Raw genomic sequence first — 70,950 nt, forward strand, 5'->3', positions numbered from 1 at the left:
ATTTGAATTTATTTTAATCCCATTCTAAATTCAATTTAATAATTAATAATAATAAAAAAACACTTCATGGGTCAAGGTCAGGTGTCCGATCAAAGTGGGGTTGCATCAAAACGGGACTTCTTGGAATCCGGTCATCACTGCCAGCAGTTATAAAGTGGCAGTTCGAATTATGTCTCTTATTAACCTCCGCCATCGAAGATCGGAGGTTACTGTTTTCACCCCTTTCTGTTTGTTTGTTTGTTTGTTTGTGAACAGTATTACGGAAATACTCCTCGACGGATTTCGACGAAACTTGGTGGGGGGATTAGGTATGGTCCAAGGATCATGGCATTAGATTTTGGACTTGGTCGAAAGTCCAATATGGCCGCGATAGCGGCCATTTTGAAAAAATATTTGAATTTTTGTTTTTGCATTTCAACATGTTTTCAGTGATTTCCAACCCCCCAAAAAAAAAAATTGTAACTTTTTTTCAAAAAAATTTCCATTTTATTTGAAAAATATATGAATTTTTTTTGCATTTATTCATGTTTTAAGTGATTTCCAACGCCCCCCCCCCCCAACAAAAAATTGTTGGAGAAAAAAAAATTTTTTGCACCTTTTTTTTCAAAAAAATTTAGATTTTTTTTTGGCATTTCTGCATGCGTGTCAATCTTGTTTCGTTTATTCAATTGTGGCTCAGTAGAGTCTGATCCGTTTTGACCTACAATTAATAGGATATCAGGTTCACTTAAGTGACCCAGCAGTATTGGCGGCGGAGGTTTTGCACTCTACCGAGTGCTCCCCCTCCAGTTCATTATGTAACACACCAGTACACAAAATACACTACATAAAAGTACACTAACACCACACAAGACAAGTTCTGGCGAGGGTCTGTGATCTCTGATTGTTCTTTTTCTTGTTTATCAATGTGTTTTTTTATATAAATAAACACAGCCCCCTGTATTCACGAGGTTCCTTGAGCTTTCCCCTCGATGTGAGAGCATTTTCTCCTTCGCAACTGCAGTATGTTGCTGAAACTCAGCTCCAAGGATGCCCCTGTGTGCGAGTAGTGTAAGTTGGTAAAATAAATAATGGGAAAGTTATCAAAGATGAAGGCTGAAACGATTGGGAAAAACAAACAATTTAATGGTTCACACCACCTGTACACCTGATCATAAGGATGTGCAAAGAATAAACCCTGACAAGTGATGTGAAGAACTTCCGACAAGAGGAAGAACAAACAAATATGGGATTAAAGATATCCCAAAGTTTGAGAAACAAAATAGGATTCCAGTTCAAGTTTAAAATCAATACGTATAAAAGGCAATGTGTGTGTATGTTTATGTATGTGTAAAAAAGATGTAAAACGTGATTGTGTGTTGGTATGATTGTCAGTGTTTGAGTGTATTTGTGTGATTGTTTGAGTGTATTCATGTGGTTGTGTGTGTGTGTGCGTGTTTGTGAGTGTGTGTATCCACCTCCATTTTGGGAATGGGTCATGTTTGTTCGAGCAAGTTGTGAAGTTTTCTTGTTCTCAGAGTTTTGTTTCGATGGATATTTTCAGGATCGTCACTGAATCCCAGGCAGTCTCTAACTGCAGTTAGTTTGTAGTAATATTCATTCCCAGGGATATTTTGGAAGATCTAACAGAGGCTCTTCTTCATCACTCCAGTTGCTGTCGCAATCACTGACACAATGTCGACACTTCAACTTCCAGGTTATTTTGACTTCATTTTCCAGATCCCGGTATTTGGTTATTTCCCTGATAACACGGGATTCACACCGACGTCGCTGGGTCCTTGCACCTCTGTTGTATCTTCGTGTGTATTTTTTGATGACGAGATAAAGATGATGAAGTAGTAAACGCCTTGTTACAAACGGAACACTTGAAGGGTTTATCCCCGGAATGCATTCGTTCATGTTGACGTAAAGTTGATGAATACGGAAACGCCTTGTTACACACAGAACACTTGTACGGTTTATCCCCGGAATGTATTCGTTCATGTTTATGTAAATTTGATGATTGCGTAAACGCCTTGTTACAAATATAACACTTGTGGGGTTTATCCCCGGAATGTATTCGTTCATGTTGACGTAAAGTTGATGAATACGTAAACGCCTTGTTACACATAGAACACTTGTAGGGTTTAACCCCAGAATGTATTCGTTCATGTTCACGTAAAGTTGATGAATACGTAAACGCCTTGTTACACACAGAACACTTGTAGGGTTTATCCCCAGAATGTTTTCGTTTATGTTTACGTAAAGTTGATGAGTGATTAAACGCCTTGTTACACACAGAACACTTGTAGGGTTTTACCCCGGAATGTACTCGTTCATGCTTATGTAAATTTGATAAATACGTAAAAGTCTTGTTACACACACAACACTGGTAGGGTTTATCCCCAGAATGTACTCGTTCATGTTGACGTAAAGTTGATAAATACGTAAAAGTCTTGTTACACACAGAACACTTGTGGGGTTTAACCCCAGAATGTATTCGTTCATGTTCACGTAAAGTTGATGAATGCGGAAACGCCTTGTTACACACAGAACAATTGTATGGTTTATCCCCAGAATGTATACGTTCATGTTTACGTAAAGTTGATGATTGCGTAAACGCCTTGTTGCACACAGAACACTTGTATGGTTTATCCCCAGAATGTATTCGTTCATGTTTACGTAAAGTTGATGAATACGTAAACGCCTTGTTACACATAGAACACTTGTAGGGTTTAACCCCAGAATGTATTCGTTCATGTTCACGTAAAGTTGATGAATGCGGAAACGCCTTGTTACACACAGAACAATTGTATGGTTTATCCCCAGAATGTATTCGTTCATGTTTACGTAAAGTTGATGATTGCGTAAACGCCTTGTTGCACACAGAACACTTGTATGGTTTATCCCCAGAATGTATTCGTTCATGTTTACGTAAAGTTGATGAATACGTAAACGCCTTGTTACACATAGAACACTTGTAGGGTTTATCCCCAGAATGTATTCGTTCATGTTCACGTAAAGTTGATGATTGTGTAAACGCCTTGTTACGCACAGAACACTTGTATGGTTTATCCCCAGAATGTATTCGTTCATGTTTACGTAAAGTTGATGATTGCGTAAACGCCTTGTTACACACAGAACACTTGTATGGTTTATCCCCAGAATGTATTCGTTCATGTTTACGTAAAGTTGATGAATACGGAAACGCCTTGTTACACATAGAACACTTGTAGGGTTTATCCCCAGAATGTATTCGTTCATGTTCACGTAAAGTTGATGATTGCGTAAACGCCTTGTTACGCACAGAACACTTGTAGGGTTTAACCCCCATATGTACTCGTTCACGTTGATGTAAATTTGATGATTGAGTAAAAGCCTTGTGACAAAGAGAACACTGGGAGGGTTTCTTCCCGGTATGCAGTATTGTATGTTGAGATAAAGTTGATGAAGTAGTAAACGCCTCGTTACAAACGAAACACTTGTCGAGTTTCTCGTTTCCTTGGATCTGCTTGATCATCTGTAAACAACTTTTGTGGTTGTTGCAAGAGACGCTGCTCGATTTGTCATTGTCCTGACAAGAAGGATTTTCTTCTGTGTCGAACGGGGCAGAGTTGGTAGAGGAAATTATTTTCATTTCTTTGTCTGAAAAGACAATGAAACTCAAAATTAACTGGACAGTGTCTAAAAATGCATCATCAGAACCCCCCCCCCCGACCCTCCCCTCCATCGTAGACCCCCATAATTAGTGCAGATTTTGTGGTCGATAAACTTTGGTTCATCACAAGTGAGGAATGTTGTGGTCAAGTTTCATTGAAATTGTGTGTGTAGTTTCGAAGAAGAAAGCAAATAGGCTCTGTCGATATCGATTTTGTACTCTCGATGAACTCTTGGGGTCAGAGTGGTATGTATCGGTATATCGATATTATTATCAAAAATAATAATAATAATTAACTCATTTTTTAAAAGTAAGTTCTAAAAATACACAATGGTCCAATGGTTCATTATGTATTGTTACGTCTGAGGGGGGGGGGGTATGCATTCAAAGGGTAATTAGGATGTTTAATTAGGTATGCCATGCTGTTCGAGTGTACCAGGATCTCGATGTAATAAGTAGCAATTCAGTGGTGATAAGTTGTCTAGTAAATGTCCATTTCTTCAAGGGGAAATAATTGTCACGTAATTAGATAGGAGACGGGATAGGGTAAGTGTGTCTGCGTAAACCCTGTTAGTATTCCCTGGAGGCTTGCCGTGACGTCACAGGACAGTGCTGCGGATGGCTCCGCCCCGTGATCACGATTGGCGGAAGGCGACGGAGGAGGGCCAATAAAACGGCTCGATTGGAAGTGACGAGGACTCGAGGATAAAAAGGTTCTGTTCGGGAAAAAGGTGGGAGGAAGAAGATCGGGAAAGAAAAACCGTTTTGGTGGAGGCTGTTGTGCTGGGAGCGTGCTGTTTTGTTGCGCTGATTCGATCCTGGATTGATCGTGTCTCGTGGCCTTGCTGTGCCTCGTGCCTGACCTCGGTTGGCTCTGGGGTTCTGCTGGCTCGGAGTACAGGGTCGAACGGCGGGCGGACCTGCCTCCCTCTCCTGCTCGCAACTTGGCACCAAAACTGGCGGCTGTGAGTGGACTTGGGCCGACACCAGGAGGTCGACAGCACCACGGTGTCTCCTGCCCCTGACGAGCGCAACGCCAGCTCGTCCGACGCCAATCCAGGGACTGTTGCGTCTACACCATGGGCCAGCCTGACCACCAGGACCAGCTACGTTTTGTTTGTGTGTGTGTGTGTGTGTGTGTGTGTGTGTGTGTGTGTGTGTGTGTGTGTGTGTGTGTGTGTGTGTGTACCTGGCGCCTTAGAGGGTTTGAGATTGGTATATCCATTGGAATTGTTTGTGTTTTCCCCACGCCCGAACCCACACCACCATCCCGTCGAATCGCCCTGGATCCCTCCTCTTGCCGAGTCTTATTATTTCTGGTTAGAGAAATAAACGTTATTAACTCAGTGAAAAGCGACTCGTGCCACCTTCCTCCTCCCGTTTGCGGTAGAGCGATTAAAACCGCCATCTTTGGGTTATAAAAATAAACCGCCTCCATTGTTTCGGCTCATTCTACGTTGGCGGGACTGTTCAAGTCCCATGGACGTCACAGTATTCATACATGAAATACACATCATTGATGCACGGTCATCTTTCAAACTATTCTGACACGGGGATCCCACCCCCCATGATGAGAACGGTTATTTTACTTCCAACTTCAACTTGTATTAAAAATTATTTTGTTTGAATGGGATTAAGGGTAATAAAAAGACATAAAAAATGTTGCCAATTAAACTTGATTGATAATTAACTGGAAAAAAGTAAAAGTTTATATCATATAGCACAATGCATTGTTATATTGTTGTGGTTCCGGGTTCGGGGGTGGGGAACGACCGCGAGATGGAGCAGATGGACCGCCCCCCCCAAACACCCGGAATTGAAGATCATCACTCCGGATAACTCCGAAGTCGACGGGTCGCTTCATGGACCGTGGACGCCAATATTTCGACCGTGCGGTTAGGGTCATTTTCTCTGATTCCAATTTACCTAATTAGCCGCGCGGTCCAGCTACTGAGGAAGCCACACCCTCGGCCGGCTTTGTCCGAACCGAGTCGCTGTTACCGACTCGGATCCGGCGTAACCGAAAGGGAATTACCAAAACTGCGTCGGTCCAAATAACAATTTACAGCACAATCGGCCTCACTATAACTCAAACCCGAACCATGCTCGACCAATGAGAGAGACTAGATCTGACCTCTGTGCTCAGCTTCTTTTTCTTTCCCCACAATGGTCATTATATTGACCAACATTGCTCAGGCACACCGCAGCCCCCTTGGACAGGACATTACTTTTTCGCCCATGTCCTGCATCCTGCTTCTTGATGGTGTCATGCATAGCCACGAAGGGGTTTCTGGACGGAGTTAGTGTCCTCCCCAAGCCGCCCGTGACAGTTGGTACAACCCAGTGGATTTTGTACACCTCCTGTATATTCCCACAAGTCAACGGCACACGTGGCAGGGGAGACCCAACAGTGACGGGACAGGCGGCAGGATGGGCCAGGAGGACTGCAACTTTGTCACGACCCGTGAGTCAGTCAGGGACTCCGCCAACATCTTGAGGCTGTTAGCTAGGTCAGCTAGGCTGCAGGGCCACGTCATGCTCCAACTGCAGGTCTGATGGCGCGATAATTAACAATTATATGAGAACTACAGTCCCCGTGCACCCTTGGGCACCACTGTGTAGACCGTCCGACATCTCTGCTGGGATGTCCGTGTCACGCCGCTCGGGGCCGTGTCCATCGGTATGAACCACGTGCGTCCCAATCACCACATCCATCACCGCACGAGACAGTGGGAGACCGGTCACAGCTGCAGCCAAGTAGCGACCTCCTGGGACGTCACAAAGACGGCAGGCTCGGTCAACGAGGGCAGTCCACTCTCTGGGGAGGTAGGGATTGGAGTGCTCTTGGTGGCGACACCGAGATCGTCCATCTCGGGTGATGACCCTCATGCTGCAACATGGGCAGCTCATGAGACTTCACGAAACTGGTGACGTTCAGGGACACACACACACGGGATGTTGGAGACATGACTCGCAGCCATGGGTGATGGGAATGTGAGCGAATGGTCTTCATGCTCATCCTCCAGGCTGGAACGGTCGAGAGACGGTTGTGCAAATGGGGTTTAAACAGTCGTTCGTCTCCTCGTCCTTCCCTTCCGGCAATCGGTTCAACACTAAATGCTTGACCACACATGCCATCCTCAAGAAGACCTCAATATCGTCTCTGCCCTCATAGTTCACACAGCCTCGGCACACGGGCTCGGAGAAGGTCCAGAGCATAGACCAAGATGCACGTGGAAGCTCACATGAGGAGCATGACCGGGATTTGCAGCCTCCCCGAGGTGGTTTGCCACGTTAAAAACTCAGGTTTGCAGGCTGCAAATGTCCCTCTGAAGAACGATCAAATGGTCTGTGAAAAGGCACGTTGGGACCCTCAACAACCACAGTGGAAGTGTTGTTGTGGTGGAGTGGGGTGTGGGGCAGACTCGTCGAAATGAAAAGCAGAATGAGTGAACAAACCGTCTGACAAATTGGCTTTGATGAACTCAACGGTTCTTCGGACATAAACGGTTTATTTGCAGGATCGGCAGTGAGGTCACACTGCGTCACTTCCTGATTCTTCTGGTGGAACCATGTGGGGTGAAATTGTGCGAACAACACATTTGTGTGTCCACAGAGTGGATTGGGATTTGGTGATTAATGGTGAATAACAGACCTCCACCAGGATGAACAGTTTACGTTTTGGATCTCACGGATAGGCCGGATCTGCTGACCTGAAGCAAAATTTAATTGGCTTGTTCTTGTCATCTGACCACTCATCCACCAAATTTTGTGAAAGTCCATCCATAACTTTTTTCAGGGATTTAAAGGGTGTAACGGGGTCTGCAGGGTCCTAACTTCCAAAGTGTCTTTGTGTCGAAGGTCTGAAAGGCTCTAAAGTGTCTTCAAGGTTATTTGGGATATTGTGGTTCGAAAGGGCCAGAGGGATCTTCAGGGTCTTATTGGGTTTTCGGGTTCTTAGGTATCTTAAAGGGTGTTACGGTTTGAAAGTCTTCGTGATGTTCTGGTTTTTAAATGGACTTCGGGTTATAAAGGGTCTAAAGTGTCTTCGGGGTGTCAGAGGGTCTTAAGGTTTGAAAGGCTATAAAGGGTTTTGTGTCTCATGTGTTTCAGGGATATTTTGAGCTTTTGTGTTCTTTTGAGTCCTCTGGTCTTAAGGGGTCTTATAAAGGGTCTGAAGGGTGTTAGGGGTCTTCAAGGGTCTTGCGGTACTTCAGGATCCAATGTAAAAACAAGGACAAATGTGTTCAAGAGCCGCTTTCCTAAAGGCAACAACAACAACTTCCGATATTTCGTCACGTGCCTTGATGGAGCCAATAGCGAGACCAGTCATTACATGGAGGCTCCTGTTCATGACAAGAAAATCGTGTATTTACGAAATCACAACACATTAAATGGAATAATCTTCAAATAGTAACGAGAACTTTTCGAAACTTTAAAGCAAATGTCCGAATATATTTAAAAGTTCATGATAGACGCTCTCAAAAGGCACCCTCAATGTGAGGATGTGCACAGGTGTTTAGTATTCAAGGAGATCCGGATCCTGTATAGAAAAGAGCCGAGTCCTAGAGAAGAAAGGTTTTGTCTTCACCAGAAAAAGAAGAACAACAACAACAACAACACGGAGCTCTCTTAGAGCCAGCGTTCGCTCCGCGAGACGCGGCTAAAAAAGAAAAACAAACAAGAATAAGACATAGTGCAGAGCACGATACTTGGAAAATCCATTCCCTCTCCAAAGGTTGCCATGGATACATCCAATTGTCCATTTCATTCGGATTAAAATTGACAATCTCAATCAAAGCTCAGGTCAATCGGACGAAAATTGATGATTTTTCAGATTGAAATTGATGATTTAGAAGTTTGACCTTCAGTTGAACTTTGACCTGTTGACCTCAAAAATAGTTCCCAATTCAGTGACGCAATATGCAAATCAAGTCAATTGGATGAAAAATGATTTTAGAAACTTGACCTCAAGATGACCTTTGACCTCAAAATCAACTGGGTTCTCAGATGAGACGACCTCTACAACTTGGTAAAGTTCCATGATGATCGGTTTTGAATTGTGACCTGTCGGTGATGAACAATCAAACAGAAAGAATGAGCAATATATTTAAAATCACTCACACAGCGACACCTGGAAAAACTCAGTGGAGAATACACCTGTCCGCCAGGTGGAACAGGTTACGTTTTCTCTGCCACTGATTGGACGGATCTGTATCCGGAATTGAACCAGAATCGAATCGTCTTGTTATTGTCACCGAACAACTCATTCACCGATCTTTTTTGTTTTTTGGTCCTCGTCTCTCGATGGTGAAGAATTACTTACGGTATTAAAAACATTCCCGGATTCGGATTCGGATCAGATCTTCACCAAAATCGAATCAATTTGTCCTTGTCACACACCGAACCTGTTCACCAAACTCCGTCCGAATCCATCCACAACTTATTAACATATCCTGTTCACAGACAAACAAACATGGATGAAAACATAACGTCCGTCCAACCTGGGAGTGGAGGGAACAACGATGTGTGAAGAGGTGGGAGGAGCACGGATTTCCCCGACACGGTGATGACGTCATACCTCAGGTGATATCCCGTCCCCATCTCACCAACCCCCCCCCCCACCCGGATCCCTCCCCACTAACCGGGCCGACTTTGCTGATCCTGACAGTCGAGGAATTGTGCTGCGGTCAGTAACGTGTCCATGATGTACATCGCGGGTTATTCAAATGGAGGATCCCGATCTCAGGGGTTCCCCGTGTCCCCCTCCACTCCATCACAGCTCCATCAAAGGACCGATTTCCTTTGATCTGCGATGCACTCGCTTCTTGAGCCTCGACCTTCCCAAACGAACTGCGTGCTCCCTCATCCCTCCCCTCCTCGAGTGCGGACCGGGGCCTAAACCCCATTATTAGGTCTCAGGGAAACGAACCTCCCAACATTCCATTCTCTCGTCCCCATTCCCCGACTTTGAGGATTCGTCACGATCAGGGGCCACACAGAGGAAGGTGAAGCACAAAACTTCACCGGATTGTCCGCAAAATGGCGGATGAGGTGAATGTGATGAGGATCACGTGGTGTCAAAACAGCGGGCGAGTAACAAAATCCGGACTGGATGTTTGAATTCGGAGCGACGTTTATCCGAAATCTTTTCCCAGGCGAACATTAAAACAATTAATGAATTCAACTAAACGGGAAAACTCGTCTGGGCTGAGTTTTTCCACCACAACGGGAAAAGTGGGCAAAAGTACCCGTTCCACAGAACTCCCATTCACCCCACTTTCCCCTCCCCAGACCCACTATCACCCCACACACCCTCCACCAGACCCACTAACATCCCACCCCAGACTCACCATCACTCACACACCCTCCACCAGACCCACCATCAACCCACACCCCTCCCCAGACCCACGATCACCCCCATTCACCCCTCCCCAGATCCACTATAACCCCACACACCCTCCACCAGAGCCACCAACATCCCACCCCCAGACTCACCATCACCCCCACACCCCCTCCCCAGACCCACCATCATCCCACACCCCTCCCCCAGACCCACCATCACCCCCACACCCCTCCCCCAGACCCAACATCATCCCACACCCCTCCCCAGACCCACTATCACCCCACACACCCTCCCCCAGACTCACCATCTCCCCTACCCCAGACCCACCATCATCCCACACCCCTCCCCCAAACCCACGATCACCCCCATTCACCCCTCCCCCAGATCCACTATAACCCCACACACCCTCCACCAGAGCCACCAACATCCCACCCCCAGACTCACCATCACCCCCATACCCCCTCCCCCAGACCCACCATCATCCCACACCCCTCCCCAGACCCACTATCACCCCACACACCCTCCCCAGACTCACCATCTCCCCTACCCCAGACCCACCATCACCCCCATGAACCCTTCCCCCAGACGCACCATCACCCCCCACACCCCTCCCCCTCATCACAACAACCACCCCCACTAACGTCCATTAAAACTTTTTCATTCCAATTAAAGAAAGTCGTCCCTGTCCAATCACCTTCAGCTTGATGAATTCTCCACCTCCTTCCTTTATCTCTGACCCCGGTTCAGGGTTACTCTCCTGTTGAAAGGACGTTTGGACCTTTATCCACTTAAAAACAACTTCCACCTTAAAAAAACAAAACACAACAAGATCCAAACACGTTGACATAACAATCCAAGCTCATCGAGCACCAGATCCACTGTGAAACGGTTGAACAACTGGAAACTTCAAATGTAAACGGTCGATGAGCAGGAGACAAGAAACGAACCAGCTCTCTTTCAGCCAACAAAGAAAGCTTCGCTGTCGGGTCACGTGGGGAGAGGATTCATGACATTTGAAGCACATTGATGAGAAAATGTTTTTACCTGTGACTCGTTGCTGTTGTTGGGTTCTTGCTGGTGGAATTGTGGTCGATATTTGGAATGTGCTCCCATTGATCAGAGAGCTGCCGGACCGCACCCACATCTGTCCCTTGACAACAACCACATCTGTCCCTTGACAACACCCACAATGACACCCAGCCGATATTATATGGCCACCGTCTTGGTTTTCTGGTGTACCGAACACATAAGGCCTGGAGGCCTCTGCTGATTACACACTGCCTGGTTTGTGTTTTTGCGTTCCAGGTTGTGACCATAGTGCAGTCATTTCTCACTTGGTTTCTTTAATTGTTTTTAAATCTGGGAAAGTGAAAAAATAAATTAAAATGCTGTTAACCGACCAACGATTGGCTACGACTACCAACGGTACAACATTTATCAAAAGGTGACAACTCCAACACTTCCATCACTCAGGATCCGGAAGACTGAGTAGATAGCGAGAACATGTCCCCTCTTCCCCCCCCCCGCCCACCTTTGCACAGCCTGTGCCCCCATGACCTTTTCCTTCGTCTGTGCGATTCAAGTCAAGATTCAAGCTCAAGCTAGATGGTTAAGAGACCAATGTGCAAACCTCGAGAGTCTAGAGTCCCTGAAGTCTAGACCATCCTGGCCACCTGGGATGATCACCAAGGATCTTTATTCAATTCCGAAACTCCAGAATGTGGATTGTACGTGTGTCCTTTGGTTGGAATTCGTGCAAAATCGGTCAGAAGTGTTAACTTACCTGTGGCTGAGCAAACACTGTCCTGTACATGGCTTTATGGTAACAAGCTTTAGAGAAGGTTATCATACCGAGGAGGGCAAGGTCACACTGTAGGCCTAAATTAGGCTCTTTAACTCACTGTTCACCATGATAATGTAAAAGAATACCACAGAACAGAAGGGTAATCGACAAGGAATCAAGATGTCGACACAGATACACAAAAAAGGTTAACAGGTATTTATAAGCAAGTTTAATGGAGTGTAAACCATGAACAGGTTAAAAATGTAAAACATGAACGGGTTAACAATGTAAAACATGAACAGGTTAAAAATGTAAAACATGAACAGGTTAACAATGTAAAACAATTCAAAGATAAAATAACGTTTCAATATAAAATCCTTAAACTAAAGGTGTTGTTCCTCTCATCCCCCCACACACCCGTTACAATTCAGGTGAGTGAGGAAATCACTCAGGTGGCAGGTAGTGCACAATAAAAGGTGCAGGAAAACTACAATCTGTGCAGATTTTTCATCCAAATTGAGAACTGCTGTCTCAGATCAAAAAAAAAAAAAAACTACCATCGACAACATCTAACACTCTACTCCCCTTGAAACAACTACCCTCACGACCCGCATTCATTCACAAACACCCCTATCCCTTTGTACAGCTACCCTCACGACCCTCATTCATTCACAAACACCCTATCCCTTTGTACAGCTACCCTCACGACCCTCATTCATTCACAAACACCCCTATCCCTTCATACAGCTACTCTCACTACCCCCATTCATTCACAAACACCCCTATCCCTTTGTACAGCTACCCTCACGACCCTCATTCATTCACAAACACCCCTATCCCTTCATACAGCTACCCTCACGACCCGCATTCATTCACAAACACCCCTATCCCTTCATACAGCTACCCTCACTACCCCCACTCAGTCACAAACACCACCATCCCTTCATACAGCTATCATCACTACCACCATTCACAAACACTCCCCTCATACAGCTACCCTCACGACCACCAATTATTCACAAACACCCCCATCCCTTCATACGGCTACCCTCACTACCCCCATTCATTCACAAGCACCACCATCCCTTCATACAGCGACCATCACTACCACCATTAACAAACACTCCCCTCATACAGCTATCCTCAAGACCACCAATTATTCACAAACACCCCCATCCCTTCATACAGCTACCCTCACTACCCCCATTCATTCACAAGCACCACCATCCCTTCATACAGCTACCATCACTACCACCATTCACAAACACTCCCCTCATACAGCTATCCTCAAGACCACCAATTATTCACAAACACCCCCATCCCTTCATACGGCTACCCTCACTACCCCCATTCATTCACAAACACCACCATCCCTTCATACAGCTACCATCACTACCACCATTCACAAACACTCCCCTCATACAGCTATCCTCAAGACCACCAATTATTCACAAACACCCCCATCCCTTCATACGGCTACCCTCACTACCCCCATTCATTCACAAACACCACCATCCCTTCATACAGCTACCATCACTACCCCTATTCATTCACAAACACCACCATCCCTTCATACAGCTACCCTCACTACCCCCATTCATTCACAAACACCACCATCCCTTCATACAGCTACCATCACTACCACCATTCACAAACACTCCCCTCATACAGCTACCCTCAAGACCACCAATTATTCACAAACACCCCCATCCCTTCATACAGCTACCCTCTCTTCCACATTCACAAACACTCCCCTCATACAGCTACCCTTCTCCAACGAATTTGGGTGTAAAATATAATACCTTGACGAAAATCACGACTGGGGCTTAAACCCGGGGTTGTGGGGAGAGGAAAGGTCTTTGAGCTGTGGAGTTCGAGTGAAACCCGGGTTCGAGGTCATGATCAAGCCTGGTTTGAGTGTGGGGTAAATGGGGACAATGGGAGTCATATGAGTGGGAATTGTGGGATAAAGGCCTCGTTACAAATCCTATTATTACTGGTTCGAACTTGTAGTTAATGTTGGTGAGACGTGATTAACAAGTCACTTGTTTTACAACTATAATAACTGTAATCTCACAACACCTCCTCACCCACTTCATCACTCACAGCACTCTCTCATTCTTATCCCAATCTCGTCTCCTTTGTCTCCTCCAACAATAATAACCACATTCAAAAATGCTGTCGATCAAAACAACAGGGAAAACAATTAAATCGATAAATGGACACTTCCACTCGTGCTTCATTCCTGGATCCTGAGCGGGAACAACAATTCCTTTTCCCAATCCCACAAGATCTTTTTTTTTAAACTTTAGAAACGGACAATCGTTTGAAAGCATCACGTGACCCTGCGAGGTCCGATCGCTGATGGAACACAACCAGAACGGGCAAGAGGACGAGCCGCGTTCATTGGGAAATGGCAACTCAATTATCAAATATTATCAATGAAACAATTATCACAATAAAAATGGGAAACAATCAATGAAAATACCTTTCATTGGATCGTCATTCACAACGTTCTTCAGGAAAATCAAGATGCAGAGACTTCTTAAATACATCAACCAGGAATTTGGGGAAATGTGAGGGAGCGCAAGGAAAGGGGGAAGAATTCGGGGGTTGAACAAGAAGAAGTGGTGACATTAGCAATCGTAGGGTGAGGCTCTGAGGCCGGGTGATGGAGATCTACAGGTGTCGTTCTTTATGGAAGAGCATGACTGGGCGATGGAGACACCTGTTCTCAGTACCATGTTGTACATCCCAGCAGAATTTGCAGAAGTACTTGAAGCATACCTGTAAGCCGGAAGGTGTGTGATCAGGGTCGGTGGAAACAAGACAGACATTGTATGTTGTGCTGGGAGGCAGGTGCATGATCAGATTATTAAAAAACAACACCTTTCCCGTGGATATTATGACGTCACGTCAAGAATTCACACAAACGAGCAGGGGTGGTGGTGGGAGGGAAGTGAGGAGTGGTGGTGGTGGGAGGAAAGTGAGGAGGGTGGTGGTGGTAGTAGGGGGAGGGAAGCAAGAAGGGGGTAGTGGTGGTGGTAGTGGAAGGGAAGCGAGGAGGGTGGTGGTGGGAGGAGGGAAGTGAGGAGGGGTGGTGGGAGTGAAAGAATTAGGGGTGGTTGTGGTGGTGTTGGCGGTGGTGGGGGGGGAGTGAAGCAAGGAGGGGTGGTGGTGGTGGGAGGGAAGCGAGGAGGGGTGGTGGTGGTGGGAGGGAAGCGAGGAGGGGTGGTGGTGGTGGGAGGGAAGTGAGGAGGGGTGGTGGTGGTGGGAGTGAAGCAAGGAGAACGAACAAGCGTTACCATGTCTCGACAGAACACGCTTCCATGCCGCAGGAAGCACGACTGGCACAATGAACTCTTTTCCAGAAACGGGTCGATCTGGATCTGTGACCACAAAGATGCTTAAAAATTAAACAATTGGAAATGCAGATTGTTTGAAGGAAACGAGTGTCTACCAGCAATAACATGCTGAAACCACAAGCACAATAATGCGATCCAGTTTGAACAATAAAAAAGAAAATCAGCAAATCTCACTCCCATCATCCTTTGCAAGGTCCAGGTGGTGCCTCAAAAATCAATTATTGATAAATTAAAAAAATTACTGCACTGAATGAACAAAATGAACACCACCTCCATCCCCCCCCCCCCCAATCTGCTGCTCCCTCATCCTGCTTCCTCTAAACTTCAACCTCATCCTGCCCCTCTCAACTTCAACCTCATCCTGCCCCTCTCAACCCCAACCTTGTCCTGCCCCTCTCAACTTCAACCTTGTCCTGCCCCTCCCAACTTCACCTCCACCCCTCCTGGGTTCCCCCACTCCACACCCTCTCCTTGCTCCTTTCCAAATCCCTACGTCCTATCAGCAGGTCCCCTTCCCTTGTATCTAACTGTGTGGACCTCAAACAACCAAGGCCTCTGCTGCAACCTGACAGGTCTCTCAATCCTGGCTGCTGCCGATAAACCCGACATCATCTGTTTAACTGAATCCTTCCTCCCAACAGGACGTCCCTGACTCCTTAGTGTCTCTCCCTGGCTATTGTCTCCTCCAGTTTGATGGACTTGAACCCATCTTGGCGGCCAAGTTGTGCTTCACATCAAAAACTCCAGTTCTCACTCTCCACGTACTGCTCCTACACCTCCCAAACCCCAGGAGTACCTCTGGCTGCGACTTTGTTTCCACTCCCACTTCATGTTTGTCTGTTTTGTACCGTCCTCCTAACAGTGATGACTCCATCTCCATCTCTCTCAGACGACATGGACCAACATTTAATCACTCATCCAAACTCTCTATCTTCCTCATATGTGTTGACCGAAATTGTCACCGTGCTAATTGGCTGGGTGTTGGTACCTCTCTCAGCTGCCGTGGCACGTCAACAAAGGGCTTCTGTGACTCCATGGGACTGACACAATCTGTGAAGTTTCCCACCTGGATTTCTCCCAATGGCAAATCCTTCCTTCTGGACTCGGTGATGACTAACTTGCCCGCAAATGTATCTTGGTCGTCCTCGACCCCAATTGGCTCATCTGATCATATGCTTGTAAAGGTCAACATCTCTCTGGCCATTCTCAGAGAACAGCCCATACGCCGGCGAATCTGGTAGTTCACTCAAGCAAACTGGTCTCCTATATCCACCGCGGCTAACATTAACTCACCCGGGAATGCCTCCACACAAACCTGCTCTCTGTTCTGCGAGGACTCATCCCATCTCGTCTCCAACTATCTTACCCATCCTCCCACTCTTGGTCCTCTGAACCCTTTAAACAAACTTGCATTCTCTTCCTCGAGAGCCAGAAAACAACATCTGTTCATCCTCAATAATGAACTTTCAAACTTTTCTCCCTCCTCCAAAACCTGGTGGTGCCTTGTTAAGCCTGTCTCTGGTGCATGTTCACCTTCCATCCCTTCCCTTTCTTCAAATGGCACCACAGCCGACTCCGCTCGTAAGAAGGCTGAATGTCTCAATTCTGAGTTTGCTTCAAAATCTTATGTCGATAACCGCTCGATTTCTCTGTACCAACCCTTCTTAGTCACACCCAACCGGTTCTGAACTCTGTGTGTATTGCACCTGAAAAGGTGGAGAAGATTCTGGCAACCCTCGACTCTGCAACTGGACCGGATGGCATCAGCTCACGTGTTGAAAAAAAATCCTGCTCTGCTGCTCTTGCACTTCCTCTCTGTGCCCTTTTTACCTTGTCATTTATCATCGGTCATCTTCCATCGCTCCAGCTGTTCACCACCATCTCAACCACCTCCTTCCAAAATCATGATCTTTTCTACACACGTTAAACCACCCCCTCCCCTCCCTTTGCATTCTCCCTTACCCCTCATCGTTACCCGCATCCATTTTTATCCATCTCTCTCCATTTCCCTCCACCCTGCTGTCGGCGTTTCCCCTTTTCTCCTGCTGTTCCCTTTGTTACGTTGTGTCCTGATTTGTTCTGTGTCATTGCTTTTCCACGAGCCTCGACCTTGGATTTCCATCCCACTGATGGGTTGGATCTGAATCTGGACATTAACAAAAATCGAATCGCCTTGTTCTTGTCCACCTGAATAACTCTTCCACCTCATTTTGTCATAACTCGTCCACAACTTTTTGAAATATCATCCCCATATATGGTTGTTGGCCCTTTCTTTAAATGGAGAAGAATCACTTTAAAAATTTGTTTCGTCCTAATCCGTCCACAACTTTTTGAGATTTCCTGTTCACAGACAGACAGACAAACAGAAAGCGGTGAAAACATCACCTCCGCACACCTTCGGTTGCAGAGGTAACAACAACAACAACAACAACAACAAATAATAATCAAATCCAATCAACATTTGCTTTCAGCTCAATGGAAATTTTTAACAAACAAACCTTTCTGTAGAACCTTCGAGTTCTTATTACCACAAATTCAGACACAACCGCCTTCATGTAACTCATGCGGTTTCCAAATACCACAGAAGCTGCCCCTGCAACACAACAACACCAACAACGAGAGAGATTCATAGAACACATTACCAGGTGCAGTCGAGAGAAACAAGGACGTGGGCGTGGCCTGTGAGCGGAAATTTTGATTGGTCGTGATACCTGCAGCAAGTCACAGATCTCATCTGGCCTGACCTGACAATTTCATCGGACCAAAATATGAGGTGACGATCGTTTTTTTTTATTTTTTTATTTTATTTTAGACTACGTTGGTTTCCAGAAACTTCGAATCCAGATTGTGCAAAACTGCTTCCTTTCCCGGGATTTGAACTCCACCTATCCATCACCTGCAGTCGTGATGGAGTATCATCTTCCAGTGGAGAAATCTCAAGGCTCGAACTAAGTTTCCCTGGAATAAACTAAGAGTGGACCTGGTTAACCCGAGGGTTTGCTCCCAGCACCCATTATTCGTTCCACTCCAGCTGCGTGCAGGTAAAACAGCTCAGGTGTGCACGCACCGATTGGGTATCGATGTTTGTCGACGTGGATGCGCACGTAAACGACTCCCCCGAAGATGGTGTTGAGCACACTGGCGAGTCCCCATGCTGTTATCAAGCCGTGCAGTTTCCCCACAAACACGTTCAGTCCAGGATCCCCGCGATCCCAAGGATACAAACCAATGCTCGTGTCTGCCACGATCCAGGGGATCACCTTCACCTGTGCAAACATGAAGGCGAGACAAGAGTGAAGAGGACGAGGAGGATGTGGAGAAGAACCCAAACCATCACTCCATCAAATGGTCGATTGATTGTTTTTCACCATTTCTTGGACGTGCATTTACCGATGTTGTTCAAACTTGGCACACCTATAACGAATGATGGCTTACATAAGCACACCATCTTTTTTTTTTTCGACATCAGATCTAAGATGGCCGACCGGCGGCCATTTTGTTACTTAAATGTGTCCCCAACCATTTCCCAGACAAGCATGGTCCGATTCTGTTCAAACTTGACACAAGCACAGCACATGATGACGTACATGTGTGCCTCACTTTATTTTGCGATCTCATCAAAGATGGCCAACTGGTGGAATGGCAGACATTTTAGGTGTACATGAGTATGGGCTTGCCCTTTAACTCCGTCCAGCAAAATTACGGAAACAACGGGGGCTGTGACACTTTATGTGTTTTTTACTTGTTATGATGAAATGTAAAATGTACCTCTCTGGAACACACATCATCTTCAGACTCCATGGTCAGCTTATATATGAACAATGTACCACAATCATTGTCAGCAGAACATCTGCAAGCTCGGAGCAATGCTTCGACACCTGATTCCGACTTGAACAGCAAATACGCATGTCCTACACACAGCATGCAACAACATTGTTACACATCACTTTCTCCACAACCAACACCAGCACAACACAGTGACGCACACCACGTGACCATCGCCGTGATACACAAAGTTATTAACTTGATTCATTTCCAATGAGGTAATAACTGAAAAGACACCTTGATAGCCTCGTTTATTACGCACAACCGGTGTCAGATGATGAGTCTTCCAAATAAAATGATTTGGGTGAAAGCAGGAATAAAAGTTTAAAATTTGAAATAAAAAAAACCAACACACCTTTCCACCGAGTTCAAAGAACAATGGGAAAATGTTCATAAAGGTTCTCTTGGGGAGGTTCAGTCACTGAAACTCCTGCGTCTCACCGTCAGCCATGATCTTTCTTGGACAAACCACATTTCAAAGTTGGACTCCAAAGCCAGCCGCCAACTGGGCATCCTCCGTCGTACAAAGTCCTTCCTCGGCACACCTGGACGCCTATCGAGCGACAAGACCTTGATCCACAGTTTGATGGAGTACTGGTCTCCCATCCGAGCTGGCTCCCGTGCCTCACACCTTGCTCAGCCTTCAAGATCATTGGAATGTACGGCAATGAAGCTGAGTCTATGGGTCTATCACTTCACCATCGTAGACAGGTCGGTGGTCTCGATCTTCCACCGTCTCCTTTCTGGTCATACACCGTCTGCAATTTCTGTGCTGCCACCCCCCACCCCAGGTTTCTGCAGGGCACACGCGGTTTTCCAGTGACCCCATTCTGGTGAAACTCAAAAAATCCATACTCATCGCTCAGCTTCACTCATTCGTTCCTCTTTTCTCCCGCCTGTGGAAGCATCTTCCACATTCTCTTCAATCTCATTCTTCCTTCCAGATCTCCAAGACAGCAGTTCACCACCACCTGAGATCATCCCCCACCGGAAACCATGATCTTTTATGCCGCCACTAATGCCCCCACCTTTTCCCCCAGCCACAGCACAACCAAGACAACCTCTTTCCTTCCTGAGTTTGTTTCTGTACCCATCGTCCCGCATCCACAACCATGATCTTCTCTCCCCTCATTAACCCTCCCCAAGTTCACCTCTTCCTGGGTTTAAGTCTTTCCTTCCATTTCTGGCATTGAGAGTTTGCTGATGTATCCATCTTGTTCACCCAATGTGTCCTCCCAGAGCCCTCATTCTTCCCCACTTTTCTTGTTTCTCGAAGTCTCCCTCCATTTTGTCCCTTACCCCTGCTGTTGGTACGTTCCCCCACCCCGTCTTTCTCCTGTTCTTTTCGTTCTGTTCTGTCCTGGTCGGTTCTCTGTTCTCGCTCCTGCAGGAGCCTCCAATTCTTTCCACGTTCTTCGGCTTTCATTTTTGAGATCTTGGAACTGCATTAATTTAATTTTCTTAATTCCAGCGGCGTGTGCGTGTGTTTTGTGTGACTTATCGTTCCAGCTCCCCCATGAACCTTCGACCCAGTTGAGTGAAAAAATAAAAAATAATCCCCAAAGTGAAAAGTGTGCACGTGACGTTGCAGTGGTTTTCTCCAGTTACCATACCTTTCATGTTGCTCCATGTGTGCCTGCTCCTCTTTACCGGCCACTCCACCGATACGATGCCAAAAGCGTGAAATGCATCCAACAGGTTGGCTAAACAAACAAAACAAAAAACACAAAAAAAGTTATCAGATTAAAAGGACACTTACAGGTTGAGCTACTGTACATGGAGTTGTTGAGCAAACCTTCAAGTCACGTGTCAAACCTGTTGTGCTTATAACAATGAATGTGTATGTATTACAACAATAACTATTTGTGTTGTGTCATGGGGATTTAAAAATGTGATGACCTGGGGACGCAAGAGTGAGACTGGTCGAGTGAGGATTCTGCTCACAAGGGACATGTTTAACACTGAGATAAACAGCTTCGTGGAAAAACAGATTCTCCATGAACATCAAAGCTACAGGTAAGCCACAAACATTGGATCATAAACTTAACATTATTCGGTGCTGATGTTAACACCGACACCGTCACTACAGATCCTCGTTCGAATAAATGGGGAAGGCGAGGGAGAAGGAAGAACAGCAGGAAAAGCCATTACCCTCAGTGACGCTGTCGGCAATTCCGCAGAGGAAGACTTTTGTGGAGAAGACAGGGTTGTTGTAGATATATCGTGGAAGCTCGCCCCACCACGTCCACATCGATTCATCTCTGACTGTTTGGAGGTGGTAAAAGTTCACATCCACACAAACACTCTCTCTCCACGACGTTGAAACACTTTCATCAATCACGATTACAATTCCACATCCCATTCTCAATTCGAACCACAACGAACAAAAAGTCCAAGCACTTCCCCAGGGATTAGAACAGACAGGTGGTCCAAAAAGATGCGTACCAACTGGAGCTTGATGGGGTTGTGGCTGATTACCAATGCTGCTGGACTCTGCTTGCGGTGTTGATGGTGGTGCTTGTGGTTTACAGAATGGACCCCGAGGATACCTTACTCTCTCCAGAGGGTGCCTTGCACTTCTTCCGAGCCAACTTCCTCGTTCAAATCCAGGCGATGTGTCTCTCTGTCTTGCTTGCTTCGTACGAGCGACTTGCGTCTGGCTCGGGCAAGGGTTACGACTCGAGGCAGTAAGTGGAGAGAAGCGTGCCGGAGAGTATGTATCCGGGACATGGAGGCCGGGCTGCAGGGAGTGCGAAAAATACAGTCATATACAAGGAAATACATCCAATTAATGTTAACATAACTACAACTAGAACGGCACTCGGTATAGCACAGAGACCAGATTATAAAAATAACACAGCTGTTGGGGTTCAGAGCAATTCGAGGGAGGAAGGTGAGCAGAGTGCAAAGATGGAGTTAAGGGAGGATCCAGAATATGTGGAACAAGAATGATGAACAACAATGTGCAAAGAGGTAAGGGAAGTGGGGTCCAAGGATTAACACAAAAGACATCTGTAAGATTTAAAGAACATTTTTGGGGTGGAGGAGGAGGACAAAGAAGAGGACAGAAAACGAGGATGGAAACCTGTCTGCAGCACGTAACCTGAGCTGGACTGGAAAGTCCGAACAAATTACAAAGAGGTAGTAATCAACATTTGAGGATACCTCTTCCACGAGCCTCGACAGGATATCCCAAAAATAAAAAGTTTAAAAACATACAACAACAGGACTCAAAGCAAACCGGCTGGTGGACAGATTTGGAAAAGTTCAAACTTACATTTGAGTCTCCGAAGGCCTTGGAGCCGGAGCTGAAGTCACTCATGTCCGAGTCAGCAGGGATCGTGGAGCCCGAGTCTGCACAAGTACAACCCTCCATTTCACACATCCTTGCTAATTCCGTTCCCAGCTCTTCCATCTCAGCTGATATTCCGTGTTGACCTCCACCGAACATTGGACCCAACTCCGTGCTGGCACCTAGACCTCCGAACAAGCTGCCAAAATGCTCCGTCCAGTCAGAAATAGTCCCTGCAGAACCGCTTGAGTGACATGCCCAAATTTTTTCAACTGCTGAAGATGTCACACCAAAATCCGATGTAAGATGTTCTGTGGAGGCTTCCGGTGGTGTGCTTGTACGTGGGAGGAGGGGTTGGTGCCATGACGGTGGACCCTGCATCGCTTGAACAGGATGCAGGCCGGATAGGGCTGCAAAGGAAATGACATTGCAAGGTTGTGATACAATTTAAAAAATGTTTCGATCACTCGTAACCCCTCCAAAAAAACAAAGAGAATAAATTAAAAAAAAAAAACATTGAAACTGGAGGGCAAGGTAGAGCACACCCCTCCGCCAGGTTGAACAGGTTCCGTTTTGTGACCACTGATAGACTGGATCTACATGCGGACATGAAACATGTTACTGTACCAACTCATCCACCGATTTTCGGCCGAATCCGTCCATAAGTTTTTGAGATGTCGTGCTTCATGACGTTTTAGCCGGATCACACAATGGCGAAGAATAACTTGAAAATTAAATAATTATCGGATCCGGATTTGGATGTTCACCGAAATCAAATCAATTCGTCCTTGCCACGCACCCAACCTGTCCTCAAAATTTATCCAAATCCGTGTCCAACCATTTGAGATATCATGTTCACAGACAGACGGACAGACAGACAGACGGACAGGGGTGAAAACATAACGTTCGTCCACGTTCGCTGTTCGAAGAAACGAACTAGAAGATTCATAGAACACCCTGTATGTACAGCGTCGTGTTCAAGTATATAATTGAACTGAAATAAAATAAAGATTTTAAAGGTGGTATTAAAAAATTCCGGAAGTTTACCGCCATTGATTCATTGTCTTATCCACCGCCTTATCTAACACGTCCAAGTACTGCTGAACAGAATTGTTTAGAAAATGCTAAAAAGGCGATTTGTGTTCCACGGTGTTGAAGTACATAAATAAATTTAAATGAAATAAAGATTTTAAAGGTTGTATCAAAAAATTCCGGAAGTTTACCTCCATTGATTCATTGTCTTACCCGCCGCCTTATCTAACATGTCCAAGTACTGCTTCACAGAATTGTTTTGAAAGTGCTAAAAAGGCGATTTGTGTTCCACGGTGTTGAAGTACATAAATAAATTTAAATGAAATAAAGATTTTAAAGGTTGTATCAAAAAATTCCGGAAGTTTACCTCCATTGATTCATTGTCTTACCTGCCGCCTTATCTAACATGTCCAAGTACTGCTTCACAGAATTGTTTTGAATGTGCTAAAAAGGCGATTTGTGTTCCACGGTGTTGAAGTACATAAATAAATTTAAATGAAATAAAGATTTTAAAGGTTGTATCAAAAAATTCCGGAAGTTTACCTCCATTGATTCATTGTCTTACCCGCCGCCTTATCTAACACGTCCAAGTACTGCTTCACAGAATTGTTTTGAAAATGCTAAAAAGGTGATTTGTGTTCCACGGTGTTGAAGTACATAAATAAATTTAAATGAAATAAAGATTTTAAAGGTTGTATCAAAAAATTCCGGAAGTTTACCTCCATTGATTCATTGTCTTACCCGCCGCCTTATCTAACATGTCCAAGTACTGCTTCACAGAATTGTTTTGAAAGTGCTAAAAAGGCGATTTGTGTTCCACGGTGTTGAAGTACATAGGAAGCCTGGTGTTGGCGCAGTGGTTAGGGCAGCGGCTTGGGATCCAAAAGGTCCTGAGTTCAAACCCCGTTGAGCCACTGAATTAATACACCAGGGGGCTCACTCAGCCTGTCATCCTTCCGAGGTCGGCGAAATGAGTACCAGTTGTACTGGGCCGGTGTATGCCCCGGTTAAAATAGGTGTACCATATCCCTGTGTCGTAAGAGGCGACCAGGGTTGCGTCAGGAAGGGCATCCGGCGTAAAACATGTGCCAAATCACAATGCGGATCATACGGATGATCCGCTGTGGCGACTCCTAACGGGCCGAAAGAAGAAGAAGAGGTGTTGAAGTACATAAATAAATTTAAATGAAATAAAGATTTTAAAGGTTGTATCAAAAAATTCCGGAAGTTTACCTCCATTGATTCATTGTCTTAACCGCCGCCTTATCTAACACGTCCAAGTACTGCTTAACAGAATTGTTTTGAAAGAGATAAAAAGGCGATTTGTGTTCCACGGTGTTGAAGTACATAAATAAATTTAAATTAAATAAAGATTTTAAATTAATTAATTCAGGAAGTTTACCGCCGTTGATCCAGTGTCTTATACGCCAGCGTCCTGCACATGATTTTAAATTTTGTGTAACTGCCGGGCAGGCAGACGGTGTAAATAAATTATCTCACTCCTCTCTGCGCTCGCGGGTCAGATCGGGACGAATTCGGACACCAGACAGACAGACAGACAGATTTGAATGCATTGCTTCATCCCGCATTTCGCTTCGCGTGCGCAGGATAACAACATTGAAAGCAACGTCGACACGACCAATCGTGGACTGACGGGTCTCACCGCTCAAGGTAGCCGAGTCACGTGACAAGGCGTGCGAGGAGCTGCCGCCTCCCAGTGATCCGGGAGCGGGCGGGTCGTTGATGTACCCGTACTCCTTGTTGGAGAATTCCTCATCTTCGTCACATTTATATTCCTGAAAGAAACGTTTTCCTGACTCTTCAGGTGCACGAGGAGGTGTACACTGCACAGGTATGTAACTGGTATTTTGAAAAAGAAAAGTTTATGTTTACATACACATACATGAAAATATATATGTATATATATATATATATATATATATATATATATATATATATATATATATAAATATATATATATATATATATATATATATATATATATATAAATATTTAACTGATCACATGCCATTGGAGGAGGATGGTGGAGAGGGTAGGAGGGACCAGCTCCCCACTCTCCGGGTCCATGGAGACAGACGATTGGAAGCCAAACCAAATTACGAAGCTCACCTGAGAGGATCATCACGAAGCTCACCTGAGAGGATCATCACGAAGTACCTGTTTGGTGTTTGTATCTTAACCCCATGGTTCTTGATGTTCAGAACACAATCCGGATTTCTTTATGACCTACTAACACTCATCCATGATCAACGGGTCCATCTCCACCACAATTTGAGCTCAAATCTCCATTTCGGCCTCAAGCACGATTTTTTTTTTTTTGGAAACAAAGTCGAGGCTCATGGAGGAGTTAGGACATAGAACGGATCAGGACGAAACGGTACAAAAGGTGGTGGGTATCATGGCTATATCATGGTGGTGGTAGTGGGTTAATGGGGTATCATGGCTACGCACAGCGTCATTTGTGGAACGGCTGAGCTGTGCCGCTGATGCAGTGCCCCCTATTGGTTTGAGCAGGAATTTGGGATTTGTTTGAAAGCTCGCCTCTCGTCCGCGAAGGACACCGTGGGGTCTTTACCATCCACCAAGCAATGCGACGGACGGGACGCCCGGCTCAACGTCCACCCTGAGGACGGCACACACACCGATGCCTCGGCCTGCCAGCGGAACACCAGGTGAGAGTCTCTACCTGTGGCGGGATTGAAACCCAGGCTGGAGATGAGCACCCCCGCCCCTCGGCCATCCTACCAGCCAGCTTGGTCCCATTTATAACCACGTGACAATGCAGGTAAGGTGTCGCGGTCAAACCATTGTGTTCAACCACTTCAACAAGCGTCCAGTAAAGTGCCAAGCGAAGGTTAACCACACGGTTAAGTGGTTACCTCCAGAGGGTTTACAGCACTTGGTGTCAATAAAAGAGCTTCGTGTGAAGGCAACACCTGGACACGTGACCTTCTCGTCGAACGAACACACCTGCGGACCACCGGCGAACGGGTGGGAAATGCATTCAAACCATTTTAAAGGCGACTCGAGATGATTCCACCTCCATACTGTACGAGGTACGCAGAATTCCCTCACTTCGTCTGAATAACGAGGTGTTAGGAGGAGCACGCACCTCCTCGAGCAGGCCGCTGCTGAGCTCATCCCAATATAAACGGATGAACGAGTCGTCGCTTTGCTGAGCGGACATGACGTCACGCCGCCGGTCTGTGCTCACAGGGAAGCTCGTCGTGTGCCGACCAATCGAGTGGAGTCTTCCTCGACGAGCCACCGCCGTTTCTGGGAACGTTGCTCACGACTGCCCAGAAGAGGAAGTGACGTCACGCGTCCGCTCACTCCCTCCCGGAACCCCCACCGGGCGAGGTCAAGCCACGCCCACTCTCTCGTTCAAATCCTTTCGTTCATTCTTTTTTTTTGTGCTAATTATGCAACCATCATCATTGTGATTTTCTTTTTCGTCCGATTACGATTAAATTAAGTGTTATTGTACACGTAGAGTGCGATATTCGAGAATAACGTGCGATTATTTCTCCCCAATCCCCCTTTTTGTGAGGGATTATTTCTTGAAGGCGGACGTGGGGGGTGAAAAGACCGCGCGCGTGTTTATCTCTGGGAACTAGTTTTTCTTATTCACCTCGTGCTGTGGTCATGAAGAGTCACTGAAACAGCTCCCGGAGGATTTTTGTGCTAAAATTGATTTGTTTTTTTTGCTGTCTTGGGTTGATTTGAAGTCCAGCTACTGGAAAATGATGGGGTTCAAATTTTCCGATCCCTCGACCCCCCCTCGTGGGGAAGCCATAAACATAGTCATGTCGTATCTCTTTCTCGGGGTTTCAGGGCACGAGAAAACGAATGGTGAAGTTAATTTTGTGATCAGACTGATCTGTGATGAGATAAGGTCACTTTGAGCAATATTGTGAACAATGTTCATGTGTTTCTGTTGTGTGTGCTTTCAGGTGCGAAGTTGAGCTGCTCCGACCACGATTAGGACCATCGAGCGGTCATGTCTGAAAAGAACCGTGTGTGTGTTTGTGTGTGTCATCCGCAATGAGGGCGCAACCTCAAGCAAGAGACTGACAAACAATCCTGATATGGTTGATGAACTTGTTTCCTGTGGTAAAGTGCGCTCGTCTTCAGGTGAAACTGGCATCAAACAACTTACTGATCACTCAGTTGGTCTGAGTGAACCTGAATATAAATTGGTGTGTTACCATGGCGATGTGTCGGAAGCCCATTGTTCACAAGAGCGTGATCGAACGACTCCGGGGTAAGCGCGAACGGTCCGATTCCCCTGGATGCCCCCTGTGTGCGAGGGCCTGGTCGCACTTCCACTGCCATTGACTCTGTCCTGCCTAAAGGGACAAAAACCATCCCAAAAGCAGAGGGATGTTTGTTCTCAACCTGCAGCTTCCGTCTTAACGACACGACAGGACCTCTCCAGCGTGTTTTTCCCCACAGGACGGGTGACAATTTCCTGAGATAAAGCTCAAGACTCAGGATGACCGTGTCCGAACTTGCGTGTCAGGGCCAGTGGACGCTGGGGATGCTTCTCCTCTTGAAAAGTACGATCGGAGACGATGCTGGCGGTCTGCTCAGCGCACCTTTACTCCTGGAGAGCATCGTAACGTTGAGCTCGTCCACTCTGCATGTGATGAACAGTTGCTCCTCTCCGTTCAAAACACACTTACTGATGATGAGGTTTCCCTCAGTATGGCTGATGTGACACGTCATACCACACTTTTTAAAATTTACCTCAGACGTTTAAAAAAATTTACCTCAGACGTTTTTTAAAATTTACCTCAGATGTTTTTCAAAATTTACCTCAGACGTTTTTTAAAATTTTCCTGACGTTTTTTTCAAATTTACCTCACGTTTTTTAAAATTTACCTCAGATGTTTTTTTTTTAATTTTCCTCATGTTTTTTTAAATTTACCTCAGATGTTTTTTAAAATTTACCTCAGATGTTTTTTATTTACCTGTTTTTTTAAAATTTACCTCAGACGTTTTTTTAAATTTACCTCAGGCGTTTTTTAAAATGTACCTCAGATGTTTTTTTTTTAATTTACCTCAGATGTTTTAAAAAATTTACCTCAGATGGTTTTTTTATTTACCTCAGATGTTTTTTTTTAATTTACCTGATTTCAAAAAAATTTACTTTTTTTAAATTTACCTCAGATGTTTTTCAAAATTTACCTCAGACGTTTTTTTAAAATTCGCCTCAGACGTTTTTTAAAATTTACCTCAGATGTTTTTTTTATTTTCCTGTTTTTTTTTAATTTACTTCAGACGTTTTTTAAAATTTACCTCAGATTTTTTTTTTATTTACCTCAGACGTTTTTTAAAATTTTCCTCATGTTTTTAAAAATTTACCTCAGATGTTTTTTTTTTAATTTACCTCAGATGTTTTTTAAAATTCACCTCAGACGTTTTTTAAAATTTACCTCAGATGTTTTTTTAATTTAGGTTTTTTAAAAATTTTCCTCAGATGTTTTTTTTAATTTACCTCAGATGTTTTTAAAAATTTACCTCATGTTTTTTTAAAATTTACCTCAGATGTTTTTCCCTCATACGTGGACTCGCGGAGATCTGCAGAATGAGGGAGATTGTTCACATACAGGTTCACATACCAAATCGGCGCCAAGGTGATGATGACAACCCGTGGCGATAATTCATTTAAAATCACAGTTTCAACGACGTGTGTTAAACATGTTCGACGTGTCAGGAAATCTAAAAGCGAATGTCGGAAGAAGACTCGATTCGTATTTGTTCGTTTTTTTTAACACATTTTTATCCGTCATCAGTTCTTCAGCTCTTCGCATCTCTTTTGCTGTGAATTATTTTAATGTGAAGAAGATTCCCGTCGGATGTTCGATTCCCCCTGTTTAACTACGACCGTCACGTGACTGGAATTTCCCACCACGTCCCTCACGTCCATTGTTCAGGTTTACACGAGTTGTGGCTCCAAGATTCAAAAGTTTGTCGGTTTTCCAAACATGTCTGTGAGGAAACAACGATCCGAGATGGCGAGCGACATCGTCCGAACGTGTGGTGGTCCTGGTGTGTGTGTGGTGGGGAGTGGCGCCCTCGGAACCTCTGCAGAAGGACGAAAGTCTGAGTCTTTAAGTCCTTGGTCCTTCCAGTCTTGCTCTACGGATGTGAGACTTGGACTCTGAGCAAGGATCTGAGACGGAGACTTAACTCCTTCAGTGCCAGGTCTCTTCAGAGAATCCTTGGCTGCAGCTGGTCAGACTTTGTGTCCAACGAGCGGTTGCTGAGAGACTCAGATGAGATTTGTTACCTGCATGGTCCGTGAGCATCAGCTGCGGCTGTATGGGCACGTGACTCGTTTTCCTGACGCTGATCCTGCTCACCAGATTCTCTCAGCGAGGGACCCTCGTGAGTGGAGGAGGCCAATGGGCCGACCACGTGCCTCGTGTTTGCAGCAGGTTGATCGGCATCTCGAGGAGATGGGGATGGGCCTGGCATCTGCATGGGGGATGGCCAGACGGAGGCCCCTGGAGTACCGACGGAAAGTGGACGCAGCGTCGCGCTGCTCCGGCGTATGCTCCCACACCTGATATGACAAACTACCCTCCCATAAATATCCAGTTTTTCCTTCCTGAGAATTTGCTCCTGCATCCATCTTCTCCATCCCCTCATCCCTTGTTTGCCCATCTCCATCTATTTATCCCTTTGCCCTACTGTTGGCATCACCTTCTCTTTCTGCTGTCCCTTTTGTTATGTTATGTCCTGATCTTTTCTGTATTCTCGCTCTTCCACGAGCCTTGACTTTGTATCCCAAAAATACAAAAGCCTGAACATTCGGAAAACGTGGAAATCTTTCAAGCGAGGAATAAGAATCTGTTCACGCTCCATTCCTTACATGTTGTCAACTTTGTCTGATTGAGGGGTGGAGGGGTGAGAGGGAGAAGGAGGGATAAAACAGAAACTAAGGACAAAGGAAATAGTATCCTTTATTGAGAAAGTAAGGTTCACATGAAACACGAAAGAAGAAATCACGAACAGGAAAGGTTATGAAGAATGATGAAGAGTTTAAGAGCATCTCAGAGAGAAATCAATTAAAAAGGAATCAGCATTTAAAATGTTGATAAAACAGGATATAAAGGCAAGAAATTGTTTCCCAGACACTCGACCCTCTCATCAAAGATTTCAAGGGTCTTCACTTGTGGTCTTGCCGGGTGCAAGGTCTTCACAGCAGTGTGTCACTGGGTCCACATCGGTCTTGGAGAAGAACTCATGCTGCATTGCGTCACTTGCAGTGACACGGTTTTTGGGGTCGAAGGTCAGAAATTTCTGAAAAATAACGATGACATTAATTATATAACAGGATCATCCGACAAAATCATCAAATCAACTTGAGAGAGAGAGAGAGCGAGAGAGACATAGAGAGATAGATAGAGAGAGAAATAGAGAGAGAAAGAGAGAAATAGAGAGAGAAAGAGAGAGAGAGAGAGAGAGAGAGAGAGAGAGAGAGAGAGAGAGAGAGAGAGAGAGAGAGAGAGAGAGAGAGAGAGAGAGAGAGAGAGAGAGAGAGAGAGATATATGGCAGGGGAGGAGGGGGCAGAAAAGAAAGGTCTTATAATCAGAGCCAAAAGTACCAAATTGAATCGTTTTATATCAATGCAGGGCCCAGGACTGGCAGGATGGACCACAGGTGTACACCCTCTCATCTGAGCTGTCCAGCTTGGGTTTGAATCCCGACCCAGCCATAAACTACCATCCTGGTGTTTCACAGGCTGAACGAGGCAGCAATGTGTGTGCCGTTCCTCGGATGGATGTGAAGCAGGACGACCCATCGGCCCACACTGGGAGTTGGTGGTCATTAAATATCCCACCGTGTCTTTCGTGAGTCGGCGAGTTATCTTGAGCACAATCAACAAATTACAAATTCCTGCCCAAGTCACCTTCAGTCGAACATCAGGTCTGGCCATCCGATTCATGAAAGACTTGGGAGAAAAATGTTTGACCTGCTGAGCCCACAACAATGTGGGAATACTTGGATCTGTTTAAGATTGGTATACCAAGAGTTGTTCCATACAGTCAGTACTTGCCCAGAATTATCTTAACCATTTTAAAGGTAGTGGCATGATTACATCATCAGGTGACATCATAATTACGATTACATCATGGAAATTACGATTACGCCCGGACGATTACATCATGGAAACCCAGACACGCCACCAATATGAACTGAGCTGTTGAATGCAGCGCAAAACCTCCAAAGAAACTACCGTAATCGAGTACTGTGATCCGTCCTGTCCCCCATAACCATAGTAGACGGGTATCTGGTAGTTCAGCATAAAACAGGTTGATGAAGACGCACCAATCACACTCTTCCAACAGCAACAATGAACCACTGGTGGCCGTTATTAAACTAGTCGGGACGAGTTCAATATCATGAGTGCGCCAAATCAAGGGAATACTCACCAAAAGCAGATCCTTGGCGGCCGGTTTGATCCCGGGCACCTGGACCCCGGTGGGTGGTTTCTCTCGTTCAGCAAAGGAAGAGCGAGGCAAAACAAAGTCGCTGGACCAGCTATCTTCATCTGGTAACCCCAGCATGCTGCATGGTAGCAAGATGGTGGAAAAGCAATTGCAGTTTAATTTCATCGCTGGTTTTACCTGCATGCCAGGTGTCTTCCTGAACATGCACTCTGCAGGCAAGGTACAATCAAACGTGGTATTCAAAAGCCTCTTTGTACTTGATACAAGTTACATGAATAACTTACTCAAACATCTTGTTCAGATGACTGATATCGGAGCTTCCATTGAAGAGAGGCCTGCAAAGGGAGGAAAGGGCATCAACAACTCAAATATTGTTGAGGAAATGATTCCTCGGGGTTAACAAATATTTAATAACTGTAAAAAAAAAATTTTAATATTGCATTTTTTTTTGTAAAAACAGAGGGGGACGAAATCTCTAAAACAACCAAGCAAAATCGGAATGTCACCACAATATGATGCTACAATACGACGCCACAATCCTCTTATGGATGAGCATCATGCCATCCGTTGACATTTTACTTTTGTTGTGGGATTGCGATGGAAGAAGAAGAATAACAATGAAGAATTTCACCACCTTACAATGGCACAATACGACACAGCAATCCTCTTCAGGTTTAGCATCACGATATCTTTTGACATTTTACTTTTGTTGTGGGAAGAGGAGACAGTTTGGAAAGTAAAGGAAGTATGAGGGAAAGAAGGGAGTGGTGTGGAAGGTAAGGGAAGTGTAAAGAGGACAAGGGAAGAGAAAGAGGAAGTTGGGAAGGTCATGGAAGTGTGAGGGAGAGAAGGGAAAAGGAGGGAGTAGTGTGGAAGGTAAAGGAAGAGAAAGAGGTAGTTGGGAAGGTCATGGAAGTGTGAGGGAGAGAAGGGAAAAGGAGGAAATAGTTTGAAGTGCAGAGGAAGTGTGAGGGAGAGATGTGAAGAGGCAGTTTGGAAGGTAAAGGAAGTACGAGGAGGAGAAGGTGGAAAGTTTAAGTAGTTTGGGGGGGGTGGGGGGGAGTAAACGAAGAGTTAGAGAAACAAAGCCCAAAAGTAACAGGAGTGAAGTTAGGAATAGAAAGGTACAAATGAAGAGGATAAGTCATGCATTACGTGACCTGCGACGGTAAAGCTCTGCAAAGATGCACCCGACGCTCCAGAGATCGACAGGTGTCCCATAGCCGGCACCGAGCAGCACTTCAGGGGCACGGTACCATAAGGTCATGACCTGAGAGAGAGAGAGGTAGTCGATTTTGTCATAGGACGGAGAACCTCTGCCTTACAGGCCTCAGTTTCACAAAGCTGAACCAACACCCAACACTACGGTAACAAGTCAGAAAAAAAAAAACATGTCGGGATGGAATCCGCAAAAACAACCAAACAAGGCAGGAAGAAATGACAAGGAAGAAATTACAAGGATGACAAAGAATGACACCACAGTACAACACCACAACCCTTCTCCCGATCGATGACGAATGACATATTTTGACATTTTTGTCGTCGGAGGCAATCCTCACGATAATTCACAGAGCGGTGTTTGCTCCTTCGTCACGTTACTCCTCGGACAGTTGTGGCCTCATTACATCCAGATTTACTCCAGCGAGACAGGAACAGCATGACCCCAATTAATGTAAAAGGGTATTTTTATCTTTGCCAGTGATCTTAAGGGAAAGAAGGGGGAAAAGCAAATTTTCTATGCAAATGTGTACGTAGTACTGCTCTGGGTGTTAGACGGTGTCACCAGTGTCCACCATTTACAGGACAGTATTCCTGTCCCCACGTTTTACAGTGCAGTGAGGTGTTTTGAATTATAAGCAGTCGGTATGTTTTCACTTCATGCACATAACCCGGGTTATTTATTTTATTATCAGGAGTGATTGAAGCAGCTGTCAGTTGCCGATACACCTCCCAAATAAAGGAATGTGTCAGAAGGACGTTCTGCATGCTTGGAACAAGATGGCCCTGAAGGGCAGGTGCTCTGCTGGAAGTAACAATTGTATGAAGATTTCTATGTTCGAGGTCGTTGTAGATTTGTGGTGCGTGTTGGTGTCATTGTGTATTTTATTTGTTGAGGGATTGTGATGGAAACATGTTGTGAAATTTATTTTTAGTTTAGAAAACGTTCGAGAATAAAAGGTATGGCTTTTAAATGCTTATGATTTCACTCTACGGTAGCTTTTCAGAATATATAATTTCATGCATATTTGATGGGGCGGCCATTTTTTTGCCATCCCATCCCAACATGTGTCGTACTACTGCACTCCATGACAACAAAGAAGTTGAGTTTTTTTAATTTGTCTCGTTAACGGATCACAAATTCATCCGCACAGATCAGGTTTTGTCCACAGCTCAATGGAGGACTGCTCTCGACTACGGGTTGGGGTTCCAGCACGACATCTGTCTCTGCTGCATTTTGTGGAATCGAAATCTTTCAAAATTCTCATGGAATCTTTCGTGATGAGGCCGAAGCTCAAGATATGTTTCTGTCACATTACAAGCAGATCGGTGGTCTCTGTTTATTACCTCCTCTCCTCCGGTCTGGCTCCCTCTGCTCTCTCAATCCTCAGACCCTCCCGAGCTCCTCCAGTAACCACTTCCTGGTTAAATTTACATAAACCAGGATGACCGCACACCTCTCTTATGTCCTTTGTCCTCCAGTTTCATTAACTGCATTCAATCCCACTCTTCCCTCCAGGCCTTAAATCAGGTGGTGCAACACCATCTCAACCCGAACCCCATCTCTTCCAACAATCTTTACTACCCCTGTTGACTTTATGTCTCGATGTAACCGATTAACCCTCTTCTTGCATGTCACCGTTTCCTCGTTCCATCGCTTGTTGTGTGCACCTGCTGCCCCACCGTCAAGTCTGAGAAATACTATCCTCCGTAAACAATGAACAAGACCTAAATGAAAAGAATCCCTGCACCCCCATCCTCTTGTCCAATTCCTTTAACCTTGTCTGACTTCTCCATACATTTAATGCCACGTGACACTTCCGGATCCATCCCGACAAAGCATCTTGTTCCCTCGTCGCCCTTTGCCATTCAAACTCTTCTCCCAGTTTTAGTGGACATGTTAAGTGCACACTGCACAAAATAGGGTGTTGACTTCAAATCATGATGCAAATGTCCCCTTTGGCATGGAAGTTCCTTAGGGTCAGAGAAACAAATTTATCCAAAGACACACGTCATATCTCAAAATCCAGGATGGCCGCCGTCGACCATTTTGGAAAACATGGCCCAGTCATCGCTCATGAACCGTTTGTCATAGAAACGATTATGATACATGTTTTCGAGCTAAATTCATTTCCGGCACCAGCTATGCATTTCAGATGCATTTAAAGGTGAAATCCCAAAAATAATACAAATTATAACAAATGTTATTGTTTTTCACACACAGAAAATTTGAGGTAATTAGATTATCCATCGCACAATGTCGTAATTGCATAAGTTCTTCCTCTTCTCCTCTCTTGTCCTGGTACATCCTGCCAGTGTGGGCGCACTAACCTTGACATCTGCAGAGAAGCATACAGCGCTGTCTCTGCACGCAGCACTTACAAGGAGCTTCACATTCAGTCTTACACTTGCAAATGGCAAGCTCTGGCAAGTCCCGCGAAATGGTGGGAGTTGTTGTGCAGACTGGAGTTGGCGCAGAGTCTGGTGTTTCTTGCTGCCATCCCCCATTCTGTTGGAGATACTGGAGCTGGTGCTTTCACGAGCGTATTACCCCACACGTGTCCACTCTGAAGTGACAAGATAAATTACTGATGAGATAGAATGTATCGATAGCTAATAAAATGTGTGCGATTCAAGAAATAAAAATGAATTCAGCAATCTCGAGAACGATTAATGTCCCCAAAGATGTATGTTTAATTACCTGATGTGCAACTCTGAGAAGGTACTGATGCAGAGCATCGCTGCTTGGAGGCATGTGCTCGAAGTCTCTTCCTTGGTGGAGGTGGAGGGAATGCCGAGCAGCATCCACAGTTGTGATGTTCTCCTGAGTTACACCATATAGCAGCAAGTCGAATCTCTGGAGCACAGATGTGTGAGTATTGATCGTTTCCAGGGTGGCGTTAGGGCATGAGAGTAGCTCAAGAGGCAGCGTGAGCTCACGGACAGACTGCCACACTGCCCAGGCGGTCTTCTTGCCTTTACCAAAGAATGCTGAGGTTGTATCGCATCCTGTTATTGCATGAAACGCCGGTAGTGCCTTTGCCCTAGATGCTCCAAGTTTGTGTACGATGTCGTGCACTGGAATGTACCTGGAAAGGAATGTAGTGATATGAGTTATCTTCCTCATCAATAACCTATTGGCACACACTGAAGGCAACTGGCTTAAAACATAACTGAACTAACCTAAACTGGCGTTTAATTCCAAAGGCAATCCAGAGATCATCAATCCTCTGTCCGAGTGAAACAAAGGAAGAGACGCCCAGCACTGCAACATCGCTGTCACTGGTGCGGACTATCACTCGACGATGACCGGCAGATGTCGCTGCAGCCACATGTAGAAATACCCGAGTGTCGGCTTCCTCGTGTGTGCATGGGGACACTGCTCCAACGTCTCCCCCAGCTGGTGAACTCTCACAGTCACTGAGAATGGTGGTGGAAAGCTGCTTGCCCTGGAAATGAGGAAGTCAATGCAATTGAGGATATGTGGATATAACAGAGGCCTGGGTATTTTAAATAATAACAATTCATAATGTTTGTCATTGGGTCGCAACAATATGTCAACTCACCTGTGGAAGTGTCGCAAGCTTCAAGCACTTGGCGAGCTCCATGAATAACTCCTGCTTGTTCAGGTCAACACGTGGGAAGGCCGCCCAATTTCCAGGAACTTTGGTCGAGACAGTAACCCGCCTCCGAGCTCCACTTCCACGTTGTTCCCTAGTTCCTGACTTGAGGCTCGTCTTGGAGTAGACGTCCCAGACAATGTCAACCCGGTTGTTCATTTCAAACCAAGAGAGGATGTATGGCAAAAACACATCTTTGAAATAGTCTCCGATGGTCACAGCATTTCGAGGACGAAGCATTTGAACGAGCACAGCTCCATCTAGCACAGCGGCAGTCGTCTCTGGTCTGCGATTGTCGAGATTCGCTGGTACAATACAGTCCAGGATCTCACTCTTGTTTCCATGGTACATGTATCCCTTCCCAGTTAGGGAGGATGAGCAGAGCTCTCATGGGAGAACACAGACTCGTTGATGTTGCGACCCGAGTGCGCTGCCAGCAAAATCTGGGTAACCTTTGCTTGTTGGTCTTTGACGATAGCCACCTCTGGTTTCTGGCGTGGTTGAGAGAGCGAAGACGTGAACAATTTCAGCTTGGTATGGGGTATTGTTGCAGTGAATGCCTCCTCTTGAGAGTAGATTCGCTTGTCAACAAGTGCTTGATATCTCGCCAATCCGATGTTATTCACATTTATGTATTTTTGTCTATGATTTGACCTTTAAATCCATCAGAAAGCAAAATTGTCACCGGAAATGAGTTCAGTGACCTCAAGTTAGTTAGAAAACACGTATCATAATAGTTTCTATGACAAACTGTTCATGACCTATGACTGGGCCATGTTTTCCAAAATGGTCGACGGCGGCCATCCTGGATTTTGAGATATGACGTGTGTCTTTGGATAAATTTGTTTCTATGACCCGAAGGAACTTCCATGCCAAAGGGGACCTTTGCATCACGATTTGAAGTCAAATGTCACTTAACATGTCGACTATTTTGCAGAATCCTATTAATCAATCCCAAATCGAATTTGGTGGGAAATTACAGGTCATGCCCTTTGAACCCAGTGCCTCCTGGATATTTTTTTTACCTTTCGACACGGAGCATACGTCTCACTCTTTGCTCATTATTAATGTGATTCTCAGTGCAGTCTGACAAGCTACGACACTTGTGGATGAGTGAACCTCCACCATGATGCAGCAGTATATTGTACAAGTCGATGGAACCCTTGATTAAACTGGAGAGTTAATGGAACACCATAACCCACACAGTGTTGAGAAAAAGGACATCACTTGCGAAGGGTCTTTTGAACTCTTTGATTTTCGTTTCCGAACACAATCTATATTTTCTACGAGCCGTCAGTTTGTCTGAATCTCAAGACTCCCCAACGCCCAGAGTGGCACATTTAATTGGTCGAGTTGGTGTAAGATGACGTAATAATTTGCCCAGGTGCTGCGAAACTGGAGGTCTTTGTAAGAGACAAGAAGGCGATTTTTGTTCTACAGTGTTCAAGTATATAATTCAATTAAAATAAAATAAAGGTTTTAAAGGTTGTAGAAAAAAAACAAACAAAACATTTTTTGTCGGAAGTTCAGCGCCGTTGATGCACCGTCATTTACACCACCTGAGTTCTTTTGTGGCTGTTGCTTGTGTCCTTTATGACGTCCTTAAAAACTGTTTCCTGTTTGGAATGATTTATAATTTTGTTTCACTGCCTTTCAGGCCAAAAACATTTTTCTCACTCCTCTCTGCTCATGCGTGATTGGGACGAATTTAGAGCCAACTTGCACACGCAAGATTGGGACGCTTGTGCTTGCACACGGGGTCAAAAACAGGCCCAAACATTCAGCCACAAGACGGACGGACATTTTGAGACTCGCCAAGGTACGTACCACAGACGTGAGCAACTTCTGGCAGTTGTAGATTCGAGCCAGGCCAAAGTCAGCAATTTTGAGCTGCCCACTAGTGGTCACCAAGATGTTCTGTGGTTTTAGGTCGCGATGCACCACCCGGTGGACGTGCATAAAATCCAGGCCTTTCAGCAACTGGTACATCATGTCCTGTGGTTATACCGGAAATGGGTGAACACGTGATTCACACCAACAAATAACGAAAACTCAATGTGGTTCACACACCGCAGAGCTACACAAGGTGTTCATCCATGGAGACCTGAAGTGAGATCCAGGTTCCCCTTTGTGGGTGTTGTTACGCCTCATCTGTGATCCTGGAGGGTGTGGTGGAACCTCAGGCCACGATGGTTAATGGCATCTCTCAACGATACACATTGAAGTTTCTCTCTTAAGAAACAGACAGATGAGCAGCCTATCAGTACTTTGCCACTTTCACCTGGCTTGTCACCATCTTCATGGCAATCTGAAGGTTTATCATCAAACCTAAGTCTCAGCTTTCCACTCGCCTGCAAATAGGGTGTCTCCTCCATGTTTGTCGAATCGAGCTCTTCCCTCCAGCACGAAAAACTGATCACCCACCAACCCATCATGACATCAGCCATTGTTACAACTAACCTTTACCCACACTCATCCCCCAGTGATTGCTAAAAATATAACCAGGAGTCAGTACAACTAGTTATCACAGTGTGCATGGAATGGCTCTTCGTTTATGTGGATGTGAAGAGGAGGGTACCCGGATTTGAGTCTCCGGCAGGCCAGGCGGTGAGACAGTCTTCAGGAACATGGAGAGGTCTTGATCAATGAATTCAAGTGCCAATGTCAGGCTCACCATTTTGTCTGTAAACTCGTTGAAAAACACATTATGCAATCTGCACAAAGATATGCACACACAAAGAACAATTGGTTATTCAAGTCGATTGCTTTGTTTGTTAAAGGGTTTCTCTGAATGTCTGCATTGTCATTGGTGTAAGAAGCCTCATGTGCACGTCACTCACCTCCACAGGTGTGATTTGTCTTAATTCGTTTGTCCGTCTGTGACATTACAAGTTCTGCACCTCCACAAACCTCGATTGTTGAAAGCAAATGTTTCTTTGTCCTAAAAGAAGCTCCACTTGGTGCTGTCCCTCTCAAGGTCTGAAGGTCCATGTCACACACGTCTTCACCCTTCTTTCATTCAAAATCATTCACATAAACCCTTGTGGAATCCTTCATGAGTCAAACCGTGGCCTCGACCCTCTCCAACTCCTCCTGGAGCTGGATGTGGACGTTCTTCCATAGTGGAGGGGGATCCGATTTCCTCATATGGAGGCCATCAAAAGGGCTGTGACGACGGAGCGACGGAGGATTCCAGAAGAAGCCTTCCGGGGGTGCATCGAAGCTTGGAAGAAGAGGATGGACAAGTATGTGAGTCTGGAAGGAAACTATTTTGAAGGGTACAAGTTATGATTTCAACATATTTTTTGGAATAAAATTTCTGTGAAGTCAGTCCCGTTACTTTTTCGACGGACCATATATATATATATATATATATATATATATATATATATATATATATATATATATATATATATATATATATATATATATATATATATATATATATATTGTTATGGCTGTGGAAATTCGCAAACCACCATTCAGGTCCCGTAAGTGAGATATCTCTGTAAGTACATGTGTAGTTAGCCCCAAACCCGTTGTTTAGAGGGAATAAATGCGATTCATTCGGGCTGCGACGCTTTGAGTCAGTCGTTTTTCTTTCTTTATCTTTTATTTCAAATAAAACCCAACGAGGACGCTCGGTGGGCTTTTCGCACCATTCTTCTCCGCACTTGGTGTGAGGGGAGAGAAGCGAGGTGAGGGTAGCTGGCGTTCGATTGGTGGATGCGCGGTATGACACGGCCAGGGAGGAGGAACGCCCCTCTTCGAGACCTTTCTCGAAGCGCCTCGAAGGGGGGTGGAGCAAAGAACGGGGCGGAGCAACAGGGCGGAGCTCCGAGGATATAAAAGTCGGAGACGGGCGAAGCAGCTTGGTTGATGCTCTTGCTTTGTCGATGCTCTTGCTGGTAGATGCTCTTGCTTGGTCGATGCTCTTGCTTGGTGGATGCTCTTGCTTCGTGGTTGCTCTCGTCTTCCGGCTCGCTCGTCCTGGTGGCCGCTGGCCGGGTCTTTTGTGGTGCAGTTGTAAGACCCCGCTGGCGGGAAGGAGCATCCGCCATTCCCCTCTCCCGACTTTGGCCATCCACGTTTCCCCCCCTCTATCCGCGCTGGGATAGCGCCGAACACTCGGTCCGTGGCGTCGAGTGGCCAACACGTGCAGGCGCGAGGCACACAGGAGAGGACTCGCCTACCATGCTCGGACACGGAGTCGCGGCCAGGCGGGACCCCGTCGACGGACGTCGGGGAGGGACTCGACACGCTCAGGGAAGTCGCGACTTCCATTTATTTTGGGTTCTGTGTAAACGTGTGTGTGTGGCGCCAGTCTGGTGAAGTAAAACTGTTAAGTGTTGCCGTGTGTCGGTCTTAGTCGGTTGTAGCTCTGCGTCGTTGTTGCTTTATTGTTTTTCGTATTACATTTGGTCTTTGTGCAAAATTGTTTTAATTGCTCTATGTGTGCTCTGTGTCGGTGTGAATAAAGTGTTTGCATGTTGAATTGCTCCCCGTTTCGCTGCGTCCTTTCCTTTGGTTGAATCTCCATCTTGCTTCACGTAACGGGTTCGTCGTGGGCTTAATAAGCCCGATAATTAATCGGAACCGTCGAGGCCGACGATAACACCGCTCGGTTATCCCGATAGTACGGAACGGACCACTTAAGCAGTCCGTGTCCGGAGTCGACCTGCGGCGAGGTGCGATCGCCCGGTCTACCATCCGCGTGGGTACTTAGGTAGGTCGAGTTTGGCGAACAACCCTATCCCACGCGGGTGGCCGATTGGCACGATCGTGGTGAGGCCGAAAGGCCCACCCGTGACTAGCTCCCGGCGTTAGTCCGAGAGGGTCACGACAGAATTGTCCGTCCGGTGGGCGACATGCCGCGATTCGAGTCACGTGGCCGTTCGCACGCCGGCGGGCGCGAATTCGCAACAATATATATATATATATATATATATATATATATATATATATATATATATATATATATATATATATATATATATATATATATATATATATATATCTTCTTCTTCTTCTTTCGGCTGCTCCCGTTAGGGGTCGCCACAGCGAATCATCCGCATGATCCGCAAAGTGATTTGGCATATGTTTTACGCCAGATGCCCTTCCTGACGCAACCCTGGTCGCCTCTTACGACACAGGGATATGGTACACCTATTTTAACCGGGGTATACACCGGCCCAGTACACTGGTACTCATTTCGCCGACCTCGGAAGGATGACAGGCTGAGTCAACCCCCTGGTGTATGAATTCAGTGGTCCAACGGGGCTTGAACTCAGGACCTTTTGGATCCCAAGCCGCTGCCCTAACCACTGCGCCAACACCAGGCTCAATATATATATATATATATATATATATATATATATATATATATATATATATATATATATATATATATATATATATCTTCTTCTTCTTCTTCTTTCGGCTGCTCCCGTTCGGGGTCGCCACAGCGGATCATCCGTATGATCCGCATAGTGATTTGGCACATGTTTTACGCCGGATGCCCTTCCTGACACAACCCTGGTCGCCTCTTACAACACAGGGATATGGTACACCTATTTTAACCGGGGTATACACCGGCCCAGTACACTGGTACTCATGTCGCCGACCTCGGAAGGATGAGAGGCTGAGTCAACCCCCTGGTGTATTAATTCAGTGGCCCAACGGGGCTTGAACTCAGGACCTTTTGGATCCCAAGCCGCTGCCCTAACCACTGCGCCAACACCAGGCTCAATATATATAATATATATATATATATATATATATATATATATATATATATATATATATATATGTATGTATGTATATATGTAATGTCTTCAGAGCTGTGGAGGAACTCTGAGAAGGGTTTGAAACAGCAAAGCGCATACCTTGTGTCAGCCTTCTTGGTTGCTTTATGCAGCTTCTTCGGCGAGTACAGAATGGGAGGTGTCAATTTACTTATATAATCCTCGCCACCTGGGTCTAGTTGATTCGGTGAGAGCTGATTGGCTATTTCCTCCAGTCACAGATGAGAGAAATGGGTGTGTCTTTCTTCATTATATATATTTAATTTAGCAACCAAGGCGCTCCAGGTGACATGCAGGTGCATCGCTTACTTCAAAATGTTGGGGTGCTCAAACGACTGGAGATAGCGCAGCAAAGCAACCTCTCGGAGAGTGCAGTTTGGAACCCCTTCCCCGTGGGTGAGCAGATGTATCTTCTTCAGAGCGACCATCTGTCCACTCAAAAGGTCCTGGGACTTGTAGACCGTGCCATGTGTACCGTATCCAATCGTGGCAACACGCTTGAAGCGATTCTGCTTACCCTCCTGCATCTCCATCAATCCCTTATTCGTACCTGCAAATTACAGGTGGGAGACATTACACAAAGGTCACGCTAAGTACCATGACAGGATTGGCTCGTTAAATGCTTTGGATCAGTCCTGAAGGTCTTGTTGATAATTACAAAGGCTCTTTGATGGCTTGGGTTTCAACTGTGAATTGTAAAAAAATTAACCTTGAAAATGCCAGTCAGGGTTGACCCCAAAACGTTTGGTCCAATTTTCAACCAACCAAATTGATTTTTGATCCAGCCTTACCATAAAAGATGGTCAACCTGACCAAATATTCTTTGGTGAACATAACCATGAAAAAGGTGGTCAATATGACTAAATATTGTTGGGTAAACACAATTATTATAAAGATGGTCAACCCGACGAAATATCATTTATGGGTCAAAAAATACCTTTAAGATATATATATATATATATATATATATATATATATATATATATATATATATATATATATATATATATATATATTGTTGTGGTTACCAGATTCGCAAACCACCATTCAGGTCCCTTAGGTGAGGTATCTCGGTAAGTGCATGTGTAGTTAGGCCCAAACCCGTTGTCTAGTGGGAATACATGTCATTTATACGTGCTGCGACTCTTTAGGATAGCCGTTTTTCTTTTACTATCTTTATTTTGGACCAATCGCCACCATCACAACCACCAACCACAACGCCGCTTCACCACAACCGCCATGACCTTTACCGTCACAACTCGCCACCATCGCATCACCGTCATCTCGCGCCACTCATGGGCACCGATGCTGGACTCGTGTGGGGCGCACGTTGAACAGCGTGTACAAAATCACGGATTTTCTGCTTCAAAAACGGATCTAAAACGACACACGCCCACTTTTTCTCGGGCCAATGGGGAGCGAGGTGAAAGGTCAAAGGGAGGGGGTCAAAGGCGAAGTTACGGGGGGATAAAAGGACGGTGTTCGTCAGTCAAAGGAGTCGTAAAAGTCGGAACGAGGAAGAAGGGAGTCGCAAAGGAGTCAGAAGAGAGTCAGCAGAACGGGAACGAGAAAGAGTCAGCAGAACGGAGGCGAAGGAGTCGGAACGAGGCGAAGGAGTCGGAACAGAGAGTCAAGACTTCGCGGGCGGTGGAGCTGCTCGTCGTGTGCGTTGAAGTCGGAACGGAGGGGACGAGCTGTGGAGAGGCGGCGAGGGCGGACGAAGGGTGCTCGCGTCGTGCAAGGAGCTGCGCGCCCGAGGGAGGCCGGCAGCGCGACCTGGCCGAGGTGGAGACGCTCGTCGCACATAATAAAGATCCTCTATACCCCGAGCATCAGCAACCCCCTCCTGTTTCCCCCCGCGCTGAGATAGTGCGACCAAGGGGGCCCCGTTCCCACCCCCCAGCCAGGCACTGTCCACGAGGCCCGCGGGTTGCGGGGCCATCGCCGCTCCGCGTCTCATCACCAGACGGGTAGGCCCGACCAGGTCTCGGCCCCAGGCCTACCTCATTCTTGAGGGTATTTCTTTTCCTTGGTTTTGGGTATGTGTTGTCGGCGCCGTCTGTGAAGTAGAATTGTGTAAGTGTTGCCGTGTGCTCGGTAGTCGGAATTAGCTCTGCACTGTGTTTTCACTTTTATGTTTGCTTTTTGTGTAAATGGAATTGTGTTTTCTTTTTTGTGTGCATTTGGTGGAATTGTATTTGTGTGCTTTCCGTTCGTCGCGAATAAATGTGCTTTATTGTTGAACTGTCTCCCGCTTCGCTTCGTCTTTTCCCCATTGAATCCCCATCTTGCTTCACGTAAAGGGTTGGTAGTGGGCTGAGTACGCCCGATAATTAATCGAACCGTCGAGGTCGACGATAACACCGCTCGGTTATTCTGATAGTACGGAACGGGTCGCTTAAGTGGCCCGTGTCCGAAGTCGACCTGCGGCGAGGTGCGATCGCCCGGTCTACCCTCCGCGTGGGTACTTAGGTAGTTCGAATTTGGCGAGCAACCCTATCCCACGCGGGGGCTGATTGGCTCGATCGCGGTGAGACCGAAAGGTCCACCCGTGACTGGTTCCCGGCGTTAGTCCGAGAGGGTCACGACTGGATTGTCCGTCCGGTGGGCGACGTGCCGCGATTCGAGTTACGTGGCCGTTCGCACGCCGGCGGGCGCGAAGACCGCAACAATATATATATATATATCTTGCACGATGGAGGATTCCCAGTCAGCGACTGGCTTTGGAGGCCATCTTGGAAATGTGGCTTTACCAGGAAACCCTAACAGCTTGGCAGATCGTGAGACCCAGAAGCTTGAATGAAAGGACTTCTTCCAGAGGATTGTTGAGAAAGTAGATGGGGGGGAGGGGGAGGGGGTTTCAGATGGTCCTTTCGAAGAGACATCGTGAGAGTGTGAGATTTGTCAGGATTGAAAGACACGTTCCACGTGTTGGACCAACTTGCGATTTTATCCAGATCTGCAGAGAGTGAAAAGCCTGCTGATTGCCAATCTGAGGGATGTGAGATGGTATGACAGAGGATGGAGTCATCAGAAAAGAAATATTTTGCCAATTTGATAACATAATAAAGTAGTCTAAATTGGACCAAAACGATCGTTATGGTCAGCCCGACGAAACGTGCACACAAATGCATGAGACACCACCTGTCAGAACTTCAAACAAAAACAGTCTGAGCTGGGGGGCGGGGGGGTCGTCGGGGAGGGGAGTGACGTCATTCAGTGGGGAGTCATGAAGTTGGAATTTCCTCCCCCTCGTGGTTGCCAACCTATGCTTGTTTGTCTGTACTTCGTACTCCACTCTGTCCTCCAAGTAAATGCTGAGTATCAAGCAAGGAAGCAGTACATGATATTTTTATGAAGGAAGCAGCACGTACCATTCATTAATCAAGCAAGGAAGCAGCACGTACCATTATTAGGAAGGAAGCAGCATGAACCGTTCATTGATTAAGCAAGGAAGCAGCATGTACCATTATTAGGAAGCAGCATGTACCATTATTAGGAGGGAGCATGTACCATTATCAGGAAGCAGCATGTACCATTATTAGGAAGCAGCATGTACCATTATTAGGAAGCAGTACGTACCATTATTAGGAAGCAGTACATACCCTTATTAGGAAGCAGCATGTACCATTATTAGGAAGCAGCATGTACCATTATTAGGAAGCAGTACGTACCATTATTAGGAAGCAGCACGTACCATTATTAGGAAGCAGTACGTACCATTATTAGGAAGCAGTACGTACCATTATTAGGAAGCAGCACGTACCATTATTAGGAAGCAGTACGTACCATTATTAGGAAGCAGCATGTACCATTCATTAATCAAGCAAGGAAGCAGCATGTACCATTATTAGGAGGCAGCATGTACCATTATTAGGAAGCAGCACATACCATTATTAGGAAGCAGCATGTACCATTATTAGGAAGCAGCACGTAACATTATTAGGAAGCAGCACGTACCATTATTAAGAAGCAGCACGTACCATTATTAGGAAGCAGCACGTACCATTATTAGGAAGCAGCACGTACCATTATTAGGAAGGAAGCAGCATGAACCGTTCATTGATCAAGCAAGGAAGCAGCACGTAACATTATTAGGAAGCAGCACGTACCATTATTAAGAAGCAGCACGTACCATTATTAGGAAGCAGCACGTACCATTATTAGGAAGCAGCACGTACCATTATTAGGAAGCAGCACGTACCATTATTAGGAAGGAAGCTGCATGGACCATTGTTTCCTCTGCCACCGAAGGTGGATGGAGGTTATGTTTTCACACCTGTCTGTCTGTCTGTGAGCACGATTTTTCAAAAAGTTGTGGACAGATTCAGATGAAATTTGGTGGACAAGTTGGGTGTGTGAGAAGGGCGAATTGATTCGATTTTGGTGAAGATCACGATCCGGATACGAGAATAATTTAAGTGATTCTGACCATTGATAGATGAGATAGGACCAAAAACGATACACATGATGCAGGATACAGTACACAGCACAATATGTCAAAAACTTGGTGGATGAGTTGGGATCATAAGAACAAGCCGATCGGAGTTTGGTTCAGGTCCGAGTCCAGATCCGGCCGATCAGTGGATACAAAACGAAAACTGTTCAGCCTGGAGGAGGGATGCACTCGACCGAGAGTCGTTCTAGTTTAATGTGGTGGGATTACTAGGCCTGTTCAGCCTGGAGGAGGTATGCACTCCACCGAGAGTCGTTCTAGTTTAATGTGGTGGGATTACTAGGCCTATTCACCCTGGAGGAGGTATGCACTCCACCGAGTCGTTCTAGTTTAATGTGGTGGGATTACTAGGCCTGTTCACCCTGGAGGAGGTGTGCACTCGACCGAGAGTCGTTCTAGTTTAATGTGGTGGGAGGACTAGGCCTGTTCAGCCTGGAGGAGGTATGCACTCCACCGAGAGTCGTTCTAGTTTAATGTGGTGGGATGACTAGGCCTGTTCAGCCTGGAGGAGGTATGAACTCTACCGAGTGTCGTTCTAGTTTAATGTGGTGGGATGACTAGGCCTGTTCAGCCTGGAGGAGGTGTGCACTCTACCGAGAGTCGTTCTAGTTTAATGTGGTGGGATTACGAGGCTTGTTCAGCCTGGAGGAGGTGTGCACTCCACCGAGAGTCGTTCTAGTTTAATGTGGTGGGATGACTAGGCCTGTTCAGCCTGGAGGAGGTATGAACTCTACCGAGTGTCGTTCTAGTTTAATGTGGTGGGATGACTAGGCCTGTTCAGCCTGGAGGAGGTATGCACTCGACCGAGAGTCGTTCTAGTTTAATGTGGTGGGATTACGAGGCCTGTTCAGCCTGGAGGAGATATGCACTCTACCGAGAGTCATTCTAGTTTAATGTGGTGGGAGGACTAGGCCTGTTCAGCCTGGAGGAGGTATGCGCTCGACGGAGAGTCGTTCTAATTTAATGTGGTGGGATGACTAGGCCTGTTCAGCCTGGAGGAGGTATGCACTCCACCGAGAGTCGTTCTAGTTTAATGTGGTGGGATGACTAGGCCTGTTCAGCCTGGAGGAGGTATGCACTCCACCGAGAGTCGTTCGAGTTTAATGTGGTGGGAGGACTAGGCCTGTTCAGCCTGGAGGAGGTATGCACTCTACCGAGTGTCGTTCTAGTTTAATGTGGTGGGATGACTAGGCCTGTTCAGCCTGGAGGAGGTATGCACTCCACCGAGAGTCGTTCTAGTTTAATGTGGTGGGATGACTAGGCCTGTTCAGCCTGGAGGAGGTATGCACTCGACCGAGAGTCGTTCTAGTTTAATGTGGTGGGATGACTAGGCCGGGGTGAGAAACATCGACCTCGAGACTTCGAGAGGGCCCTCGAACAACAACCACACCACGTCTGGTTAAGAGGAGGGTTTCCTCCCCCCACCAAACAACTCACTATTCTGCTGGTTAATTACATTTTATGATAACTTGTGTGAACAAGTCACTCACCACGTTGGAACGAACTTCGCGCCAAAATGTCAGGCCTGCATCAACGTGGTTCAGAAACGCAAATTAATAAAACACTAAATACACACCTGGAGGGGATTACTGGGAGGGTTTCAATCCCACTCATTCATTCTAAAATCAATTTAACTTTATAATGTTACAACAACATTAAAAATTCGTCTAAAACAATCATAAAATTCACGACATTAACAACAACAACAACAACAACAACAACAACAATAATAACAACAGTTGCCAGATTTGAAAAGTGTAAATTTAATATCGTGTTGGATCCTCAACATTATCGTGTTTTTGTTCACGATTCCCACGAACCGGGTTAAAAAATGTATTTCCGGTGTTTACCCACAATGCACAGCGACACGTTTAAATTTGCACCCAGAGAACCTCGTCCGCTCTTCCTCCTGAACCTTCTTATTCTTCACCTCTTCATTTTCTTCATCTCCTTCGCCATCTTTGGCTTCCTTCTTGTTCGGGCTCGCATTTTCACTCTCGACTCCTTCCTTTACCTCTTGGCGTTCTTCACCTCCAGCTCCATTTGTGCCCCACCTCTGTGCTTTTCACATCCTCACAAGCAGCGACCACCTGCTTCACCTCCTCCATGTAATGGAGGCCACATTCATCAGGCCAACCAAGGCCACCATTTTGGTTTGTTTGATCGAAGGTGGCTCTCTCTCTCATGAATCACGTTTCTTTTTGATGTGAAATGATCATTCAATTTACCCAGCACTGTGTTGTAATCATCGCCATTTGTGTCACACCTCTGACACCAGGTGTCACACCTAATTGTCCGTAATGTGCCCACCTGTCGGCTGGATCGCTCACGTGACCCACACAGTCTGACCACACGCCATGTCGCAACAAGGGGTTGACTCGAAACCCTCTTTTTGTTGTGCATCCTCGAGGACTTCGCGGACCACCAGGGAATTGCCAATCACAGAACAAACATCCATTGACACTGAAGGGTGACATAACTTTTACCATGAGCTTGTTGTACTTATAATCTCAACACATTTTCCCCTTTCAGATCAATGCAAATCAATGAACTAAAACAGAGAGAAAAACATTTCCATATTTGGTCTCAAATGTGCACCTGACGGAGGAAATGACGAAGTTCGTTATATCTCAGAGATGATGAGTCAGATATACATGAAACTGGTATGGAAGGTTCATGGTATGTCCTAATTATGTGTGAGAAAGAACCGTTGCTATGCACCCCTCCGTTGCCTAGCAACGGCCGAAAAACCTCCAAATGTGGGGGTATTTTAACGAAAAAACAATCTGCAGCATTAACCCTTGACGCTAGAATCATGAATTTTCTTGTGCTTAATCCTCAGGTCATTCCCCATCGAACGGGCTCATCGCGTCAGGTTCTATTGGGTAGGCGACTACCCATGTCCGCCTACCGGCTTGTTTGTTTGTTTATATGTCAACTGCCTGCAGGTCACAGTTTTAAACCGATCTTCACAAAAGTTTGCCACATGGTAGAGTTCGTTATTAGCAAGAAGCCAATTGTTTTTGAGGTCAAGAGGTCAACAAAGAACAAATGTCAACAAAGGTGTCGAATTTCTAAAATCCTCAATTTTCATCTGATTGACTCGGAATGTGAACAGGATTTGCATATAAGGTCACCGAATTCAGCCACCGATTATTTTGAGGTCAACATAGACCAAAAGGTCAACATGAGCCAAAGGTCAACAACTGAGGTGGGATTTGTAAAATCCTCAATTTTCATCTGATTGACATGAAATTCGAACAGGATTTTGCGTATAAGGTCACTGGATTTAAGTAGCCAATTATTGTTGAGGTCAACATTCGCCAAAGGTCAACAACTAACTGTAGGTGGGGTTTGTAAAATCCTCGATTTTCATCCGATTGACAAAATTTGAAGATGATTTATATTTCAGGTCACTGGATTCAAGTAGCCAATTTTTTTTTAGGTCAACATCGACCACCAAAGGTCAACGGAGGCCAAATGTCAACAACTAAGGTGGAATTTCTAAAATCCTCAGTTTTCATCCCATTGACTTGAAATTTGAAGTGGATTTGCACATGAGACCACTGAATTCAACTCGCCAATTACTTTTGAGGTTAACGTAGGCTAAAAGGATCACCAGGAATGTACCAAAGTTTGTTCACGGCATTAAAAAAGAATCGGGCTTTATGGGGGGTTGCCCCCCCCCCAATATAGGTATTTCCTTTCTCTTTGGAAATTACACACAATGCTGATCAAACTTGACCACAACCTTCATCACCCGTGATGGACCAAAGTTTGTTCACGGCATTTGAAAAAATCGAGGTCTGAGGGGATCTATGGAGGTGTCCAAGGGTGGGTTGCCCCCCAAAATAGGTATTTACTCTCTTCTCCAAAACAACACACATGACTTCAATGAAACATTACCACAACCTTTATCACCTGTGATATAGCAAAGTTTGTTCACGGAATTAAAAACAGTCAGGGTCTAAGGGGGGTCTACAGGTGGGGAGAAGTTCAGATGATGTATTTTCAGATGATTTCCGGTTGGTTTCGTGTTTCATTGTCTTTGCAGATAAAGAAATGAAAATCTGTTTTTTTTTTTACCAACTCTGCCCAGTTCGATGAAGAAGATCATTGCAATCAGAAAATGCCTTCTTATCAGGACAATGACAAATCGAGCAGCGTCTCTTTCAACAACCACAAAAGTTGTTTACAGGTGATCAAGCACGTCCAAGGAAACGAGAAACTCCACAATTGTCCCTTGTGTCACAAGGCGTTTGCTGATTCATCAAATCTCCATCAACATGAACGAATACATATGGGGTGTAAACCGTACAAGTGTTCTGTGTGGAACAAGGCATTTGCTGATTCATCAACTTTACATCAACATGAACGAAGACATAAGGGGGATAAACCCTACAAGTGTTTTGTGTGCAACAATACATTTGCTGATTCATCATCTGTATCTCGTCATCAAAAAATACACACGAAGATACAACAAAGGTGCGAGGACTCAGCGATCTCGGTGTGAATCCCGTGTTTTCAGGGAAATGACCAAATACCGTCATCTGGAAAATGAAGTCAAAATAACCTGGAAGTTGAAGAGTGTCGACATTGTGTCAGTGACAGCTGGAGCAACTGAAGTGATGAAGAAGAACCTCTCTGAGATCTAAAAAAACATCCCTGGGAATTAATATTACTACAAACTAACTACAGTTGGAGACTGTCTGGAGTTCGTGACGATCGTTTTATGTCGACACCCCTGTTTTATTCTCTCCTCCCCCTTCCTAAGCGATTGAGTTGCGTCGGTCCATCGACCACACCAGGTACAATGAGGTCGCCGACACTTCAAGTCTCAACTGCTTCTCTCCTCTCTCTGGGCTACCTCAAATTTCCTCGGGTGTGTGTGTGTGTGTGTGTGTGTGTGTGTGTGTGTGTGTGTGTGTGTGTGTGTGTGTGTGTGTGTGTGTGTGTGACGGCACGGGAAACATAAGTAAGATTGTGGAGGTTAATATCAAGGTAACTCTGCGCTTCGTCTTTTGTTGTTGATTGTATTTTCTTTTGCCGCGCCCACAAATTCCTTTCTTTCCCCTGCTGTACATTTTATGAATAAAACCATAATACTGTGCAACATAATTTTCCCCGTCCTTTAACTTGTCATAAATTGCTTTTGTTATAAACGTGCCTGCCTTGTTTAGTCTTTTCCTTTATTTGTCCTGCATGGTCCGCATGTTCGTTTACCCGGAAGTTCCACCCCAACAATCTGTTTATTAGCCGGTGTGTATTTGGCAGCTCTGCTCAGCCGCTCCTGATTCGGTAAGTTTAACGCAAGTATGCATCGAGGGCACGTGGCCCTAATTGACCGGCCGGCCACAGGTAAGGTATCACGGGAAGTAATGTAACTACGGCTTGGATTGACCGTGTCAATCGGCGTTCGTGGTTGCTGATCATCCCAGATACTTGTGTATCAAACTATGGTTTTCAAACATCTCTGTTCGCCATTCCAACCGAACAAATATTGTTGTGGGCCAGGGGTTGGTGGTGAGGAACGGCCGTGAGACGGAGCAGTAGGGCGTCTCCCACCGAACACCCAAAATCGAAAGGTCGTCACCCCGGATAACTCTGGAGTCGACGGGTCACTTAAAGGACTGTGGTCGCCAATATTTCGACGGTGTGAGGTCGGGTCCACTTGTCTATTCCAATGTACCTAAGTACTCACGCCGTCTAACTACCGGGGAAACCACACCCTCGGCCGACTCTGTCTGAACCGAGTTGCATGTTCCGACTCGGGTCCGGCGTAACCGAGCGGGAATTACCAGAGCCGTGCCGGACCAAATGACAACTTACCGCACAAACGGCCTGACTACTTCTCAAGCCTGAACCACACTGAGCCAATGGAAGAAATGAAAGGCAACGAACTGGAACATTTAACAGGGGGTTTATTTATAATGGGGAGAGGGAGACACAGCAGACTTAATCACGAATATGATCAAATGTACAATGAAATCACTGAAACAGTTCTACTTACAGACTGGCCACTGACAGACACACACACCCAAAAAGAAATGGACCCCGTGGGGTCTTTATTCGGTCCTCCAGCTGAGGAGGTTAGTTCAGCTGGGGGGTCAGAGTTCTGCTGTTACCTGGCCGCGTTGCATAGCTTACCGACCTGCCCTTGTGGAGCTCGGGATTCTCGTGGAAGAGCTTGGGAAGATGGGACGCTCCAACCACCACGAGGAAGGGGGGAGGGTGGGCGGTGAGGAGAAGGCGGAGTTTTGAAGAAGCGGAAGAGAGGAGTGGGGGAGGGGTGAGGCGAAGGCGGAGTTTTGAAGAAGCGGAAGGGAGGGTGGGGGCGTGAGGAGAAGGCGGAGTTTTGAAGAAGCGGAAGAGAGGAGTGGGGGAGGGGTGAGGCGAAGGCGGAGTTTTGAAGAAGTGGAAGGGAGGGGTGGGGGAGGGGTGAGGAGAAGGCGGAGTTTTGAAGAAGCGGAAGAGAGGAGTGGGGGAGGGGTGAGGCGAAGGCGGAGTTTTGAAGAAGCGGAAGGGAGGGTGGGGGAGGGGTGAGGCGAAGGCGGAGTTTTGAAGAAGCGGAAGAGAGGAGTGGGGGAGGGGTGAGGCGAAGGCGGAGTTTTGAAGAAGCGGAAGAGAGGAGTGGGGGAGGGGTGAGGTGAAGGCGGAGTTTTGAAGAAGTGGAAGGGAGGGGTGGGCGGTGAGGAGAAGGCGGAGTTTTGAAGTAGCGGAAGGGAGAGTGGGGGAGGGGTGAGGCGAAGGCGGTGTTTTGAAGAAGCGGAAGAGAGGAGTGGGGGAGGGGGGAGGCGAAGGCTGAGTTTTGAAGAAGCGGAAGAGAGGAGTGGGGGAGGTGTGAGGCGAAGGCTGAGTTTTGAAGAAGCGGAAGAGAGGAGTGGGGGAGGGGTGAGGCGAAGGCGGAGTTTTGAAGAAGCGGAAGGGAGGGGTGGGGGAGGGGTGAGGCGAAGGCGGAGTTTTGAAGAAGCGGAAGAGAGGGGTGGGGGAGGGGTGAGGCGAAGGCGGAGTTTTGAAGAAGCGGAAGCGAGGGGTGGGGGAGGGGTGAGGCGAAGGCGGAGTTTTGAAGAAGCGGAAGAGAGGAGTGGGGGAGGGGTGAGGTGAAGACGGAGTTTTGAAGAAGCGGAAGAGAGGAGTGGGGGAGGAGTGAGGCGAAGGCGGAGTTTTGAAGAAGCGGAAGGGAGGGGTGGGGGAGGGGTGAGGAGAAGGCGGAGTTTTGAAGAACCGGAAGAGAGGAGTGGGGGAGGGGTGAGGCGAAGGCGGAGTTTTGAAGAAGCGGAAGAGAGGAGTGGGGGAGGGGTGAGGCGAAGGCGGAGTTTTGAAGAAGCGGAAGAGAGGAGTGGGGAGGGGTGAGGCGAAGGCGGAGTTTTGAAGAAGCGGAAGAGAGGAGTGGGGGAGGGGTGAGGAGAAGGCGGAGTTTTGAAGAAGCGGAAGGGAGGGGTGGGGGAGGGGTGAGGCGAAGGCGGTGTTTTGAAGAAGCGGAAGAGAGGAGTGGGGGAGGGATGAGGAGAAGGCGGAGTTTTGAAGAAGCGGAAGAGAGGAGTGGGGGAGGGGTGAGGAGAAGGCGGTGTTTTGAAGAAGCGGAAGAGAGGAGTGGGGGAGGGATGAGGCGAAGGCGGAGTTTTGAAGAAGCGGAAGAGAGGAGTTGGGGAGGGGTGAGGCGAAGGCAGAGTTTTGAAGAAGCGGAAGAGAGGAGTGGGGGAGGGGTGAGGCGAAGGCGGAGTTTTGAAGAAGCGGAAGGGAGGGGTGGGGGAGGGGTGAGGCGAAGGCGGAGTTTTGAAGAAGCGGAAGGGAGGGGTGGGGGAGGGGTGAGGGGAAGCCGGAGTTTTGAAGAAGCGGAAGAGAGGAGTGGGGGAGGGGTGAGGCGAAGGCGGAGTTTTGAAGAAGCGGAAGGGAGGGGTGGGGGAGGGGTGAGGGTGTGAGGAAAAACCCTCTTTCCCTTCACATTCTGCAAAAGGTTATGTTTTGGTCGGCGTGTATTTATTTATTTATTTATTTATTTGTAATCTTGTGATTCGTATAACTCAAAAAGTATTAAACCGAATTGCATGAAATTTGGTGGGATGATTGGTTATTAGCCAGGAAGCATTCGATTAGATTTTGGGATCGTTCGGGTCAAAGGTCAAGGTCAAGGTCACGAAAAGGTCAAAATCGTCTTTTTACGATAACACGGTCAATTTTTATTCAATTTGCATGCAACTAACGCCAAAATGTTCAGAATTCAACGCCTCATCTTGTGATATGCAATATGACACAATGACTCCCATACTCTTGTTACCGGTTAGGGGCCAAAGGTCAGGGGGGTCACGACCTTGAAAAATATGCGGTTTTTGTCATAACTCAGTCAATTCTTTTTCGATTTGCATGAAACCAGCATCAACCGAGATTACCTTCTCTTGTTGAAACGTTGTATTCACCGAGCTTGCGAGTGAGGACTCGCCAAAACGACGTGAGTTGATTGTTGTTTAGTCCGTAGCCCCCGAAAGTCGGGGGGGGGGTCATGACATTAAAGATATGTGGTTTGTGTCATAAGACCATTCACATGAAACCAGTTCCCCACACTCATACCAAGAACAAAGAAGTAGTGGCGGCGAAGGTATGCGCTCTCTGAGTGCCCGTTCTAGTTTTATTGTGCATCCTCAAGGACTTCGCGGACCACCAGGGAGCTGCTAATCACAGAACAAACATCCATTGACACTGTCGGGTGACATAACTTTTACCATTAGCTTGTTGTACTTATAATCTCAACACATTTTCCCCTTTCAGATCAATGCAAATCAATGAACTGACAATGAACGAAAACAGAGAGAAAAACATTTCCATATTTGGTCCCAAGTGTGCACCTGACGGAGGAAATGGTGCTTTGGGTTGAGGGGCAGCGGTGAGGGGCATGTTTAACCGTGGACCAGTCAAAGATCCCCGGGGAGTGAAACACAGCAAGGTAAGGATTGGTCTTCTTTACCGTCTCCCACCGGTCTCTTTCTCTTTCCTCCCGCCCGCTCCTCTCTCCACAGAGAGGGTTCAGCCCAGCGTCACCACATTGATTACGGGCCCAGCTGGACTCAGCGATGAGGAGCGGCTGAAGGAGACAAGACTTTATACACCAGAAAGGAAGTGGTGATGAGGGGATATGATGGAGATGTTCAAGATAATGAAGGGCAGAGACATAATTGGTGCAGATTAATTAATTATTCAGCAGAGTGATTGGACCAAAGGCCCATTGTCTGAGAGGAAAGAAGAGGAGAGTGAAGGACGAATCCAAACGTTCCGGATAAAGATCGCTCCGAATCCAAACATCCAGTCCGGATTTTGTGACTCGCCCGCTATTTTGTCACCACGTGATCCTCCTCACACTCACCTCTTCCGCCATTTTGCGGACAATCCTTCCTCTGTGTGGGCCCTGATCGTGACGAACCCGCAAAGTTGGGGAATGGGGACGAGAGAACGGAATGTTGGGAGGTTCGTTTCCCTGAGACCTAATAATGGGGTTTAGGCCCCGGTCCACACTCGAGGAGGGGAGGGATGAGGGAGCACGCAGTTCGTTTGGGGAGGTCGAGGCTCAGGAAGCGAGAGCATCACAGATCAAAGGAAATCGGTCCTTTGATGGAGCTGTGATGGAGTGGAGGGGGACACGGGGAACCCCTGAGATCGGGATCCTCCATTTGAATAACCCGCGATGTACATCATGGACACGTTACTGACCGCAGCACAATTCCTCGACTGTCAGGATCAGCAAAGTCGGCCCGGTGAGGAGGGAGGGATCCGGGAGGGGGGGGGGGTTGGTGAGATGGGGACGGGATATCACCGGCGGTATGACGTCATCACCGTGTCGGGGAAATCCGTGCTCCTCCCTCCTCTTCACACATCGTTGTTCCCTCCACCCCCCAGGTTGGACGGACGTTATGTTTTCATCCATGTTTGTTTGTCTGTGAACAGGATATGTTAATAAGTTGTGGATGGATTCGGACGGAGTTTGGTGAACAGGTTCGGTGTGTGACAAGGACAAATTGATTCGATTTTGGTGAAGATCTGATCCGGGTACGAGAGTTTTGAAATGTGATTCTTCACCAAGGAGAAATCGGACCAAAAACGATGTCTCAAAAAGTTGTGGATGAACTTTCACAAAACTTGGTGGATGAGTTGGTGAGATGACGAGAACAAGCCAAATAGATTTGGGTTCAGGTCAGCAGATCCGACTACCGGTGGGATACAACACGTAAACTGTTCAGTCTGGTGGAGGTATGTGATCTACCGAGTGTCGTTTCAGTCACCTCCACCACCGAAGGTCGAAGGACGTTATGTTTTCACACCTGTCTGTCTGTCTGTCTGTTTGTTTGTTTGTCAGTCAACCGCCTGCAGGTCACAGTTTTAAACCGATATTCACAAAACTTCGCCACATGGTCGAGTTCGTTATTAGCAAGAAGCCGATTGTTTTTGAGGTCAAGAGGTCAACAAAGAACAAATGTCAACCAATTTGTCAAATTTCTAAAATCCTCAATTTTCATCTGATTGACTTGGAATTTGAAGTGGCCAATTATTTTTGAGGTCAACATAGACCAAAGGTCAACAACTTACTGAAGGTGAGGTTTGTAAAATCCTCAATTTTCATCCGATTGACAAAATTTGAAGAGGATCTATATTTCAGGTCACTGGATTCAAGTTGCCAATTATTTTTTTAGGTCAACATCAACTACAAAAGGTCAACGTATAGTTGGGTCATTGACAGCAATTCCGTGACCGTGGAGAGCATAGGTTCGTTTCTCAGTGGATTTGTCTTCTATGAGGGTTAAATAAAAAAATTTAGCCCCCATGCCTCTCGCAAAAATGCGGGCTAACTCCGTGAGAGCCCCAAATTTAAGATGGCCGCTGTCGGCCATGTTGGAAATTGTCTTTCCAATGGTTTGGCCTGCAATGCTACACAGTATACGTACTCTGGGACTTTTTGGGTCAAGGAATTTATATTTGATGTTGGTTTGATGATTTTACCTTCTTTTGACCTTCAAATCCAAGATGGCTGCTGATTTTCAGCTGGGAAATGTCAATTTTTCAATGTTGTGCAAGAGCCTTCATAATCGGATCTTATGAAAGCTCTTTTCATGTTGAGTTGAGGTATGGACAGTAAAACTACAAGTAAATGTACAGAGGTCATCTTGATGGTCAAAAAGGTAAACATTTGTGGTTGATGAGGAACAAACCTTTGCTCTCCATGGTCATGGAATTACTGGAGGTGGACCAACGAAATGTGAATATTCTCATACATTGGCATGCATTTGTACATCAATATCCCCCTATATTAGGGAAGTACAATGTCTTTCACCTGAATTTACAAATTTCCAATGTAACTAATGGACCGCTAGTCTTCATCCGAATCTGTGGATTCTCCGGCCTCACTCCTCTCATCATTGATAGTACTCTCATCACTATTCTCATCTGAACAGTCACAAGGTATGAGCTGCTGGGGTAAAGGGGGGAGGGTGTGGCACACTGGTCGGCACTTCCCATTCAGAATTTCCCAGCCATGGTCAATGGGGGACGGATGCTCTAACAGGTTGGAATGGAGCTGGCAATATGTGATGTCGTTCGTCCTCTCGACATGGAGATCCAACGAGTCATCATCAGGTGGGAGGCGGATCATACTCTTCTTCTTCAGTTTGTGCCACAAAGAAGCTCTGGCCTGCCCACAGGTAACATCTGCACTCTCAGCATAAACTTTGGAGAGGACAAAAGCCTTCATATCAGCTCTGACTTCGTCCTCTAACTCCAGACTCTCACCCACTCGTCATAGGAGCTCTCTCGCCTCAGGATCAGAGATCACCTTCTCCAACACTGGCTTTTTCCCATGCCCATAGAACCCTGATGTGTGATCACTGCCAGTGATGACATGGACAGGTATGATGATATCTGCAACCTGTTCTGAAAGCATGGCATGGCAGTTGATAAATACATTCTTGCGTTTAATCAACAGATCACCTCGGAGTTGTTGCGAGACATAAGCCGCCTGGACATACACGTCGGTGTCCTCGCTGTCTTGTATAACTGCTCCAGTGTAGTTTCTGGTCCTCAGCTTGGCATAGGCCGAGAGCAGCATTGTATCTGCCTCTGGATGCTTGAAGACATAGTCCCCATTTGCCACACCAGTGCTCAGGTTAGTTGACATCTCACCCTCACAGTATATGATGCTACTCTGCACCCGACCAACTTGTTTTTTCAACTGTTCCTTCACAAGCTTTTGCAGTCTGACCTTGTATCCTGAATTGACAATGAGTTTGTTGAACTCAGTGGCTCCTGGGAACATGTCTTCGGGCTTCGTGAAAACATTTGGGATGTGGAGATGTTTTGCTGCCCGTCGATCATGCTCATCATCCTTGATGCGAAAGATAGGGCCATACTTGTCATTGATGAGGATGATGAGGCATGCACCAGCATGGCGTGAGAGGATGATAGCGCAGATCTTATCCAGGTAGTCACTCCAGCACTCTGAGCCATCCCGCTTCCTCGCCTCTCGGTCCTCGGGCGTGGGGGTGGCTAGCCGCCACATCAGTCCCAGGTCCATGAGGCTGATGTGGTCCCTTGGTTTCTCAACAACTGGTTGAACAGTTATAACAACTTGCTCTTCGCAGTCTTGCGCATTAATCCATCTACATTGTAGAGTGAGAGGCACTCCTCAGTCACTCTCCCCTCAAGGGCTGACTCAAGCTGTATCATACCTGATCCCTCCATAAGTTCTACCAGGGCTGCCAGCCCTGACCTCTCCATCTGGGCCACCTTCATGGGCACACCAGATGGTGCACAGATCTGTACACTAGCAAAATTATTCCTCTTATTCCTGTGGATGGTTGCAGTGAGAGACTTCATCTTGGTGAACACTCGCTCTTGCAGGATTGTTTCAACCTGTGCTTGGCCATCTTGTAGTGCGGTCTTGAGGTCATGCACTAACTCCAGTGATGCGACCCGGCCAGACTGTGGTGACCTCAGTGTAGGTGAGGAGATGTCAAAGGGCTCAGCATCAAAACCCTTCATGCATGCCTGCAGGTCGTGAACTGCCTGCTCATCCTTCTTCATCCTCGCTGGCTGACACTCAACATGTTTCCTATTGGAACGCTGGCACTTGAGGTTCCGATTCACAGTAGCCTTCACCCTCACGACATTGTTTGCATTCCTTGTTGTTGAGAACAGTTGCTTCTCATTCTGCAAAAGCTGAAGCCATCCCTGCTTCAGCTTCGAGTTCAGATTCATAATCGTTTCTATCCACAGGTCCAGTGGCTGGCAGAAGTAGGGTAGCCCTGTCATGGACTGGGTGACGTAATCGTTGAAGAAGGCCATTTGCTCATCTGACAGAAAAGAGAGCATTGCCCAATAATCTGGCAACCACCTTCCATAGTCATAGTTGGCATATGCCATTAGTCCAGGCAACATGTTGTATGTTGATGATAGGTACTCTGAGCCATTTCTTGCATGACATGCATCAATACTTCGGACAAGAGGATCTGACATCTCTATGAATGAGACCCAGAAGTTGTCCATGTCTGTGCCAGGTTTCTCATAAACTCTGTTGATCAGCTCCTTCATGTCATCATCATCCTCAAGATGACTGTGAGCTTCCTGTAGAGCCTCCTGTGTCTCGGTGAGTGCATTGCGAAGAGTGTCAAGATTCTGCTTGATATCCTCTGATAGTTCCTCATACTCAAGAATCTCTCAGTCGTTTATGGATAAGAGCCTCTCTCCAGAGCAGGATGCAGCGCACACCCCACCTGTAGTGCTTCCCTCATAGTGCTTGGTCAACAGAACCCTCCACGACTACACCTGCTGTAACCAGAGTATCTGCCATGCCAGAGCCCTTGAATGTTTTATGGATAGCATAGATGTAGGACATCTGCTGGTGGAAGGCGCCAAGAATCGGGATGATGTCCTTGAACAGTTCTTGATTCTCCATCCTGAGCTGCACGATCAACTTGTCGGTGGGCATGTCACCAACGAGAAAGGAAAATGGAATATTCTTCTTATGCATGGCCTCCACTAGTTTCACCATGATGTCATGCACCACCGACTTACTTGGAGGTTCTGGGTAGGTTGTGTGGTAGTCGGGCTTGCTCTTGCTGGGCGGTGGATGGCGGCAGGACTGGACACCACTGTGTGCTGGAACCCGCTGCTTGTGAGGTGGTGGTCTTGTACCATCATTGTCTGCACGAGACAGTGCATGTATCACAGAGCGAGCACGCTGAGGAGTTGTGCCATTCACTGGTGGATGTACCCTGGGACGAGCTGGTGGCTCACTCTTGCTGCCGGGGGGGGGGGGCATCTGTACTGCTGGACCTGCGTAAGCTCTGAACACTTTTGTTTCAGCTGTGCTCTGATTTCCTTCTTCTTGATGAGCCTTGCAGCAAGCTCTTCCTCTGGTTTCTTTTCATTGCTCTCAGCCTGCACAAACATTTAACATTTGTTCGATAAGCTCCTGTTGCATTGTCTGTCATAGTATCAATCTTGAAGTCGTTGTTGTCGACGATCACAATGGCTGGCTTGCTGTCAGTGATCTCCTGTGGACAGGATGCTGATGCCTCAACATCCATCAGAGCCCAGTGGTCATAGAGGAGCAGCGTGTCTGCATAGCTGATGCAGATACCACTCTTGTGCAATGTTTCAACCAGATCTTTACTTCTAGTCATTCCATGGACATTCATTGCCAGGTTGATAACAGTGGTTGTGCGATGTCCAGTGATGTGGTAGGTGATCATGGAGGCCAGGCTCAGTGTGGTAGGGCTTAGATCGGCAGTTTTTCTCTGAGGATGTTTTAACCAAGTGAACAGCTTCAACAGCAACTCACACACCTCTTCGCCTTCTTCGAATTGATCGATGTCAGGTGGCCGTGGGGCAGTAGATGTGTCTTTGATCTTCTTAGACAGCCATGGTGCCAAGTTCTGGAGTAGCTGCTCATCACTGATGCCAAGGGATGACATGGCAGCCTCAATGCAGTCACCTCCTCCCCCAACATCATAGACCCACTCACTCTTGTTCATCTCACTTTGCTCTTTGAATCCAATTGTCTCTTGATACTCATTAACAAGTAGGTCCTTGAGATATGATGATTTGCGATGATGTCAACGATGATGCGTTTGTAGTCTGCCAAGAGGGACTGCAGTGAACGGATCTCATGCTCAGTGAAGAGGACACAATCCACATGTCTTAAGTACAAACTCCTTGCCTCTGAGAGACACACATTCTGAAGATGCATTGCATCATTTGGCTTTAATTTTGTGTTGTTGACATGCTTCAGCCAACAGGCATTGTGGTACATGATATCATTTGCGAAAGGATCTGACAGCGCTGATGTTGATTCGACAAGCTGTGTGTGGCGCTTGAACGAGCACCATGCTGAATGTGTGTTGGGTCTGAACAGCTTACCCCGTGCTCTGTTTGGGTGCTTTGCATCCACACCCTTCATGCACCATACACATTTTGTTTTGTCACGGAGAGGCCCACACACAGATGAACGCAGGCGCTTGGGTGGCAATGGTTCCTCTGTCTCATCATCACACAGAGCATTATTAGCTTGAATTTCAGAAGTTGATGTTCGACTGGGACACTGAACAATGTCGGTTTCTTTGTTTTTGCGCTGTCTGGCTTTTTCAAGCTTGTCTGAAGACGAGATTTATTTATATATATATATATATATATATATATATATATATATATATATATATATATATATACAGTGGGGAGAACTAGTATTTGATACACTGCCGATTTTGCAGGTTTGCCCACTTACAAAGTACGTAGAGGTCTGTAATTTTTATCATAGGTACACTTCAACTGTGAAAGACGGAATCTAAAACAATAATCCTGAAAATCACATTGTATGATTTTTAAATAATTAATTTGCATTTTATTGCATGAAATAAGTATTTGATCACCAACCAACCAGTAATAATTCCGGCTCTCACAGACCTGTGAGTTTTGTCTTGAAGAAGCCCTCATATTCTCCACTCACTACCTGTATTAACTGCACCTGTTTGAACTCGTTATCTGCATAAAAGACAGCTGTCCACACTCAATCAGACTCCAACCTCTCCACTATGGGCAAGACCAGAGAGCTGTCTAAGGACATCAGGGACAAAATTGTAGACTTGCACAAGGCTGGGATGGGCTACAGGACAATAGGCAAGTAGCTTGGTGAGAAGGCAACAACTGTTAGCACAATTATTAGAAAATGGAAGAAGTTCAAGATAAGTCAATCTCCCTCGGTCTGGGGCTCCATGCAAGATCTCACCTCATGGAGCCTCAATGATCATGAGAAAGGTGAGGGATCAGCCCAGAACTACATGGCAGGACCTGGTCAATGACTTGAAGAGAGCTGGGACCACAGTATCAAAGAAAACCATAAGTAACACACTACGCCGTCATGGATTAAAATCCTGCAGTGCATGCAAGGTCCCTCTGCTCAAGCCAGCGCATGTCCAGGCCCATCTGAAGTTTGCCAATGACCATCTGGATGATCCAGAGGAGGAATGGGAGAAGGTCATGTGGTCTGATGAGACCAAAATAGAGCTCTTTGGTTTAAACTCCACTCGCCATGTTTGGAGGAAGAAGAAGGATGAGTACAACCCCAAGAACACCATCCCAACCGTGAAGCATGGAGGTGGAAACATCATTATTTGGGGATGCTTTTCTGCAAAGGGGACAGGACGACTGCACCGTATTGAGGGGAGGATGGATGGGGCCATGTATCGCGAGATCTTGGCCAACAACCTCCTTCCCTCAACAAGAGCATTGAAGATGGGCGTGGCTGGGTCTTCCAGCATGACAACGACCCAAAACACACAGCCATGGCAACTAAGGAGTGGCTCCGTAAGAAGCATCTCAAAGTCCTGGAGTGGCCTTGCCAGTCTCCAGACCTGAACCCAAGAGAAAATCTTTGGAGGGAGCTGAAAGTCTGAGTTGCCCAGCGACAGCCCCGAAACCTGAAGAATCTGGAGAAGATCTGTATGGAGGAGTGGGCCAAAATCCCTGCTGCAGTCTGTGCAAACCTGGTTAAGAACGACAGGAAACGTCTGATCTCTGTAATTGCAAACAAAGGTTTCTGCACCAAATATTAAGTTCTGTTTTTCTGATGTATCAAATACTTATTTCATGCAATAAAATGCAAATTCATTATTTAAAAATCATACAATGTGATTTTCAGGATTATTGTTTTTGATTCCGTCTTTCAAAGTTGAAGTGTACCTATGATAAAAATTACAGACCTCTACGTGCTTTGTAAGTCGGAAAACCTGCAAAATCGGCAGTGTATCAAATACTTGTTCTCCCCACTGTATATATATATATATATATATATATATATATATATATATATATATATATATATATATATATATATATATATATATATATATATATATATATATATATACATACACATATATATATATATATATATATATATATATATATATATATACATACATATATATATATATATATATATATATATATATATATATATATATATACATGTATATATATATATATATATATATATATATATATATATATATATATATATATATATATATATACACACATATATTTTATATATATATATATATGGATATATATATATATTGTTGTGGTTACCAGATTCGCAAACCACCATTCAGGTCCCTTAGGTGAGGTATCTCGGTAAGTGCATGTGTAGTTAGGCCCAAACCCGTTGTCTAGTGGGAATACATGTCATTTATACGTGCTGCGACTCTTCAGGATAGCCGTTTTTCTTTTACTATCTTTATTTTGGACCAATCGCCACCATCACAACCACAACAACAACCACCAACCACAACGCCGCTTCACCACAACCGCCACGACCTTTACCGTCGCAACTCGCCACCATCGCATCACCGTCATCTCGCGCCACTCATGGGCACCGATGCTGGACTCGTGCAGGGCGCACGTTGAACAGCGTGTACAAAATCACGGATTTTCTGCTTCAAAAACGGATCCAAAACGACACACGCCCACTTTTTGCCGTCCAATCGGTGAGCGAGGGGCGAATTGGCCCCGCCCCCAGGGCGATCGATAAATGCAAATTTGTGGATCAAAAAGCCTTCACGCCCACTTTTTCTCGGGCCAATGGGGAGCGAGGTGAAAGGTCAAAGGGAGGGGGTCAAAGGCGAAGTTACGGGGGATAAAAGGACGGTGTTCGTCAGTCAAAGGAGTCGTAAAAGTCGGAACGAGGAAGAAGGGAGTCGCAAAGGAGTCAGAAGAGAGTCAGCAGAACGGGAACGAGAAAGAGTCAGCAGAACGGAGGCGAAGGAGTCGGAACGAGGCGAAGGAGTCGGAACAGAGAGTCAAGACTTCGCGGGCGGTGGAGCTGCTCGTCGTGTGCGTTGAAGTCGGAACGGAGGGGACGAGCTGTGGAGAGGCGGCGACACCGGACGAGGGGGTGCTCGCGTCGTGCAAGGAGCTGCGCGCCCGAGGGAGGCCGGCAGCGCGACCTGGCCGAGGTGGAGACGCTCGTCGCACATAATAAAGATCCTCTATACCCCGAGCATCAGCAACCCCCTCCTGTTTCCCCCCGCGCTGAGATAGTGCGACCAAGGGGGCCCGTTCCCACCCCCCTGCCAGGCACTGTCCACGAGGCCCGCGGGTTGCGGGGCCATCGCCGCTCCGCGTCTCATCACCAGACGGGTAGGCCCGACCCGGTCTCGGCCCCAGGCCTACCTCATTCTTGGGGGATTTTCTTTTCCTTGGTTTTGGGTATGTGTTGTCGGCGCCGTCTGTGAAGTAGAATTGTATAAGTGTTGCCGTGTGCTCGGTAGTCGGTATTAGCTCTGCACTGTGTTTTCACTTTTATATTTGCTTTTTGTGTAAATGGAATTGTGTTTTCTTTTTGTGTGCATTTGGTGGAATTGTATTTGTGTGCTTTCCGTTCGTCGCGAATAAATGTGCTTTATTGTTGAACTGTTTCCCGCTTCGCTTCGTCTTTTTCCCCATTGAACCCCCATCTTGCTTCACGTAAAGGGTTGGTAGTGGGCTGAATACGCCCGATAATTAATCGAACCGTCGAGGTCGACGATAACACCGCTCGGTTATTCTGATAGTACGGAACGGGTCGCTTAAGTGGCCCGTGTCCGAAGTCGACCTGCGGCGAGGTGCGATCGCCCGGTCTACCCTCCGCGTGGGTACTTAGGTAGTTCGAATTTGGCGAGCAACCCTATCCCACGCGGGGGCTGATTGGCTCGATCGCGGTGAGACCGAAAGGTCCACCCGTGACTGGTTCCCGGCGTTAGTCCGAGAGGGTCACGACTGGATTGTCCGTCCGGTGGGCGACGTGCCGCGATTCGAGTTACGTGGCCGTCGCACGCCGGCGGGCGCGAAGACCGCAACACTGGTGTCAGGAGTGGGATACAAATTCATCGCCCTCCTCGCGGCACTGGTATCGGAGAACAGGAAAACGGGCTGTCCTGTCTCCAATTAAATTTACGGGAATCGGTCCAGGGGTGAGAGAAGCGACCCCCGATTCCCTCCAAATTACGAGCGAGCAAATTAACCCTTCACGAGAAGCAAGATGGCGTCTCAAGGCGAGCGGGAGCCGGGGGTATTAGAAATGTATATGTGTAATAATGTAGAGTCCATGGTCCAGGATGGAATCCCCGTGCAGGAAATGTTGATTGTGCAGGAACACGGACTCGCCCAACTAAACCCAGAACCTGAAATGGGTGCGGCAGCGGCCGCAGTGTATGACACCTCCCCCCCCCTCTCCACCAAAACCCTTGCTGAAACGGCTCAGCTGAGTGCACCCGACGTGGCCCAGCTATGCGCCATGCTGGCGGCAATGACAAATGAAATAAAAAACGAAATGAAAGGCATGAACGAAAAGATGGATGCGAATACACAAAAAATGGATGAAAAGATGGATACAAATACAAATGAAGTGAAAACGACGATGGATGCGAATACACAGCAAATAAACGGAATGGAAGCAAACATGAAGGAAGAAATGAAAAAGCTGCGGGGTGAGACGCAGAACATGGGCCGATGCCTGCAGGCGGGCATGAAGGCCGTTAGCAGGGAACTCGGAATGGCGACTCCACGTGTGGGAGCAAACGAGCTGGAAGGGGGTGCAACGGCTGACAGGCCCGCGGTGGAGGCGGGTAAGGAAAAAGTAATTCGGGAGACAAGAGACGAGGTGAAAGTAATTGCGAGGGAGAGAAAAGAACAATTAATACGGAGAGCAAGGATGAGGTACGCGGAGATCGTGAAAGAGCAAGGAGTGAAAAACAGGGAAGGACGGGAGCGACTTAAAGAGAAAGCAAGGTTGACCTACATAAAGATAAGGGAAAGACGCCAGAAAGAAGCAGAGACCAATAAACACGATGAAGACGGGGTAAGTGACGCGCACACACACACGGAGGTAGTGGAGGACAATGGGGGTGAGCTCGCGGAGCGTGTGGGGACCCGGTGCGAGCAGCTGGATGACCTCCTCCAGGAACAAGGGGAGGGAGTATGCCCCCTTGAGGCGAGTCACGACCAGGTGGGTTCGGTCGTGCTTTGCGAGGTTGAGGGGACGGGTGCAGTGGACAGGTGCACGGAGAGCTTGGGGGGTATAGAGGCCCCGGAGACCCTTGTGGGGACACGAATCCCCAGTGTGGTTGTCCCTGTGTGTGTGGCACCGTGTGTGGAAGCGACCCCGTGTGTGGAAGCGACCCCGTGTGTGAGTGGTGTGGTGGCGATGGTGCCAGAGTGCGTGCTTCCCAGCACGCCGGGTGTGGATGGGGCACCGTGTGTGAGTGAGGCCGTGTGTGTGAGTGAAACGGCCAGTATGAGTGAGGCACCACGTGTGAGTGGTGTGGTGGCGATGGTGCCGGAGTACGTGCTTCCCAGCACGCCGTGTGTGGATGAGGCACGGAGTGTGAGTGAGGCACCGCGGGTTAGTGCCCCCGCGTGTGTGGGTGAGGCACCGTGTGTGGAAGAGACCGCGTGTGTGAGTGTCGCCGTGTGTATGAGTGAGGTACCACGGGTGAGTGCCCCCGCGTGTGTGGATGAGGCACGGAGTGTGAGTGAGGCACCGCGGGTTAGTGCCCCCGCGTGTGTGAGTGAGGCACGGTGTGTGGATGAGGAACCGCGGGTGAGTGTCCCCGCATGCGTGAGTGAACGGCCGTGTGCAAGGTCGCTGTGTGCCAGGGAGACCGTGTGTGTGAGAGAGCGGTATGAGAGGGAGATGTCGGTTGGCATGCGGGAGCACGCAGCCGCGTCTCCCGGTGTGAATGTGATGGTGTGGACTGTGTGCGTCGTAACACGCAGGTGTGCGTGGGTTGAATGGCGACGACGACGGCGACAGAGGAGAGAAAGCCGAGTAGCGGCTGTGGTTGTTTCGGGGACCGTGCCGGGTTCGCCCAGCAGTGAGCACGCGGTTCGTGCTGTGCAACGCACGAGACCCCCACGTGCTCGCTTGCGAGAGTGAAGTCCCGGTCCGGAAACGCACGCGGTGGATTTGCCGATCCCGCGGACGGACAAAGTTTAGGCAGGTAAATGGATTTGGACCGGACGGGTTCTCCACGCGATCGTGTGTGTTCAGCTCCAACGGGCAAAGCACATGTGTTCGCGTGGGAAACCCCTCGAGACGTGGGGCTTGTGTTTTTTTTTATGCGCACGGTGACGCCATGGCTGCACGTGTGGTTGGAATCCGGCAGGAGGGGTATCTCTGCCGGATGGTAGCGTCCAAGGAGGGACGAGGAACACGTGCAGCTGCATGACGTCACGGACAGGTGCAAAGTGCGCGAGCTCTGAGTTGCCGCGCAGGTGCTGCGCATGTAAAGAGAAAAAAAAAAAAGGGAAAACAGCAAGCCTCACTTTCGGGTGTACAGGATTCCTGGGCAAGGGGTGAAAGACCCCCTTACCCTGGGCACAGGATGGGAAACTAGTTAGGGGGAAGGGTTAGCTTAGTTAGACCGACTTCATGGGGCAGGGGTAAGTCCTCATGGAGTCCGTGGAATGGATTAGGTAGAGGGATTGTAGCCAGATTTAGGTTGGGAAATAAAATGAATTATTTGAGAACAGTGACAGACAGTGAATGTGTAGAGTTGACGTAGTTTAGCTACGTAGGGTTAAATGGAACGTGCTGTAGTTTAAGGGACGACGTGGGAGCACGAGTCAGTTAGGGGATGTAGTTAGAAGAATGGCAGAGTTCAGCGGTGAGTGTGTTGAAGAGTTGTTGGTAAGTGAAGTGGAAGCATGTGCTTGTTGAGTGAGTGAGGCCAGCGGGTCTGTGTGTATGGAGTGAATGGGGAATGCATGGTGCGATGAGTGATTGGGGGGAGGAGTGACTCCCGCCCAAGGGACCCCGGGGTCAGTATAAAGTGAGTTAGGGGGTTAGTCAAATTGAAAAATGGAGGTTGTTTTGTTGTTGGTGGGAGTGTAGGCTCGAAACCCATTTGGAGGGGTGCAGGAGCCCTGTTGACGGGCTTGGGAGCGTGGCTGCGAAAGGTGAGTATCGCTGAGTGGGTACCCCGGGCACCAGGCTAGTCGGCCGCGGTAGGCCATGGGCCCATGGGGGGCCGGGATAGAGTAGTGGGCACGGGTGCGCCTGCTTGGTGCGGGGGCCCGGGGCGCCATTAGCCGCGTGGGCAGTGTTGTGGGCACGGGTGACCCTCGGAAAGGGGCCCGGGAGGCCGGCCTGCCACGTGTGCGTTTCAGGGGAGGTGCCATGGGGGCACTCCCCGGGGTTAGGGAGCTGGTAGGCTCGGAGGCAGTGTAGTGCCCGGGGTGCCATAGCGGGAGATTCGGCAGAGGGTCGTGCCTGCCAAAGGGAGCCACGTGTCCCAGCCAGGAGACCGTGTGAGGGCACGGAGAGAAAATTGGGGGGCGAGGCCCGAAATTGTGAGGACACCAACACAGGCGACGGGAATCTGGGTTGTTAGAACCAATAGTTTAAGCGAGAGGCGCTTGTTGAAAGCCCCGGGGTAGTTTAACAGTTAAATGGATAGGGTAGATTAGGAGATGTACCCCTCCGCACCATCCATCCCCTCGCTGTCGTTGTGGGCCGCTGGACCCACTTTGGGTTAGATCGCCGAACTCTGGGGAGGCCATTCTGAGGCTTCGTTGGGCCTCGACACAGGACGTTAGCTCTCCCTTATTCCCCTCCGGGAAGGGAACGTAAGGGTTGGGAGTAGGCTAGGTGACAGTATAGGTTAGCCGAACAAGGACGATAAAGGGGGTTAGGGGACGATTTATAGTGGGGAAGTAAAAATAAAAACAACAAAAAAAATAAGTGGGGGCTAAATTGGTTTTTCACAAATTAAGGGAGTGGGTATGTACAGTGACAGGCAAAGGCGATAGGTTGGGAGGGAGACAGGTAGGTAGGTCCGAGCCCGCCTTCCGAGTGGCCAGCACCACCGCACTCCCTCCACCAACCTCCACTGAACGGCAAAGGCTGGCCAGCTTCATCTGCTGGCTGTGTTACTTCAAGGCCTGTGCCGGCCCACTTGATCGGCAGCTGTTGTGTTGCTGCAAGGCCTGTGCCGGCCACTTCGTCTGCAGCTGTGGTACTTCAAGGCCTGTGCCGGCCAGTTCATCTGCCCGCTATGTTTGCCTGCAGCGGCCTTCTTCTGCGGGCTGTGTTTGCCTGATCACCTTTGCCATGCCATGCCCACTGCCCCTGTTCACCAGCCCCCGTTCAATTTTTGCTTTGCCCCCCCTGTTCATTTCCATGTGCGCCAGGATCTGAAAGCAACAGTTTGCAAGCTGCAAGAACTGCCCTGTTGGCAGCTACAACACGGGCCTGCAGTGGCGGCCCGTGCACCGTGTTTGTGTTCATCCATCCATTCGTTGTGCTCATTGCGTGTGCCACTTGAGCTGGCACGGAGACTGCGTTGTGCAGCCCATGCACCGTTGTGGTTCACTGCGTTCAGTTCAAAAGGGAAGGCCTTGGACTGCGTGTGAGCAGCCAGCCACGTTCCCTGTCACCTGCATTGTTTGAGCCAGAGACTGCATGTGGGTAGCCTGGCTCCCTGCTAACTGCTTTCTTTTTGCAGAGTTCAATGATCCTGGGCCATGGTTTAGTGTAAAATTTGTAAGTTAAGGTTAAGATGTACTGTAC

General features: G+C 47.0%; 4 protein-coding genes across 10 annotated transcripts in view; 1 reads left to right on the top strand and 3 right to left on the bottom strand.

The window, feature by feature from the left end:
* Positions 1 to 1,104: 1,104 nt before the first annotated feature.
* Positions 1,105 to 9,711, bottom strand: LOC147007860 (uncharacterized). Its single transcript, XM_085866286.1, has 2 exons — positions 9,283 to 9,711; positions 1,105 to 3,624 (listed from the first exon to the last, which is right to left on the bottom strand). The coding sequence occupies exons 1-2, from the start codon at positions 9,350 to 9,352 to the stop codon at positions 1,757 to 1,759; spliced, it is 1,938 nt and encodes a 645-aa protein (XP_085722412.1). The 5' UTR covers positions 9,353 to 9,711; the 3' UTR covers positions 1,105 to 1,756.
* Positions 9,712 to 13,315: 3,604 nt separating this feature from the next.
* Positions 13,316 to 26,631, bottom strand: LOC147007861 (cytoplasmic polyadenylation element-binding protein 1-A-like). Of its 4 annotated transcripts, none has more exons than XM_085866373.1 (11): positions 26,342 to 26,584; positions 24,944 to 25,076; positions 22,234 to 22,658; positions 21,402 to 21,696; positions 21,108 to 21,221; positions 20,570 to 20,659; positions 18,900 to 19,042; positions 18,199 to 18,397; positions 17,630 to 17,724; positions 15,072 to 15,155; positions 13,316 to 14,553 (listed from the first exon to the last, which is right to left on the bottom strand). In XM_085866373.1, exons 1-11 carry the CDS (start codon positions 26,486 to 26,488, stop codon positions 14,446 to 14,448), a joined length of 1,833 nt encoding a protein of 610 aa, XP_085722499.1. In that variant the 5' UTR covers positions 26,489 to 26,584; the 3' UTR covers positions 13,316 to 14,445. The 4 variants fall into 4 exon arrangements, with proteins under 4 accessions (XP_085722499.1, XP_085722497.1, XP_085722496.1 ...); XM_085866371.1 differs by having other exon boundaries at positions 13,318 to 14,553; positions 26,377 to 26,627; XM_085866370.1 differs by having other exon boundaries at positions 13,319 to 14,553; positions 26,414 to 26,631.
* Positions 26,632 to 30,248: 3,617 nt separating this feature from the next.
* LOC147007862 (cyclin-dependent kinase 4-like) lies at positions 30,249 to 48,555 on the bottom strand. Of its 2 annotated transcripts, XM_085866375.1 has the most exons (8): positions 48,353 to 48,555; positions 42,716 to 42,956; positions 39,181 to 39,316; positions 38,430 to 38,597; positions 32,925 to 33,034; positions 32,049 to 32,099; positions 31,747 to 31,882; positions 30,249 to 30,612 (listed from the first exon to the last, which is right to left on the bottom strand). In XM_085866375.1, the coding sequence occupies exons 2-8, from the start codon at positions 42,937 to 42,939 to the stop codon at positions 30,469 to 30,471; spliced, it is 969 nt and encodes a 322-aa protein (XP_085722501.1). In that variant the 5' UTR covers positions 42,940 to 42,956; positions 48,353 to 48,555; the 3' UTR covers positions 30,249 to 30,468. The 2 variants fall into 2 exon arrangements, 1 of the variants encoding a protein (XP_085722501.1); XR_015053878.1 differs by lacking the exons at positions 30,249 to 30,612; positions 31,747 to 31,882; positions 32,049 to 32,099; ... (2 more) ...; positions 42,716 to 42,956; positions 48,353 to 48,555 and adding exons at positions 35,314 to 35,549; positions 35,684 to 36,071; positions 36,166 to 36,431; positions 36,549 to 37,087.
* Positions 48,556 to 55,342: 6,787 nt separating this feature from the next.
* LOC147007863 (uncharacterized) overlaps positions 55,343 to 70,950 on the top strand; it is a 31,876-nt gene continuing 16,268 nt past the window's right edge. The window contains exon 1 of one of the 3 annotated variants that reach the window (XM_085866305.1): positions 55,343 to 55,803. Coding sequence is in view for 2 of the 3 variants with exons in the window: in XM_085866304.1 (XP_085722430.1) it covers positions 56,539 to 56,608 (70 nt within the window). In the remaining variant the exon portion in view is untranslated. Of the gene's footprint in view, positions 55,804 to 56,139; positions 56,609 to 70,950 lie in introns of those variants that run through there. The other 2 variants (XM_085866304.1, XM_085866307.1) reach the window with 2 other exon arrangements.

This window comes from Eptatretus burgeri, chromosome 24 (assembly GCF_056783735.1).
Source record: "Eptatretus burgeri isolate ZD-2024b chromosome 24, Ebu_testis_v1, whole genome shotgun sequence".
In the NCBI taxonomy this organism is placed as follows: Eukaryota; Metazoa; Chordata; class Myxini; order Myxiniformes; family Myxinidae; genus Eptatretus; species Eptatretus burgeri.

Bases quoted from the DNA above. Each gene is read 5' to 3' on its own strand.
- LOC147007860 (XM_085866286.1), bottom strand. From the start codon at position 9,352: ATGTACATCATGGACACGTTACTGACCGCAGCACAATTCCTCGACTGT. The intron at 3,625-9,282 runs GTTAGTGGGGAG...TTGTCTTTTCAG, and splicing joins GGATCAGCAAAGTCGGCCCG to ACAAAGAAATGAAAATAATT.
- LOC147007861 (XM_085866373.1), bottom strand. From the start codon at position 26,488: ATGTCCGCTCAGCAAAGCGACGACTCGTTCATCCGTTTATATTGGGAT. The intron at 21,697-22,233 runs GTAAGTTTGAAC...CACTCCCTGCAG, and splicing joins AGGCCTTCGGAGACTCAAAT to CCCGGCCTCCATGTCCCGGA. The intron at 18,398-18,899 runs GTACATTTTACA...ATGTTTGCACAG, and splicing joins ATGATGTGTGTTCCAGAGAG to GTGAAGGTGATCCCCTGGAT.
- LOC147007862 (XM_085866375.1), bottom strand. From the start codon at position 42,939: ATGGAGATGCAGGAGGGTAAGCAGAATCGCTTCAAGCGTGTTGCCACG. The intron at 39,317-42,715 runs GTAAGCGATGCA...ATCTTTGTGCAG, and splicing joins GAGCACCCCAACATTTTGAA to ATTGCATAATGTGTTTTTCA. The intron at 33,035-38,429 runs GTACGTACCTTG...TCTCTCTCTCAG, and splicing joins AGAAGTTGCTCACGTCTGTG to GTCATGACCTTATGGTACCG.